The sequence below is a fragment of the Uloborus diversus genome, chromosome 9 (genome assembly GCF_026930045.1).
Source record: "Uloborus diversus isolate 005 chromosome 9, Udiv.v.3.1, whole genome shotgun sequence".
In the NCBI taxonomy this organism is placed as follows: domain Eukaryota; kingdom Metazoa; phylum Arthropoda; class Arachnida; order Araneae; family Uloboridae; genus Uloborus; species Uloborus diversus.
Window position 1 is genome coordinate 135,930,923 of NC_072739.1, and position 72,089 is coordinate 136,003,011.

At 33.9% G+C, this 72,089-nt stretch overlaps 1 protein-coding gene across 1 annotated transcript; it reads right to left on the bottom strand.

Moving 5' to 3' along the window:
- Positions 1-3,446: 3,446 nt before the first annotated feature.
- LOC129230516 (toll-like receptor Tollo) lies at positions 3,447-32,084 on the bottom strand. The gene is made up of 11 exons (XM_054864919.1): positions 31,993-32,084; positions 29,450-29,605; positions 27,520-27,847; positions 23,216-23,550; positions 20,830-21,022; positions 18,376-18,626; positions 15,780-16,070; positions 12,318-12,459; positions 7,106-7,288; positions 4,957-5,089; positions 3,447-4,476 (listed from the first exon to the last, which is right to left on the bottom strand). The coding sequence occupies exons 1-11, from the start codon at positions 32,053-32,055 to the stop codon at positions 4,149-4,151; spliced, it is 2,403 nt and encodes an 800-aa protein (XP_054720894.1). The 5' UTR covers positions 32,056-32,084; the 3' UTR covers positions 3,447-4,148.
- Positions 32,085-72,089: the final 40,005 nt, after the last annotated feature.

Here is a 72,089-nt window from a genome sequence, read left to right on the forward strand (position 1 = left end):
TAAGTAAAGGCATTTGATCATATTGTAGCTCTTAGAACTTTCGAACATATTTAAAGTGTTTAAAGTATGTTGACAACTCTTATTGTTCCGTTTACCTTATTAAACATTTAATGTCTTGTTATTTATGTCCTGCAAAACTGTTACCTAAAACTATCTATCAGTACTATCTTGAACAACAACAACACTAAAAATAAAAACGTTTAAATCAGCTGATAATTGAATTGCTAATTCCGGGATAAAAATGCATCGACGTAAACAGCCTATATACCAATGTCTATTTCTTCTGAATGAAATAACTACATAGTGGAAACGAACAGAGCAGCAAAAAGGCAGAGAAAAAAAAACTGCGTGAAAAGAAATCTCTCACTCAGCGTTTGACTCATGTTTCACATCGTGTTTTGGTTAACGTATCTTTCTCAGGCGTTATTGCATGAAGCTAATGTAGTTATCTGCTCGTTTTTATTTTTAATCTGACGGAAAACTTGACATTGGAAAGAACGGCTTTTAAATTAGTATTTATCTTGTACGCATAAGGATACTCAAATATCGAATCTTATAATAAGTATTGATAAGTTACGCTCGATTAAAATTTTAAACGTTTATGAAACGCTTTTATTTTTGTATGATTCTAATCTAATGTTACCTAATATTTCTGGTTGTTCCGGCAAATGATTGATAAATACCTTCCCTGTTCATTTTCGGTACGGATTATAGTAAAAATTGTCAAAAACATATTAATTACTGAGCAATTCAAGTGTGAATATAAGAAAGTTAGTGCACGAACAGACAAATTAAAGTCATGAACACTTCTAAACTATGTTCGAAAGTTGAAATGTGATCAAATGCCTTCGTATATATAAATCAAAATAAATAAAACACAATTGTATTCAAAAACGCACACAACACGGGGGGGGGGGGGAATCCCTATAGGAAGCAATAAAGGTGCCATTTTTCTCACCTAGAGTACCATCTTTTCACCTACGGTGCACGTTGGGTGAAGGGAGCCAGTTTTTCACCCTTGCTAGAGGTGCAATTTCGGCTCTCTTTCGGGTGTCGCTGGTGAACAAGCGTTTCACCCCTGAAAGGTGCCAAACGCAACCTGTAGTTTTAACAGTGTAACTCTCATATATTCAAAATGCAAACTACAACATTCAAAAAATAATGCAAATAATTACAAAGTCTTGAAATGTGTATCTGACTGTATCGAACATGTAAAAGCAAAAATTATCATTACACATTTTGATTGCATTTATCTCATCTACTTTACATTGAGGAAAATTAGAGTTACTTGTCTAATATTTTTAAGCTACAGTACAACCTCGTTACCTCGCTTAGTTGGACAGACTGAGACCAAAGGCGATCCGAATGATCGGAAATCCGGATAATCAGGTTGGTATGTGTAATAAGCAAAACAAATCCTTAAACAAGCTGATTTACCGTGCAAAAAAAAAAACATTTTTCGTAATAGAAATACTTAGAACTATTTAAAAGATATATATAAAAAAAATATCAGTGCTATTTTTCACATCTACGTATATATATAAAAATGGATGTTGGTAAATTTGTTCCCTAAGATCTCAGAAACTACCCGGTAGATTTGGCTGAAACTTTCACCATTTGTTCTTTTTGGTACTGGGGAGATTTGTAGACCAGTTCGAAAAAAATCCGATTGATAGTTCCTTTTTTTATTCTAATTTGTCCAAATTTTCGCATAAATGCCCCAATATGACGGTGAAAAAATACGTGCACATATTAAAATTATGTGTCCATCGAAAGCGCTTATTTTTCTGCTGAAGATGGCATCTGTTAGAAAGTTCTAAATTGTATGAAAAACGAGTTATGAGCTTTTTTTATTCCATGTTCGAAGGCTTTCCTCAACCCAATTCATTATTTAGTGTATCATCTCAACTCCCAGTTCATAGTTAGAGGCTTTTCTTTAGTCAAATCTTAAAGTAACGTTTTTCTCTCAAGATTGGCTAATAATAACTAGATTTTGTTGATTGTTTTCCATTTAAACGGAATTTTAGTGTAAGAAATGGATTTTTTTTAATTATTTGTTCTGATTGGACACTTAATCATTATCTAATCTAACAGCAGAAACCTCGCCAAAATTTATGCAGAAAGATTTCATTAACGGATGCATTTGGCAGTTTTTTCAACTGTCGCCGTTTTTGAAGTCAAAGACTACGTAATAATGTTTGTCAGCTTTCACCATGTAAACAAAATATCGTCAATCAAAGAATCTTTAAAAACTTTTTTTACTGTAAAATAATCCAGCAACTAAATTAGGCAAATCGATAAACAGCACAAAAACTTCCATTAATGTGACTTTGTGCACAAATTCAAACCATCGCCAAATTTCACTACTTATTTTGGAAACATTTCGGATGAAATTGTTTAGCGCCATTTTATGGTGACCAAAAGTATCTTAGCATATGGCGACAATATCTCTTTAACAAAAATTAGTAACATACCGTTTTACAAAGTAAGGAGCGAATCATTATCCAAGGTATCCCAAAACGATTCCCGCAAATTCGGTAACATTTTAAATCGCACCAAGAACCCATAATAATTGAAATTTTCCAAAACTAAAGCAAGTTTAAGGAGATCACGGGCGCGCGGCTACAGTTTTTTAAACAGTTCGTTCTTCAATAGACATACAGAGAAGGTAAGATTCCATGTAAAAAAAAAGTATTAACTGATAAATCTTTTTAAACATGTGAAGTTTAATTTCATGTTTCGGAAATTCTTCAAATTTATATACGCTTAAATTTCGTGTTTTCGTTTCTAAATGAATACTATTTTGCTCTTTTTACTTACTGCTACTTTAGTTTTATGGGTAAGGAAGAAGCTAGATTTTAAATCACTTCAAAAAGGTGTGTTTTACGTTCTTTCACTTAAAACAGAAAACAAATGCAAGAAACGATTGTTTCTCATAATTATTGCTAACCCAGGCAATGCCGTGTATTTTTGCTAGTCATTTCTAAAGAAAGAATTGGTCTTCTGTCTTTTGGTTCAAACACGTGTGCCGTTTGAATTCAGCATATTCACTCTAACGCTTTATCGTAATTACCATAATCCATTGCACAATTTGTGCAGGAGCTGTACATTTAATCAACGTATAAAGTGAATGTTCGGCTAAAATATAGTTAAGTTCTTGCTATCCTAATTTAAATTTGTCTATGTGACCTTAACGTATTAATAATGGCTACAAATTTGAGCCGGATAATTTGGAGATCCAGAATAACGAGGGCCGGATGAACGAGATTGTAATATAATTCCAGCTGAAAAAAATATATATATATATATATATAAAAAAGAAGCAAAAGCGTTAATTTGAAATAACTCATTTGAATTCCGCTTTTTTTTTTTTTTGGCAACTACACTATAAAAATTCTTCTGACAAGCTCTTTCTCTAAACGACAAAAATTATATCATGGTTTGTTGCTGCATCAGTACTGCTTTCTTTATTATTGAACTCTTATGAATATTATCACAGATTTTTTTCTTTGATGACGATATTTTTTCATTGAAAAGTGGAGCATCACCAACACGATATCTGTACCTCAAAGCCAGACTGTTGTAAGTCACATAATCGCTGCATTACAGGAGAGCGAATAAACGGTTGCGTGGTTCATATGTTACCGTTAAAGTATGAAATCCGTTATTTTGTAGAACACCTAGTTATTTCATCGAATAACTGATCGTTTCCGTTAAAATGTAAAACTCTCTTGTATTTCATGGTTTAACAAGTTATTTCGTAGAATAACGATCTGCAGCCCGTCAAAGTGTAAAATAAGCTATATCACATATCTTGCACGACAAATACATTTACCTAAACACATGTAAGGAATGAGACTTGCGCTCTTTTAACCTTAGTAAATTATTACAATGGATTTTCTTTTTAGAATTACGTTCATATGTTTCGGTATGGAATATGATTCTACATACAATTCATTAACTGAAAATCGCAGTTTTTGTATTTCCGCTAGTCTGGCTACGAGGTATAGATATAATACAGCATAAAATAAAAATGCTAAACAATCATGAGTCCACTGCATGGTTTGAAAAAAAAAATCCCGATATTTTGAAACACTTCTAGCGTTCCAAATCTTACATTTTCTCATTCTTTTTGAGTAATCCGAAGACTAGAGAGCGACTTCACAATACGTATCCATGCTTTTCATCAGCGGCACAGAATCTTCATCTGCTGAGCTGTTTTGAGTTTTGAAGAAATGTCTCAATGATGTTTTTACTTCATCGTTAGTCTTCAGTGCGTTAAAAAGTTTGCACCAGAAGTTTTTATGTCCCCACTGAAGGCGAATGGAATGCCGTAGACTTTCTTTCAAGTCGCTGTCGATGTCTTTTGGCAAGTCTCCTACTTCAATGACGATAAGTTGCTCTATCTGCTTCTCTTTTCTCTGGAAGTTTGCTTGAAGTAGTTGACTTGTGCACCAAGGACACATTAAGAAATTTCTAAAAAAAGAAAAATAGCTTCACCTTATGCGCCTACAAACACAACAAGTACAGGCATCGTTGTAGTCGGGATAAAATATCTGGAGGAACTCATCTTGGGGAAAACGCATTTGAAGATTTTTCTTTGAGTATTAATATTAATATTTTAGGCAATTTTTTAGGATAACATTCTCCATGTTAGTACCTTAGGCATTCTTTAACGATACTTGTCAATATATTTACTTTTTTAAAGCTTTTATATTTTCCTGGTCTTCGGGGGTCCTTGAATTTAACTTCCGGTTCTTAAAATATCACTTCCGGTATACTTAAATGGTTATAACTTCGCTTCTAATCATCGTAAAAACAAAAATGAATCATTTTTCAAAGTCCGTAAAATCTATTTTGTTTAAAAATTAAATTAAACAAACGACATTTTTTTTTGAAAAAAATGGTCATTTTAAGGCAGGCAGAGAGAGCAAAGTTTAACAGGAAAGGAATTACCTGGATAAGAAAATTATAGCCCTTCTTGAGTTCTTCAGTCCCGCTAGGGTGTTTTCCCGAACAGTGGCACTCGGCGGGAAAATTATTCTATCAGGAAAATAAACTCTTATGCCTGGGATTTGGCTTTCCAATGCTGAAAAAAAAAAAAAAATATGTGGATTGTTATCAATTGACTTAATAATTTAAAATTTAACATTTTAAAGAATAAAAATCTAAACTCCCTACCAAATTCTTTGCTCGCTAAATTCAGAAAATGCTCTACGTTCGAAAAAAGTCTAAGAACTTGAGAAACAGTACTACCATGAAATGACATATCCTTTAGATCAATATCGTAATAATTACGGAGCTCACTAGTAAGTTGCCCTGATAAGTATGAAATAATGTCTTAACCTTGTTTCTAGCAGTTCTTTCTTCTAGTAATAGTACAGGGTCATTCTTCAAAACATGAAACTTTTCTGTCAGACGCCTTTTAGAGAAAAAACTTTAGGGAACAGTTCATCAAACAAAATTCTTTTTAATTTTATCAAAAATTTGACAATTTAAATCTGCCAACAATTTTTTAATAATAATTTTTATTTTAGTATATTTTTGGTTCACAACATGTGAATTCTCACCTCCGTGGCATGTCACACACCGTGTGTGACTGTTTATGTTGCTTAATAACTTGTTTAATAATTAGTATATACTTATTTATTTATTATTCCTTTCACAAGGGTCTTAAATACTAATTGTTTAAGTATATTTAATTTTTTAATTTTGTGTTTTGGTTTGTTTTAGTAGGATAAGGAGTCATGTCACACAATAAATTCTCACCTCGGTTACCTAAACACAAAATGCCATTCATCGTCAGCACGTGGCAGTAATGACATCAATTTTATTTTCCGTGATACAAGAGAGCCAGCTTGTTTATTTTCAGCCATAAAGAAGTTGTGAGATTTTTGTCGAAAAACAAGAAGATGGATTTTGCTTTAAAAACTAAGTGTGGTTATTTTGACTTCAGACCTCCATGAACTTGAATTTCAGGGATGTAAGTTAACGTAAAAAAAGAAGTGAACATGCTTTCATATGCTTAACATGTGCAGATTGTAGCGACGAAGAAAAAAATATTTCCGTGAAAAATGTATCCATTAGGCTTATTAATGCAAAATTCCTCACCTCCGTGACAGACCTCATCAATGCCATTATTTCTGAGGTGAAAATAACTGATGGAGGGGCAATACATTAATTTTAGGCATTCTACCAAAATTATAAATTGCCAGTATATTCTTAAATTTACTAAATACTATTTTTAACACACATTTGAACTAAAAGGATAACAACTAATTAAGCCGTACTTTAATCAGGAGAGATTAATATTAGATTCCCACTAATCATCAAAATAGCACATTGTTTGCGCAATTAACAAAATTACTACTTTGATATTAAATTGGACTCGATTTTTAAACATTAAAAGTTTTTTCTTTTCTTTATTTCCGTGAACAAGGCATTATTTCATTTTCTTTAATTTATGAGTAAAATAATTGGAACTTAGCTGGGCCATTGTTTATGGTTACTTCTAGTAGGTAACTCTTTCATGTAAGAATGAAAAAAAAAAAAAAGAAAACAAAAAAGAAAACAAAACAAAAGGTTTCGAAATTGAAAAATATTTGCGTTCAAAAGTTATTTTCTGGAGAATGACCCTACACTAAGAAATGCGTTAGTTAATTTAGGAAAATGAATTTATTCAAAGATAAATATTCGACATTACACATACCAGAATTTTTTTATCTCACCTCATTGTGAAGGGGGAGGGGGTTAAATTGACTTCTAGAACGGAAAAACTGCTGCATCCGCTGTTAGTAGTTTACTTCATGCATGGTAAGCTTAAAAAAGTACCATGTGATCCAGTGGTTGTGAGATATTGTAAACAATGGAAAATGGAGTTTTAAAATTATCGAGATGAGGCCGTATACTGGTATAGTAGAAACTGTTCTACTGGTAGACAAGACTGAGAAGTTAATGCACTAACCTAGAAAGGGGACGGCTGCACACTACTGATTTGTCCTCCGGTATAGAATTGCTTCTACCACACTGGCACACGTTCTATGGATTAATTTTGTGATAGGAATCATAAATTTCCCCTTACGTAGAAATGTGGAAGAACACTTACTGGATATGAACTCATTGTAGACAATGTCTGCTTCCATGTCACTAAATGAGACAAAGGCATCGTAAATGCAGTCATCCGAATCTTGACATTTGGTCCAAGTGACCGAATGTGTTCTCAAACACCACTGAGAATTTCTGCGTCGAGTGTAAACAATGAAGCCCAAAATGAACAGTGAAATACAACCTACAGAAGCAAGAGCATAATATATATATATATATATATATACAGGGTGTTCCGTTTTAACCTGCAAGACCTTTGTTTTCGCAACCGTTAGTACTAGATGTATACTTCCAGTTGCAAAAATGTTCAAAATCATATGCAGAGTTAAGATATTGAAAGTTTGAAACAAAAATAAAAATGAGTCAACAAAAACAGAATTTAACTTTTTATACGAATCCTAGATCCTCTAATTAATATTTAGAGAAATAATCTCCATTGAAAACTATTACTGACACAAAAAACTTGACATTTGTGCGACCAAAACTCAAGGATATATTTTAGTTTTAAGTTTTAAGGGACCATACAGAAGATGAGATTGGAACTTATCGCCCTTTCAGAAGAATGACAGGTCGTCAAAGTAAGAAAAACAAAGTAGGGGAGAGTTGTAATGAATGGGCCAATTTTTGCTTTTTTTAAGTTTTGTAATTTTTTCTAATACTCTTTTTTAGCTCAGAATTGGCTCTTTAGTTACTTTACTTATTTGGTTACATAAAAAAGTCATACAAGATGGATTAGAAAATGTCTATAATCACTGATAATAGAAAATAAAAATATAGGAAATTTGGCCGATTCATCCCCACCCATGGGGCTGAATGGGCCATTGAAGGCAATGAACGGGTAACTAAATGAATTCAATGAAAACATGTGGAATTGATCTCTTAAAAAATTCTCTTAAATAAATAAAAATACAAGCAAAAATATTCATTAATTTCATTACAATTACTTTTAAATTTTATATATTTTTTTAATAATTAAAATTTAATTGCTTTTGGTAAAAGTCAGTTCAGTGACAAAGTAGTAATAATTAAGAGTTATTATTTAGATTTTCAAATATACAAGTATTTTTTTTTATTTAAGTTTTATTTAGATATACACCAGCCTACGAAAGCAAACAATCGCACATTTTCAAAAAATCATATAAAATAAACACAGCAAAAGCACACAATTCTACTCTAACCTATTTATTAAATACTGGATGGAAAATCACTTATATCAAATCCAAATGGTGAAATGCTGGTAGATGTAGTCAATAACTGGAAAATTCATCCTAATCATTTATAGAATTTCAATTATGTTTCTTATAAATAGCTAATATTTTTTAGAGTTAAAATGTGCAAATTTTAGAAATTACTATCAACCTATTCTAATAAGATAGTAATCTAAATCTAAGGCAGCCAGTCACGTATAGTATTAAAGGAAAAATCAGAAGAAAAACCATACTTTGGTGGCTCATTCATAACCATGATTTAATAGCCCATTCTGCCCCACCTATACTTCTGAAATATATAAGATTTTTCAATGCATGGAATCGCAAATAACATCAAAATATATCTTAAAATTAGTTTATAGATGTGGAAAGACTTGCCAGCACACATATTTGCAGTGAAATAACAGATACTTTTTAGCTAATATTTATTTTACTGAAAAGGGAAAAAATTACTTTTGAGTCAGATTCTTGATCATCCTACTCTCATGGAAAAATGGCCTCTCTCAAACGATTGAAAATTGGATGAGTTTAGTAGAATAAATAGCTCCATCTATTAGTAGCATCTAAAATAATTTTATGCAAATACTTTTCATATTTTGTTAGTGGCCCGTTCATCCCCATGGACCATTCATTACCACTCTCTCCTATTTATATTTTTCATTGCTATTCAAAAATAAATGCAAATGTTATGCCACGATACGTAAAAACACACTACAAAACCTCGAACAACTTGAAAAATCACACTATGCACACACATAATTTTAAACCCTTGTTAACCGCTATATTTTCCCTCAAAAGGTGTTATTGACGGTGAGTGAAAAGTGCTGTAAGTCACAAAACGCTGTGTTTCATATCTCCGTAAATATTGGTCGTTCTAATTTCAAATTTTTGGTGTTGGAATTATTTTTCAATGGAGATTTTTTCCTAAAATATAAGTTAGGGGACCCGGGGCCCGTATAAAAAGTTAAGCCATGTAATTTGTATTTTTTGACTTATTTATATTTTCACTTCAAATTTTAACATCTTAACTTGCATCTTGGTTTGAACATTTTTGCAATTGGATGCATGCATCTAGGACTAACGGTTGCGAAATTGAAGCTCTTGCAGGTTAAAACGGAACACCCTGTATATATAAAATAAAGATATTGTTTGTAGTCCGCGCCCAGGGTAAACTTAAAAACCTTCAAGTAAACGAGCTGATGTGTGCCTCACATGACTTCCTTTTACTCCAATTCAATATCATTTTCTCATTATTGGCAGTTTTAATATGATTCAATAGTTTACTCTCTAAATATCACCAACAGTGGCCAAATTAAAACCAGATAAAAAAAAATAGCAATTAAAAAATCGCCAAATTTGTCGCCAAGTTGGCGACAAAACTTGGCGACCAAAAGACTGGCGATATATCGTGAAGTGTCCGCCAAATTATAACACCACTTGAGCTTACATCGACATTAACAATGATTTCCCCCCAAAAAGGGGCAAAAGACCCCCTTTTGAGCATCCGAATGCAACCAAAAAGGAAGGTATACAACTGGACCCCACTAGAAGTCTACGTACCAAATTTCAACTTTCTAGGACATTTCGTTCTTGAGTTATGCGACATACATACACACATACATACGTACATACAGACGTCACGAGAAAACTCGTTGTAATTAACTCGGGGATCGTCAAAATGGATATTTAGGAACTCAGTACGTTCCTAGGTACATATCCACGTGTGGTCGGGTTGAAAAAAAAACTCAACATTCATTTGGGGGTGAGCAAAATGGAAATTAAGGCCGATTTTTGGGTGAAAATTTTTTTGCGAATACAATTTTTACTTCCTTTTACAAAGAAGGAAGTAAAAATTTGGATGAAACATGTTATGATTTTGCGTAACAACACTAAATCCACTTTTTTTCTCCTGAAACAAAAATGAAATGTTTTATCAACTCTTATTAATTAGTCTTTAACCTATAAGTGAGTAAGCAATGGTTTCTGTAGAAAGGCGTCTTTACCAGAAAAGATCATCGCAGTTAGTTACAATTTGATTTTACTTCTTGTTTCTCTGAAGAAATAAAACTATCCTGCATTAACTCGGATTTACTATTTAATAAGTAATAATTTGCACTCAAAATTTATTTACAGTTCTCGCGAAACAATAAAGAAAAATCCCATCCTTTTACTTATTATTCCCTAACCAGCAAGTAAGGAAGCAGTCATTTCATGATGCGTAGAAACGCATCTTCGTCAAAAAAGATCAAACATGAATATAGTTGTATTAATCAACCTGGATTTTATTTTTACTTCCTTTTACAAAAAAGGAAGTATTGTATTCGCGAAAAAATTTTCACTCAAAAATCGGCCTTAATTTCCATTTCTCTCCCCCCCCCCCCCCCCCCCCCCGAATGAATGTTGAGTTTTCTTTTTTTTCGACCCGACCACACGTGGATGTATGCCTAGGAACCTAGAGACACCCGAAATATGGATTTTGACGACCCTCGAGTTTATTACAACGAATTTTCTCGTGACGTCCGTATGTACGTATGTATGTGCGTTTGTGTGTATGTATCTCGCAAAACTCAAAAACGATATGTCCTAGAAAGTTGAAATTTGGCACGTAGATTCTTTGCGGGGCCTAGTTGTGCACCTTCCCTTTTGGTTGCATTCGGATGTCCCTAATGGTTTTTTTTTTTTTTTTTGCCCCTTTTTGAGGGGAAATTTTTGTTAATTTCGATGTAAACTCAAGTGGTGTTACAGTTTGTTGGACACTTGCCGATATATCGCCAGTCTTTTGGTCGCCAAGTTTTGTCGCCAACTTAGCGACAAATTTGGCGATTTTTTTTCCAAAAAACCTGATTTCATCTTGGCCACTGTTGGTGACATTTAGAAAGTGACTATTTAATCACATTAAAATTGCCAATAATAGGGAAATGACATTAAATTGGAATAAAGGAAGTCATGTAATGCACATATCAGCTCGTTTGTTTGCCTGAAACAATCAAGAAATCACATATAATTTCTTATCTGTTACTCATGAACGCATCAGGCGAAAATTAATGATTTTATGTGGGTACAAATTTTTATTGGAAAATAACACATTTGATTGATTATTACTAAATTGATTTCTAATTCCCTTGAAATAATACAGAAGTCTCATTGATAGAACTCTAGCCTATCAGAAATCAGGAAGAAACCGTGATTCCATGTAAACACACATCTTCATCAGAAAAGATTTTATGAGGCAGTGAGAAGCAAAGGGATGTAAGTAGACATTTTCAAGTTTTGAGTAAAACGCGTTTAAAGATCTAGGTAGGCTTTCATTAAATTTTTTTTCTTCTAGATCATGCTGTATAGCAGCAACTACCAGGGCTACTAGTACCATCTGTTGCCCAAAAGACAGAGGAGAGGTTCACTTCCCCTGTGTACTGGTTATCTCCAAATTTTTAATATTGCTACTTACATCCCTTTGCTTCTCACTGCCTCATATGGGACTGTTATAACTAAATTTTTCTATTTTCTTTGGAACAATAAAAAAAATTCTGCGTCAAATCTTACCTAATTATTCTTAACCTACCTGTAAGGAAAAGATAATTTTAAATGAAAAGTATCTTCATGAGAAACGAATATTGATGTTAATTTATGATAATTATAACCTAATTAATTCTTTGTTTCCCCGAATCAATAAAGTAATGCTGTATCAACTCATGTATATTACTATTTAAATAAGTAATGAATTATTGTGGATATAGATCTTTAATTTAAAACTCATTTTTCACTCTAAAAAAATACATTTATGATATCTCTGAAGTGATTGTGAAATTACATTTCAACTCATTCCTATTAATCCTTGACTTATCTGTAGATCAAGAATAATTTTACGTAGAAGAAAAAATTTGGTTAATAATGCCTTTTGGGGAATAAGATAAAAATTGTATGATTCAAACAGCTATATTTATTATTGCCTAATTTTAATACTTGTTTCCCTGAATCAATAAATTAATATATATAAGTTCTTACCTATTACAGCTGAGCCTATCAGGAGATATGTAATAATTTTACGGGGGCACAAATCTTTATCAGGAAAGGACAACAACAAAGTGCTGTCTGAACTACGAAGGGCCCCTTGAGAAAAGCAGAAAGTGCTGTTCACATCAGGTACCTGGAAAGAAAAACTTAAAATAAACTAAAAAATAAAGGGCACAGCTTAATACATAATGTATTTAAATACATAATGTATAACATATTTACATAATGTATTTTCGTTTTTGAATAACTCGTTAGAAAAAATAAAGAAAAAGAAAAAAAGCAGTCATTACGATTTTAGAATTTTTCATTCTGTCCTTGTCGATCAGCTTCTTTAATCATTAAGAATTTTCATTGTACAGTGGACGCCGGTTAATTGAATCAGTGGTTCATTGAATCATCCGCTTTAATGAATCAAATTGTGAAAAAGAGAACAGAATCCAGCCTTATAGAATTAGCCGCTTTATTGAATCAGACGCTTTTTGGATCAAAACTGTTTAGAGCAAACGTGATTCATGTAAGCTGCGGCCACTGTATTCCATATTCGTCAAAAGCTTGGTTAAAACTATTTGAACGTTTTTAGTGACCAATTTTTCTCCCAACCATTTGAATTTTTAGCTATAAAGATTTGCTTGAGCTAATTGGAAAACAGTGCGACGTTGCTACGTGCGTCGCAGATTCATGAGAAAGTCTATTTTCTTAGTTGGGGGAGAAAAAAATCAAAAATGTTTAAAGTACAAAATCCTGAATCTCAGCGGATGAAGCGTTGTACCATATTTTCCGTGATATAAACCACATGTACCATTTTGACCAACGTGAGAGTTTGAAAGTACCATGTTTAACCAACATGAGAGTTTGAAAGTACCATGTTTAACCAACATGAGAGTTTGAAAGTACCATGTTTAACCAACATGAGAGTTTGAAAGTACCATGTTTAACCAACATGAGAGTACCGTACTTGTGGTTTTTAAGTTTAGTATCTTATTTTTCAGTATTTCTGGGAGCCGATTTAGATTTTACGATTCATATGTGTCTTATTATCTCGCAAACTATTTTTGGATTTTTCATCTGCGTCACAGACTGCTGCGGAAAATTCTGCGGCTTGGGAGGGGGGGGGGGGCAAATCTAACCTGGTAGCATTGCGAAGGCTATGTAGATCTAGATCACAACATTAGGACGCCGCCAGATTAAGCTTGCCCCGACTATACGTATACGTAAATGAAAAAAAAAGATCAAATAAGCTTTGTGCTACAACATGATTAAATTGAAAATCCAACGTAAATAAAGCACAAATTAAAACTAAAAGTTTTGAGTTCTCTCACGACTTTCTGATTTTGTGCTGAGATTTTGCACTGGTGAAAAGGCTCCATTGTAGCCTTGAAATAGCTGCTTTATGCTGCATTTTTGTGTTAGTTGTGTGCTATATTTACGTTGGTTTTTCAATTAAATTATATGTATACGTTTTGTCCCTACTGTTTAAAAAATATGGGCACGTGACATAAACAAAATCTTTTCTTTTGTTGTGGAATGGCTCGCAACTAGACTAATAAAAGAACTTTTGAAGCTTTGGCTTATGATAGCAGACTTAAATCGCTTTAATATATGAATTCTGGAGCAAAGGGGAGTCAGAGGGGACACGATTCAGTTGTATAAATTTATCAAATTAAAAGATGTTAACGGGTTAAATTTTTGCATAGAAAGCAGGGTGGGGGGTCATTTTTTCAAGCTATTCACATCTCAAACTAACCTGGAAATTAGGAAAAATTATTACTTCCGTAGGGTTGTGGGCAATTGGAACAGCTTACCGTCTGAGGCTGCAATGAGCACGGAGGTGGATAAATTTTAAAGGGCCATTAGTTTTGGTTGGGGACTAATAAACTGACTAGGACCAGCTTAGCTGGGCTCAGAACCTGTTGCTGGTCTTCACATTTCAATTTGTAATGTTTTCGCAATCAAGAGTTGCAGCCAGGTTGTGAAACACTAATTTTTCTGAATTTTTCCTTTTTTTTTTAATTTTTGAATTCCTATGATGGATTACTCCGCGTTTCTAAAAGTTAAAATTTTGCATAAAACCAGTCCATCTTTTCAGATTTGCTATTCATACTAAATGTCATGCAAAAAGGAAAAAAAAAGAACCCTAATAAATCGCAATATTTTGAGAATTATTCCATGAGACATGGAGCAAACATCAAAAAGTAAATTATCCATGCAGTAAGAAATAAGAGCAATTATAACATTAAATAATAGACAGTTAAAAAATTCTAATTGCTAAAAAAAGAACGATTTTATTTTAAAGTCGAAAATAAAATTAAAAAAAAAAACATTTAAAATTAATTCCTTTAAATATCTTTGGTACGAGTCATTTTATAGGTAGATACGACTTCAAAAATGTTCCTTCTTAATTACCGAATGCAGCGTTAAAATTTAAATAACAGGCTAAATGAAAACAGACTAAACAAAAATATAAATCACATATTTTTTATGAATTCATTTCAATATATTTGGTGTCCAAAATTCCTGTAGGAAGAACAATCATTAATAAGAAACATTTTCCAAATGTTACAGAAATAATAAAGAGTACAAAAAATATCTAATCGAAATGCATTAAAAAAAGAGAGAAATAAATGAAAATTAAATGTATTTTTAAATGAAAAAACAAAAAGCAGAAGATAATAGTTTTTTTCCTGAGACTGAAATATTTTACCCTCAAATATTTGTTTTTCTTGAATTTAATTGGTCACGCTTCCTTTGAAGAAAACGAGCTGATGTGTGCATAACATGACTTCTTTTTGCTCCAATTTAATTGCATTTCTCCATTACTGGCAATTTTAATGTGATTCAATAGTTTACTCTCTAAATATCACCAAAAGTGGCCAAATCAAAACAGATTTAAAAAAAAAAAAATTGTCACCAAGTTAGCGAGAAAACTTGGTGACCAAAAGACTGGCGATATATTGCCAAGTGTCCGCCAAATTATAACACCACTTGAGTTTACATCGAAATTAACAATGATTTCCCCCCAAAAAGGGGCAAAAGACCCCTTTAAAAGCATCCGAATGCAACCAAAAAGAAAGGTATACAACTGGACCCCACTAGAAGTCTACGTACCAAATTTCAACTGTCTAGGACTTACTGTTCTTGAGTTATGCGACATACATACGCACATACGTACATACGCACATACATACATACGTACATACAGACGTCACGAGAAAACTCGTTGTAATTAACTCGGGAATCGTCATTATGGATATTTCGCGTGTCTATACGTTCTTAGGCACTTATCCACGTGTGGTCGACTCGAAAAAAAAAAACAAAAAAAAACTCAATATTCATTGGGGGATGAGTAAAATGGAAATTAAGGTCGATTTCGAGTGAAAATTTTTACGCGAATACAATATTTCCTCTTTTGTAAAAGGAAGTAAAAAATGTATAAATATTTTGCACATTATTTACCAACTCCGATTTGGACTTCAGCCAGGTCTTCATGGACAGCACACCACATCCACAACTCCATGGATTCCGGGACAGAGTCAGCTTTTCCAACTTCGGCAAGGCGTATAGGAAATGGTCCGGCAATCTGCTGAGAATGTTGCCGCTGAGATGGAGTCTCCGAAGTCCGGCAGGCAACCGGGCGCCGTTCAGAGATTGGAAAAAGTTGTTTTCGAGATCCAGAAATCGTACCTCATCGTGGATGTAAAACAAGGGAGTTTCTCTCCGAGTATACTGAGAGACTACCATGTTATCCTGCATTAAATACAAACATGCACAAGCTAAGGTAAAAGTAGAATATGGGTATAATGTGGCTCTGATAAAAAGTATCTATGACTTTGACAACGGCGTAGTTAGGGTGGGGCGGCGGGGGGCGGGCCGTTCCGGGTGGCAGACTTTTAGGAGCGGTGAGTCCGCACCGTTGATATGAAAAAGATTTTATATAGTAAGTGAATCATACTTTAAATCTATTTCTAAAAGCAAAAAAAAAAACCCCTTTGAATTATAAGGTTTTGGTGTGACTACAACTGCGCTTTTCAGTGATCAAAGTTGAAATATTTCCATAGTGAGCCCCCAAACCTTTCTCATTCTCTTAACGTCCTTTAAGTCAAACTTAAATGGAATTTTTAAAACTTAAATTTCAGACAATGTTCAAGAAAAGACCCTGAAATCATCAGATCCTGTAGTTCTGCTTTTTTTTTGCAGAGTTGTTTATGATATTGGTCCAATAAATAATCCAAGCTTGTGATCTCGAGCGTCGAACGGAAAACAGTCAAAAATCGAAAATACCGTTAAATTTTTGACTTTACAGTAGTGTTTCCCGATTTTGACCCTAAATGATTAATTTTTTCAATAATACCTATTATGAACGTTTTCAAAGTTGATTACATTTGCTATAATATGAATCTAGAACTATCTCTTTAGATCCAACAAAGCCATTCAGAACGACAAAATATTGCAAAAACTTGCGAGGTTAGAATAAATAAATAAATAAACTTTTAAAGGTTTTATCTTGGAAACAATCGGATCTAAAGAGACTTGTAAGTTCCTGTTGTAGCAAATCTCCACTTTAAAACCATTCATAGCAGTTTTTATTTATTTGTTTATTTTTTGAATGTCGTTTAAGGTTAAAATCGGCAAAACTTCAGTGAAGTCTAAAATTTCACGTTTTTTTGTATTTATGCAAAGGTTGCGTTTAGCTCTCGAGGTCACAAATTTAGATTATTTATTGGAACAATGTCATAAACAACTCAGCAAAAAATCAGAACTACCGGATCTGACGCAAGGTCTGACGCAAATGATTACTAGAACATAGCAGTTTATCAAAAATATTCTAACTTAAATCCGCACCATAGAACGTTACCACTGAGTGGACTCTAAATAACAGGTAAACATTGTCAATTTCACAGATCAACTAACCGGAGTCGCACTATACATTGCAGCACTTATATTTTCACTACATGGTTGAAAACAGAAATAGATCATTTACGTCACCTTAGTTCTAATTTTGCGCTTTAATTGAAATTTTAATGCTTTTTCAAACAGTTGTAAATTGTTATTGTAAAAACCCATACTAATTTTTAAATAAAACTCAGAAACTATTGAGAAATGTCATTTTTATTTATAAAAAATCATTTTTTTCCAAAAAATATAAAAATAACAAAAACAAAACAAAACTACCACATATTTTACGGATAGTTCACATCTCCACTCGGGGAGAGAGGATTTTCCCTGCAGGCACCCAGTGCGCGATTGACAGCGCATGAAAGTGTTAATCATGTTATGCAAAAAAAAAAAAAAAAGATGTAGGTGAAATGTCTGCGATTTGTTTTGTCACAGTCACACCCTATAAAACCATCTTACCATTTTCTAGCATATACCAAAGAGTTTGCTGCAGCATTTAGAGATCGAAATTTCCTTTTTTTTTTCTTTTGGGCTAGGCAGTGGGGAACTATTCGAGACCTCCGAGCCGAAACAAGGGTGAAATTGCAGTCTCTGGATGTTAGACGAGCCAAAACAAGGGCGAAATTGCAGTTGCTAGATGTTAGACGAGCCGAAACAAGGGCAAAATTGCAATCTCTGGATGTTAGACGAGCCAAAACAAGGGCGAAATTGCAGTTCCAAGATGTTAGACGGACCAAAACAAGGGGAAAATTGCAGTCACTAGATGTTGGATGAGCCGACGCAAGGACGAAATTGCAGCCCCTAGATGTTAGACGAGCCGAAACAAGGGTGAAAGTGCACTCTCTGGGTACTGGATGAGCCTTAACAAGTAAGAAACTGTATCTCAGGATGCGGGGCGAGCCAAAACGCGAGTGAAACTTAATCTCAGGATGCTGGACGAGCCAACACAAGGGAGATAATATAACGAGCTACTCGGTATTTGCCTGCAACTCTTCCTTATCTCCAGTTACGTGGTGATAGCTACTGACTTCACTTCTTACCGTTTCTTGGGTTTATTTTTTAAATAAAATGTGAACATCAATTGCATTCTTTCAAATTCGAATAGCATTTCGGCACCGTAAAAATTATGTGAGTGATGAAACATTTGAATACTTACGCCATGCCAATATCTTGAATCACCAGTCAGAAAAGGTGGAAGCATAGACATGTATCTGGAACTACAGTTGACGGTCATGAAACTTTCATTTCCCACTCCAGTACATTCACAAGAGCAAGGACCGGGACAGTGTACTGCATTTTGTGTCTCGTCAGCAGATGAACACAGTTTAACATCTGTACTTGGTGATTTATATGTTCTCAGCCATTTGAGGAAAGGGAGAATTTTGCAGTTGCATTTGAAAGGGTTACCTGAACAGATGAAATAGAAAAGTCAACACCCGAAATTTCCCGGTACAGAATAATAGGGTCTGATGGGTTGAAGCAGTCATAAAATTCAGGTTTTTCCAATTTAGGTGGATAATAAATACAAGAATGTCTTGAAAAACTTTAATCTTTTTGTTGTTATTTAACCTTAAATTAATAAAGAACAAATTGCATTTAATTTTAGGAAGAAACAAACTGATTGAAATAGTCTTGTGTCATTTTCTTTTTCATATGTATTTTATTTATCACTTGGGATGGGGTAAAGTGTTCATTGTTAAAAAAACTGATATAAAGTCATTATAAATAAACATAGTACTAAAAAATAATTCCCACAGCTAATTCATTTAAATAAATTGAATTTGTTGGAATAAATTAAAAATGTTTGATGGCCAACCATGGTCAACACCAAGAACCTCAATCATATTTGACTCCTCGAATACATGAATGTCACAAGAGAAGGTGCGGTAATTTCTATTGTTTGATTAATTATTATTTCGCAATATTTTCTCAGGAATTTATTATCACCTCAGAGCAACAGTAAGACATGTAATCCTAGGAATAACAGTAAGATATCGTACTGTTGCTTTGAGGCGACAATATTAAAAAACTGAATCTGCACAGAGTCTAAATTACTTAAATCATGCATTACAAGAATATTATTTCTGGAGAAGGTTGTGAAAAAAATGTTACTTTATTAAAAAAACATAAGAAAGAAAACTTTTTTGATCAAATTTTACTCCATTTTTTAATGTATACGAAATACTTCCATATCTAAGCTTCTATTTTTTATTAATATTTAGCAAGGACTTTTCGGGACATGAACTACCATTCTAGAATAAATTGAAAGCAGTGGTTGAAGAAAAAGGGCTAAGAATTTATCAAACATTTTAGGAATACAATATTTTACTAATTTCATCTGTATTAGGGTTTTTAATCCCGCGCCATATCAGTCCCGTGGTATTTGGGATTGCAAAAAGCCAATCGCGCGGGATCCCGGGATCCCGTGGGATTGACTTTATTCTTTTAAAAGTAACATTTTTTGTGTCAAATAGAAAAAGTTGCGCTTATTAGTAATGACTTATTTTGTTACATAAGTTAAAAATTATCTCGAATTTCGCAAACCAATTGTATAGTAATACAAAGTCACATCTCAATTACTGACTACCGTTTGGTGCGTAAAATTGCGGTTTAAAAAAGTCCAATGCATCTTACAAAGCATCGCTCGTATGTGATGGGAAAATATTTTTTCGCAGAAAATAATGGGTTTGATGAAAACGTGTGATGTGGCTCAACTGCAGTTGATTTTACTGAGATTAAATTATTGTGGACATTTAGCAAAAGATTCCCATAAAATTTACCTCCTTCCTCCTTCTAAAATACTTCCTTCTAAAATAGACAGGTTCGCAATTTCTTCTAAAGTCCAATTTTCAGGGTTTCAATATTAAGTAGTGGTTTTCGAAAAGGCTTATATTTTTTACGTATTTTCGCAACTGCTGAGCAAACGAACACTGAAGCCTCAAATGGGAATACCCATTCATTCTCAGAAAAATATTCTCTATTATATTGTTATCTTGAATGGAAAATCCACCGTTCATCATATGAGACAAAATTTTTCTTGCAGATGTACAGAAAGGTGATTAAAACTTCAGATGATACTTGTAAAAATAACTGTTTAATAGGTAGCAACAGTTGGAAAACGTTTGCGTTCAAAGTTTTTGCGGGATTGGAAATCCCGCGGAATTTCTCTCTCAATCCCGAGGGATTATTCCCACAAAAAAACATGCGGGATTCGGGATCAGTATTGCGGGATTGGAAACCCTAATCTATATCCATCTATATTGCCATTTAATCTCAGTTGCATTTAATCCCGTTTACCTTAAAATCAATAAATGTTTAGTAAAATGAATATTCTCTGCCTCATAAGTTAACTTTAAGTGAGTGCAAAAATGAACTCACTTGAATGAAGTAAAGATTGCAAGCGAAGTCATTTGATTGAAGGATGCGAAAACTAATACCATTAAGTTAGAAAATATTTTTTCTCCCTTTAATCTCAAAAGAAAAAAAAAAGCGTATCTTTGATAGAAAAAAAGGATTCTGAGAAGAAATTTTTTAAAATAAAGTTCACACGTCCCACCCACGGCATTTTTCCTGTAATGAATTTTATTCCGACTATAGTTGCGACTTTTACCTTTGAAATCGAGGCGTTGCAAATTCACTGGCAGTTCGTTTTGGCTCAGACTCTCAACGTAATTATTCCTAAGGTCAAGGTACTGAAGCCGAGGTAACTGTTGAAACTGTTGGCCCAAGGTCACAACATGGTTGTTGTCCAAGTAGAGCGTTTCCAGCTCACTGAGACTAGTAAATTCTCCTTCGTCAAAATCCTAAAAAATATAACATCTTAATGTGTCACAATATTCGGAATATCTACAGTGGTTCCCAAAAGTGTTCATACACTTGCGATTTTCAACCAAATATGCCCCTATCCATTGATTAAAATTACTATTTTGGAATGAGTATTTAATTATAAGATCTATGATCTATTTTCTACAAAACTACAAGAAAATTGTTAACATAATAAAATTTGATTTTTAAGAAATAAATAATCAAAAAGTGCCAGAAACTTCAGCTCACAAAAATCTTCGTACACTTTGAAAAAATATCGAAAAATTAGTAAATAATCTAACTTTTTACTATGTTCTTATTTGGTAGAGTATCATACAGTATCAACAATAGTTTTTAAATGTCTGGGAATAGATTTCGTTGCTTTTTCTTTCTTTTTTGTGCAATATCTGAGAAAGTGTACAAACGCACTTAAAGTCTTACTGTTTCTAGTTCACTTTTCGTTCCAATGCTGTAGTTTCGTAATCTAGTCTCCAGGTTTCTCTAAGTGTGTTACATTAAGTTTAAATTTGGCGATTGAGGAGACACTTTTAAACTTAAGGACAATTTTTGAAGCACCAGAAGCAGACGTTAAATACTTCGTGCTTCTTATCGTTATCTTGATTAAAAAAAGGCATCTTGTTTCAATAAAGCAAATTTTGGGATAATAGTTTAAAATTGTTTTTTAAAATATTTCAATGAATAGCATGATTCATTATTTCATCAAAAAATTCCAAACTTCCTAGTCCTGATGCTAATATGCACCCTCACACCAGAACACCTTCACCGTCCTGATTAACTGATCCAACTTAGTTCTTAAGATTAAGTTCCTCATTTTTTCTTCTACTTACAATTGTACAACAATTTAACCAAATATGTTGAATTTATTTTCATCTGTAAGTAAGACGTTATTCCAAAACGTTTTGGAGCTTATTTATCATTGATTTTGCGACGAAAAGCGTAAGCTTTCTGTTTTTCGCACGAACAAGACAATTTCTGCGGGAAGAGGTCCCATCTAATCCAGCTAATCAGAGAACTTTTCGAACATTTTTAGGTGAAAGTAAACGTAAAATGTGTCATTAAATTCTACAGAAACTTTTACAGCACTCAAATGTGTATTTTTCATAATTTTCTTAACTGTAAATCTTCGATCACGCTTTGTTAACTTTGCCAGCTGACCTTTTCTTATCTTGATCCACTTCTACTCTCTAAAGCATTTTATCAAGCACTTTACTATAGAATGATATAAATTACCTAATTTAGAAATATTTCAAACTAATTTACCGCTGCTGTGAGGGGAAAAACAAATTTCGAATGGTGTTTGACGTTTTTTACGATGGCCAGCCATTTAAAAATAATAAGCAGAATATTAGGGAGTAAATAAACAAAAAATTAAAACAAAATGACTTTGCAGTGTCAACAAAATGCAAAAATAATTTAAAAAACGACGTATGTGATAATTTTAATCATTAATTCATTCGAAAATATTGCAGTGTATGATGACTTTTATGGCGTATTATTTCTCTGTCTCATCGTTTTTTGACAAATTTTAAAAATAAAATCAGGCAATATTTTGACAACACGACTAGGTTTTATTTAGAATGGCATATGAATGATGTGAAAAAAAAATGGACCTCATATTCGAATTCATTTTCGCGTTATTTTTGTTTTAACAAATTTCAAGGTGTACGAACACTTTTGGGAGTCACTGTATTTGAAAAACATTTATTTGTTCGCGAGTGAGCCAATATAGCGATCTTGAATTTTTTTTTATTTGGATAGGTTAAATGCATGTATGGTATTTTTATTTGAGTTATGATAAAGATTTGCGCCAGGTGCAGAAACATTGATACTTTTCCATTTCGTTGGCGCAGGCAATTTCTTGAAACAGGGGGCTATTTCGATAAATGGGATTTTGTAGCGGTAGCCAAATTTTGCGAAATAACATTTAGTCCTGGCAATATCAGCGAGGTCAACTACTGGTAAACCAGCATCTGTAGCTGGGGCAAACCTAACTTGGCAGCATTGCGAAGGCTGTGATAATCCTAATCGGAGCATGACGACGCTCTGCTAGGTTAGATTTTCCCCAAATGTAGTCTTCTGCGTCAAAGAAATTTTGTGACAAATGGCAAAACAGACGAGAATCCCAGTTTTCGAAATCTTTCTTAAGGGTATAGCAAACTTTCATTACTCACCATTATGAAGTTGGAGGACAAATTCAAACTAATCAGGTGAGTCAGGTATCGCACGCTGCCGTTCAAGACTTTTATGGAGTTGAAGCTGAGATCCAAGTGATTGAGCTCATCTTTTAGTGGTAAGAATGTCAACGTGTCAATCCTCTCGATCGCGTTCCCGCACAAGTTGAGGTTGAGCAATCGTCGAGAGCCACGGAAATCATCAGCCGTGAGAATTTGAAGGTGGTTGAAGGCGACCTCTGCAAGCAAGGCCCTGCTGAACTGAAGAGTTCTGTCTAAATTCTGAAACCTGTTTTCTGAAAGGTAGACTGCTTTCACGGATGTGGACAGCTCAGCTGAAACACAGTTGAAGAACATGTATATTTGTTAAGAGTTAAAATGTTTATTTTATGTTAACAAAATGAGAGGGAGAGAAAAAAATGTTGTTCCGTGATAATTTGCTAAAAATTATATTTCGGATGATGTGGGGTATTGGAAACATAGAATAAATGGAACCACAATTACAATACAACATTTGTGGTGATTTTTGAAACTGAACTTAGTGTCGGATCTTGGGGGAAGAAAGCCGGGAGGGACCAATGGCCCGGGCGACTCCTAACATCCCCTACTTCTGTGTTTTTGTTGTTAAATCTTTATTTAAAAACTTAACACTTTCAAAATATGTCCCGGTTCAGAAAAATCGGAGATCCGGCAGACTAAACTTGAATTTATTATGTGAATGCAAGGCAACATATGAGGCAGTTAGAAGCAAAAGGATGTAAGTGCAAAAGTTAAAAATTTGGAGATAATCAGTGCAAATGGTAGGAGTACATCTCTTCTGCTTTGGAGCAAGAGATGGTAGGGGAAGCTGCTCTACCCACGGACGGTTGTACCTACGGACGTTGGTCGTAAAATTCCGGCCTATCGTCGAGAGAGATCCTAATTGGGGTTCAACGTGTGTGTCACAGCCCTCTCCAGTACCCAGGAAGTTTCAACGCCATCAAACGAACGTTTAAGATTCTATCCCTTTTTTTCGGTTTTAGTAGCACCTAAGTAAAAAAAAACATGAGCAATTATTTTTCGTCCACCGTGGATTGTATTATTCATTTTTGTTGTAGGTATCATGATTCCTTTTATTTTGAAGGTTTTGTTTCTGATTTTGATGTTGCAAAACTGTGGTCCTGTCGATGCGACTGGCTTGCAAAACCAAAATGGCGTACCTTTGTACCCAAGGACAAATAACCTTATGTACCCACGGACGGCAATTTTTAGTCTCCTTGGGTCACACGTGAGTCTTCTTACAATGCGAAGTACCTAAAAATGGTGCCTTGTCATCAACGTTCGAAATTTGCTTTCATCAATGATGATGAATTTGAAGTAGGGCTTGAAGATATAATGTTGAAGTAACCCCCACCTGTTGTAGGATCTACAGACCGTCAATTCCACCTGTTTTCATTTGAAATCGACTTTTCTAGATTTTTGTTGGTTTAAACTAAACTGAGTTTTTTTTTCTTTTGTAATGGGTTAATTTTGGTTAAAGGTTTCAATTTGCATATAAATTGAGTTTATTATGTAGGTACATAGAGAGCCATAATATCATGAATCTATTTTTTTTTTGTTTAAAAACATATTAATTATTTATAATAACTCTCTTAAGAGTAATAACTTTTTCAAAGAATTCACTGATGTTAACAATTAAAGAAAATTTTTAAAAAAAGGGAAAAAACCATCGATTAATTTTCAAAGTTTAATTTAGGTTGGATATTTTATTTAATGTTGTATTCAATGGATGTTTGAAGTATTTCATCAAAAAATGGCTTATGAAAATGTATTGAGTATAATTGAGTTCCTCAGACCTATTTATGTATTATTTTTTTGTATGTTCATGGGTACAAAGGCACCTGTCCGAGGGGTGGACGGGGTGTTTTACCCACAGACAAAAAAGATGGTTTTTAAGAAAATGTTTTTGAAGGTGAAAGCTTTGAAATTTTCACCTGACAAAAATCGCCAAATAAGATGATAAGTTGTAGATTCCGCCAGAAAAAATTTAAGATCGATTATCCATTCCCAGAGACCAGCAAAAATTGAAAAGTAAATTTTGTCCATGAGTACAGCAGCTTCCCCTACTAGTAGTTCTGGTAAGTGCTGCTATACAGCATGATTCAGAAAATTTTTTCGAAGAAAGCCATCCAGGATCTGAACGCGTTTCACTCGAAACTTTAACCGGTCCAATTACATCCCTTTGCTTCTCACACTGTTTTTTGACAACTGTATGTAGGTGTCATCATTGCTTAAAGATGTCTTTGTGAAAAAGTTGATAGTCAAAGTGCTCGAGCATATCTAGAAATACAAAATAACTGGTTTCAACAAGTTTTTCTGGACAAATTTTAAAAATTCATAAAAGAGCAACAAGTTGTCGTATGAATACGCCGTTTTCCGCCAGAATGCTTCACAGGTTCAGGAACTTTTAATGACATCGTAAAAAAAGAAAACAAAAGTAAAAGGGAAAAAAAAAAGAAAATAAAAGTTTTTATTTTTTATTTCTTGGTGGGTGTACCGTGAAGTCACAATAAGAAAAACAAACGTCATGTGAGGTGTTTAATAGCTTTATTAAATAGAAGCCGCCTGCCTTGTTTAGTAATAGAAGTCTGACTGCGACAGGTAAGTCCGGATTTGAATCCCGGCTCGGGCATGGACGTACTTTCTCTCTCCTGTCCTTGTCCTTTCTTCGTGTGAATGTGTTATTATGCTGTGAATGGTTGCCTACCCTATTAACGGGTCCTTATGGCATGTGTGTACTGTAGAAGTCGGACTTCATGCCACATTACGGTACAGTTGGAAAAGTGAAGCAGCGCACCCCAAATTGCCAGCCTATAGCTTGACCACGAAAAGAAAGCGGATGACCTTGAAGCAAAAACATAATTTGTATCCTTTGTAATAGGTTGTTTGTTATTATTTTGGAATAGATAGGATTAGCGAAAGCATGTGCTTTCTGGTGCTCACACTGAACTCTAGTAATGAAAGGTACTGCTTTCTCTTGAGTAAAATGTTTAAACACCTCACATTACGTTTTTTTTTTTTTCTCTCCGTGACTTTACAGTCGTTACAGAAGTTACTTATAACTACGTTTTTTTACTTACTTTTACAAAAAAAAAAAAAGTTATTCGCCAAAAATTTTTTACTTAAACTTCGGCCTTAATTTCCATTTTGCTCACCCCCGCATTAATGTTGAGTTTTTTTTTTTTTTCAACCCGACTACACGCGAATGAGTGGCTAAGAACGTATATACACCCGAAATATCCATCGTGACATTCCCCGAGTTAATTACAACGACTTTTCTTGTGACGTCCGTACGTACGTATGTATGTGCGTATGTATGTCGCATAACAAAAGAACTGTTTGTCCTAGAAAGTTGAAATTTGTTACGTAGACTCTTAGTGGGATCTAGTTGCGCACCGCCCTTTTTGGTTGCATTCGTTTATTCCAAAGGGGGTGTTTCGTGCCTTTTTGGGGGGAAATCATTGTTCATTTCGATGCAAACTCAAGTGGTGTTATAATTTGGCGGACACGTGGCGATATATCGCCAGTCTTTTGATCGCAAAGTTTTGTAGCCACTTTGGCGACAAATTTGCCGGATTTTTTTTTTTTTTTAATCTGGTTTCAAATTGGCCACTATTGGTGATATTTAGAGAGTTAACGATTGAATCACATTAAATTTTCCACTAATGAGGAAATAACATTAAATTGGTGCAGAGGATGTCATGTGATGCACACATCAGCTCGTTTCTTTTAAAATTCTTGAACCAGTGAAAAATTACGGTTCAAAACGCATATAATTACCACGATTTCTTGCTTTTATATGAATTCCAAAAAAGTATCAAGGACTTTTCGGACACCATGTATTTCGATGTAAAATACACCTTTTTGTGTATTTTACATACATTTAGCGTTTGATTCAAAAAATTTGAATTAATTTTTCTGTTTAAATGATTTTAAATTACATTTGAATGATTCAGCGGGTCACTTGTGAACTATGGGCTGCATATTGAGTATCGTTGCTGTAGAATTTAAGCCTTTGAACTGAATGTATATCATGATTACCTTCCGACAGCATTACAATTATTATTAGCTTTCTCCAAAATTATTCATTTTTGATATGCAGTTTTTTTTTTCCATAAAGAATCCATGGGGTTGTTTTTTTAAGTCAAAAGTAGTACTATTACTTTGAAAAAAATATTTTCAACTTCTTGGAAAAAGTTATCTTACGGTAAATCATGATAACTCTGGGACAAACGTTTTCAATTGGATCAAAAACATTGACTCACCATCGAATTTGGAAATTCTGTTACCGATGAAACTAAGTTCCAAATGCTGACCAAAAGCAATCTTTTGCTTTGGGATGGTTTCGATGAGGTTATGACCGAGGTCCAACACTTGCAGGTTAGACAAAAGCTCATAAGGTCCGATGTCGAAACTGGAAATTTGGCAATAGTCCAACATCAAAGTCTCAACACGTGGAATGGTTGTGTGGAAAATAGTTGGGGAGACACTGGAAATGGGGTTGTGCGAAAGTATTAACGTCTCAACATGTTCCATTCCGGCATGCAGGATCGTATCGATGTCGGTTAGGTTGTTTGAGGTTAAGATGATTCTCTAAAATAAAAGATAAAAAAAGATGTTTTATTTAGATTTAAGTAACATTGCAAATAACTACATTACGGTGCATGAAAAATGGTTGTGTCACTATTGCTGTTGATTTTTATGAAAAATGACCTCCTGAATCCAAACCTGACCACGGTTACACCCCATTAACTACCACTTTTGGAGATAACTCCCCCTACTTCTGCTTTTTTTTTTTTTTTTTTTTTGACAGTTCAATTTCCATTATTTCGATTTGGTGTTACCGGGGGCTTTATTCTAAATCAGGGAGCTAATTTCAAAATTACAATAGTAAGCACTATTAATCGATTCTTTTATCCCAATCATCGATCATCTTCAGTTTTTCGAGAAATATAGTTTCGCTGTAGCAAGATTTATTTTTGGGTATGCACTTTCCAACAACGCCTCTATCGATAAGTTGTACAATCTTGCTGCAATGGAATTCCAATAGTAGAAATGCAACGATAGCTCTAAAAATATTAAAACACTTCTCAGCATCATTCGACAGTTGAAGAAGATATGAAGAGCATTTTAAAGCAATTGAAAAAGATGCACCCAAGCTTAATAAATGAGAAAACTATCGGAGTTGTTTCAAGTGTTAGATTTCATTGTTAAATTTTCACTTTGAAAGCAATAATTTAAAATAGTTCATATGAATGAACGCTCATACTGTATGGTAAGTCTACGGATTAATGATAAAAGTTGTGAAAGGTAAAGAGAGTAAATGAGGTGGTTTCCTTCAGTCAAAAGTACTACTTTTAGTCATTGAAATGGATAGAATAAGCAAAAAAAAAAAAAACATGGACCCAGAAAATGCTTTCATTTTCCCAACAGTTATTCTTAAATCAATTTTTTTTAATGTCCGATTTTTCAAACAAGGCGTGGTCTTTATGACGTCACAAATGATGCACTTTGCCGCATCTTTCTACTACGTTTCCACGTTATGATAATTAAGCAGCGAATTAAAATTGAGCTCTACGCTTGCTATCAACCATATCGTTGCCAATACACGTGAGTAAAGATGCGAATTAAATATTTTGTACTGTGGATGGCAATACAGAATGGCATTTCATCATTGCGATGTCATCGGCAAGAAATGTAAACAATGAAAGATCACCAATTTAAATAATTTATTAAAAATATTAAACATAAACAAATTATTTAAAAAATGGTCGGATCCTATGCTGTTAAGCATACTCTTTCAGAAAAAAATACTTTTAAAATTTTGGAAACAACCACATTCTGATTGTTCTAAGTCGAGGAAAACAACGGAGAGATTCATTTTTTTATGTTTACCAACCTAAAAAATTAAAAATATGTTTGTTTAATAATAGAAATGGGGTTTTTGGTATTTAAACTAGGTATAAAACTAGGTTTAAAACTAGGTTTTTTGTATTTTTATTGAAAACAAAGTGTTATATTTAAAAAAAAAACTTTTTTTGATTAACATTAGGCATAAAAATGTAATTGGACCAAGAATTTATATTATCCAATATGAATCCCCTTTTGAATGATACAAAAACATTGCGATATTTAAGCTTTAATAACAGTGATTTTGTTGTTTCTGAAACAAAGTGCTCCTTATCATTTACTTACTTTTGGGTACACTTTGGCAAATACATTATTCAAGTGTAGAAGTTGATTGTAAGATAAAGACAGCTTCTCCAGGTTCTTCAAATTATTTAGAAAGTCAGAGGGTATTGACACAAGCATGTTGTGGGACAAATCTAGCACTTCTACGTTGTTTGTTCCCTAGATTAAAAACATATCCATATTCATCTATCATTCTCATCTTTGGAGACTAATCCAAAAATAAATTGAAAAAATACATTCCAGTTTTGCTTAAGTGTTTGAATATGAAAAGAAAGGATTTTATAATTTTTAATTGAGCCGAATACCTATATCACTCTTTAAAGGTTTCGTCTCTTGCCAGGCCGGTCATTACAAAAACATTTTGGGTTTTGTAAAGGGTAAGCTCTGCCGCGGGAAGATAAAGGGTCATTCTGCAGATTGTGTGAACTTTTGAACGAAAATACATTTCAATTTCAAAACCTTTTGTTTTCTTTTTTCACTCTTGCATGGTATTGTTGCCTACTAGAAGTAACCATAAACAATAACCCAGCTAAATTCCAATTATTTTATTCATAAATAAAAAATACCTTGTTCACAGAAAAAAAAAAACTTTTAGTATTTAAGAACAGAAGCCAATTGAATATCAAAAAAGTAATTTCGTTAATTGTGCAAACAATGAGCTATTTCAATAAGTGTGAATCTAATACTAAGCACTCTTAATTAAAATACGTCTTAAATGTTAGCCATTGCTTTAATTCAAATTTGTGTTAAAAAATAGTACAGCATTAATATGCTTCGAAATTAGTAAATTTGAGAATATACTGGTAATTTATAGTTTTGGTAAAGTGTCTAAAATTGATGTATTTCCCCTCCATTTTTTTTCTCACCTCAAAAATAACGACATTGATATGGTCTGTCACGGAGGTGAGGAATTTTCCATTAATATAGGTCTAAAGAATATATTTTTCATGGAAAGAAATTATTTCTTTATTGCTTTAATCTACACATATTAAGGATATGAAAACATGTACATTTTTTTTTCATTAATTTACATTCCTGAAGTTCAAGTTCGTTGAGTTGAGAATTCCCAATATCGACACTTGGTTTTTTAAAACAAAATCTTCTTGTTCTTCAAAAAAATCTTACAACTTCTTTATAGCTGAAAATCAACAAGCTGGCTGGCTCCCTTGTATCATGGGAAATAAAATGTGATGCCATTACTGTCATGTTAATGAGAAATGGCATTTTGTGTTTGGGTAACGGAGGTGAGAATTTATTGTGTGGCGTAATTCCTTATTCCCCTCAAACGAACAAAAACACAATACTAAAAAATTGCAATTAGTATTTGAGACACTTGTGAGAGAAAAAATAAATAAATAAATGTATATTTCTAACTGAACAAGTTGTTAAGTAACATAAACAGTCACACCAGGAGTGTAACATGCCACGGAGGTGAGGATTCACATGCTGTGAATCAAAACTATATTGAAATAAAAAATATTATTAACAATTTTTTGGCAGGTTTAAATAGATATATTTTGAAAGGAATTAAATAACATTGTTAAATGAATTGTTTCTTAAAGGTTTTACTGTAAATGGCGTGCGACAGAAAAGTTACTTTTTGAAGAATGACCCTTAAACGCAGTATCGGCAAAAATGAGTTTTTGCAATACTTGAAGAAACCCGTTTTGAATTCTCCACAAACAGCAAGGAAATGTTGGAATTGGACGCTTAATTTGTGCTTTATTTTCGGCGGAAACCAAATAATCAAGTTTGTACAATAAAGCTAAAGTACAAAGATGACAAAAATGCAAAATGAAACATTTGAAGTATCCACGCTTTGCCTTCTCACGGCAATACCCTCAAAGCATATATTATCGAAACACTACAAAACCACACCCAGTTATATGGAAATATACTGATTTCTCAAAGCCAGAGGGAGAAGGGGAGGCGACGTTTGCCCCTCCTTGCCTCCTTAATAAATGACGGGCCTGTTTCTTGCACTCTATGGCTGCGTTCGAAAATACTCCAACGATTACACCGCGTGGTTAGTCCGGTGTGGTTATGGCGTATCTGGAATTTCTCAGGAGTGTCTGGTGGAACAGCTGTATTTTCGAACGCTCGTCGTTACACCGTGGAAGTTCTTGTTCAGCAGCAAACGACGCTCCAATCAAAACGTAACTTTCGGGATGGGAAAGTCTCATACATTATGATCAAAACATGAAACACGATCGGATTGGCCAACTGACTTCGTGACGTTTGTGATCTCGCTAACCGTGTGCAGACGGCGGTGCGACATGTTGCTACGCCGGAAGGCGACCGCAGCGTTTACAAACGCGGTTAGGTGACATCACCGGTTCCACCACAAGCGTTTCCGAACGCTTGAGGAAGCACCGCGGCAAGCGATCCATGTTTACGAACGCATCCTATGCGATCAGCTTACATAACTCTACTTGATAGACGACAGATCAATCAAAACAAATTTTTATTTCTTTTTTTAATATTCAATCACAAAACAATTCCCTCCTAATTTTGACAAAAAATGATGAAATCGGAACATTTCTTACCTGGAAGAAATTTAGATCTATGCTGCGGATAGAGTTATAGGCAAAAGATACGGTCTGCAACATAGGGAGATCTTGTAGCGCAGATCCATTCAAGGCGGTTAGGTGGCTGTTTTCAAAACCGAACCATCGAAGACATCCTTTTACCGATTTCAAGTCAGGAATTTTCTACAAAACATATAGGTACCAAACTTATACAAAGTATATTACTGTAAAAGCAGGTAGATGACCCGAACGCAACGTGGCAATAGTTGTCTGCTGACATCTACTCTTAGCCTCTTGCAATGCCGCGCCACACAGTGGGGCGATTCTTTGTTTACTCAGGCATGTTATATTGGATTTTTCTCAATTTGTTTGGGCTCAAACTCCAAAGTTCGCAGGTTTACGCAGCTAATTCCTTTTCAGGGTATTTCTACAGACCATTGGTGACTAATTAATATTAATTTCTAAGAGGACATAAGATGACATTTTTTTTGTAGAGCGTTTAAAAAAAATAACTTTGAAATCCCCAGTTTTCGGTTTTGATCAAAACCAACTATCTGTTTGAATATTCGATTATTCTTTATTTTTGTTCTTTTACTATCGTCGGACACGAGAGAAATTAAATATACCGCCATTAATAAGAAAAAAATATATAGATTGCTTCAAAGTAATTAGTTTAAATCCCCTTCATTCATGGTTCTTCACCTTCTAAAGGCTATCTTTAGCTTTGTAGTGGACGAAGGGCTCTAAAATTCTAGTTCTGATTGCCTAAGATATAGGCCTGTGCAAATATATTAATCCGCAATTGGTTGAATATAGAAAAAAAATTACCCTTGTTGGCGGTTTTTGTCGTTTTCGCCCCACTGTGCGCCAGGGCGATCACAGGCATACAAATCATGCAAAGGGGCACTTTTCAAGAAGAAGTTGACATCTACTTTGACCTCTGAGGCAATTTCTGAGAAAGAGAGCCAATTATAACCAGTATTATGTTTAAGACTGCCCTCCTTAGGCAGTATGCATCTGCATTCTATTGCCATTTATTAATATTTAAAGTAGAGTTAGATAAAAGTTATTAGTATTTTATGCTGATACAATCATACGTTCATTGTTACGTATGTACGCGCTGAAAAATGTAGTCAAAGTTAATGCAGGTGTGATTAAAATCAAAATTTAGCTTGAAATTCGAGTGAAATGTTTTCGTGAATACAGTACTTTTACTTTGCAAAGGGAAGTAAAAAGGTTAGATATTGATACGATTATTGCTGATACATTATTTTGCATATAAAGGGACAACAATCTCAGATTTTTACTTGTACTTTTTTTTTATAGCTATGTAAACATAAGGAGTGTTTGTCGGTTTGAAAGATACGAAGAATTTTTAACCCACTTCTTATCGTATTATCAGACTAGATAAATAAACTTATCCCTCATACTTTGAGGTATTATCACTTAAAATTCAGTAAACGTCTTTTGATACAGAAAAGGTTTGAGTGTGTTTTCTTTCTTTTTTTTTTTTCGAGCAATCACGATTGCTAATTGTTTTTATTTTACCGTCCTTGAAATACGGATCCTTTTTCAACCATCGACTCCCTCTGCAAGCACCACCGTCGACCGGCCTCCCAATGCTGCTCCTCTAGCGAAAACCGTCTCCAGGTTACGTCCATATCGTACACACACACACGCATACATATACACCTACACACACACACACACCTACACACACACGCACACATACTCATGCCTGCACACACAGACAGAAACACACACGCCTACATACACAAACACTAGTGATTGCGAAAAACATAACTTGAATTCCAGATTTAAAAATTCAATTTATTATTATTATTATTATTATTATTATTATTATTATTATTATTATTATTATTATTACTTTATCCCTTTATGGGAGGATAGAAGAATACCACTCCATTAAGAATGAGAAATGTTCGAATGAAATCTACTCTGTGAAGCACAACACTTGGTGCATGATGCTTAAGTCTAATAAAAATAAATTTCATAAGACTTATGCAATAGTAAGCGAGTTCGTTCTGCCTTAATCACATGCATCATAAAAATACCGTGTAACATTTTAAAGGTGTGCTAAATGTTAACGGTTCACAACATTATTAAAATAAACAATGACACACGCACATACACTCTCATAAGCCACGTTTACATGGACCTTTTCTACCTCAGAAAAAACCTGCTTTTAACCACATTCTGGTTATTTCCCGGGCAAATGTGGATTTTTCTTCTTCCTGTTATCGACTGGATTAAATGCGGTGTTTTTACCCAGCATGCACTAATAGAAATAATGGCAATATTAAAAAGTGATCAAAGTTGTTCAAGATTATAAATCTCTTACAATACATGCATCATACATTCGTCAAGAGCAATAAAAATTACATTTTAAAAGGTTTAAGTAACAATGCCTTCATCTTCAAAAACATACTATTCATTTGGGTTTATATTGGTGGAAGGGTAATTTAATTACTCGCAATTTCACATTTGAGGCAGTGAGAAGCAAAGGGATGTAAGTGGACATTTTTAAGTTTTAAGTTAAACGCGTTTAAATATAACATCCTAGGTAGGCTTTCATTGATTTTTTTTTCTAAATCATGCTGTATAGCAGCAACTACCCGGACTATTAGTACCATGTCTTGCCCTAAGACAGAGGAGAGATTCACCTACCATATGTACTGGTTATCTTCAAATTTTTAATTTTGCCACTTACATCCCTTTGCTTCTCACTGCCTCATTTGAATCCCTTTTTTAGGCAATGGGAAAAGCGGGTAAATTCCTCCTGTCTTTAATAAAGGGTAGGGATCAAACACGTAGGAATTAAGGACCTAAATGAAATTCCTTTCTTTGATCAATCTTAACTCAAAGGATATTTTTAATACAGCTAACACAGATAAAAAAATTACCTTATAGTATTTCACTGTTTGTGCATTAAGACGTTGGCAATTCATTTATTTAATTTTCAAGCGCAAAAGTATTTAATCGTTATTCGTTACCTTATAAAGGATTAACGCTCTTCCATCATCAGTATTATTCAGAGATAAAGGGTTTGTCCGCAAACGGTGTCACAGCTTTTTTTTTTCTTTGAAAAAAAAAAATTACTTCCTTCTCTTGAGTCACAAAGTATCACACTATGCTTTACCCCCTCCCCCTTCTGTCGCATGTCATGCTGTTTTTCATAAGCATATTCCAAAAATGCATGAAGTCACATTTCTTGTTACCCCCTTCCCTCTCCCTTGTCACAAGCTATCTTAATTTTTAGTACCCCTTCCCAGTTCAAAGCGTGATTTCATTTGAGGCAATGAGAAGCAAAGGGATATAAGTAGACATTTTCAAGTTTTGAGTAAAACGCGTGTAAAGATTACATCCTATTGAAAAGTTTTTCTAAATCATGCTGTACAGCAGCACCTACCAGGGCTACTAGTACTACCTCTTGCCCCAAGACAGAGGAGGGGTTCAGTTACCATTTTTACTGGTTGTCTCCAAATTTTTAATTTTGCCACTTGCATCCCTTTGCTTCTCATTACTTCATTTGTGGATGGCCCCAGGGCCTGATTACCGTACAGGCCAACTAGGCCTGGGCCTGGGGCATCACCTTCCTAAGAGGCCCCAAATTACTTGAAGAATTATGCAATACATTACAACTATACAAATAATTATTTAAAATAATAGTAGAAAAGTAATGACTTGTTAATAGGAAAAAACCTTTAGAGGAGAATTTTTATTTATTCTGACAGCACTGAATTTAGCCTGTCAAAATTATGAGGGGCTCCGAAGGAGATTCATAAATGCACACGACAAATGATTTACTTAGTTCTGTGATGGACAAAGAGGAGCCAAAAATGCATTCCGCCGACCCTCAAACTTATAAATCAGTCACTGTATTTCGCGATAGAGTCTTAAGAGGGCCTCCAAATTATTGTGGGCCTAAGGCCTCAATTTTAGTTAGTCGGGCCTCGGATGGTCCCTAAGCACATTTAAACACTTCCCATTGAAAACTCGTTTCTTCTAAATATTTAAACTACAGTTAAACGATTTACTACTGAGATGAGAAATAACTTACGCTCAAGCCACTGCGTCCCACACTGAGTTTATCCAGATGTAGAACGCCTTCAAAAGCACGGTCTTCAATATTCTTCAAAGCGTCGTCATCGAGTTGGAGCTGGTAAATACTCAGATGCGCGAAAGCACGACGTGGGATTGACTCGACACCAGTGATTGATATGTCGTATACAGTGTTAGTCGGAAATACTGATCCATCCGCCAGGTTGCGGAAACTGTCAAAGTTTGTGAGATTTTCACACTTTATTTCCACCAAGCTTTCGTCATAGTAGCAGCCACAATCGCCAAGAAGTCTGGTGCAATTCTCGGAAACGGGATCTTCGGCAGCTTGAGCACTTTTCATTAGCAAAATGGCAATTGTAAGGGTGAAGAAGTGCATTCTGTATTTCCAGCCAAATGGTTATGCCTAAATGATACACAATTTTGGAAGTTAAAAGGACTGTCAATAAAATCTATTATTTTGGGGGGAGTGGGGAAAACACGCCTGGGGTAGCATACATAAATTATACTCAACTTGAAATTTAGTTGCCTATTCTTTGTAATTAGAAAGTCGCACGTCACGGTGAAAATTGCTTCTCATTTGAACGCAGCAATTGCCTGTTTGGTGAGATTTTGATAGCTGAAATTTTAACCCTAGCTCTAGTGGATTAACCCTAGGGAGCAAAGAAAAATATTTGCTCAATAGCTATCAATAAGGAGAACATGATTCTATATTACCCGTTTTAAAAAAACTTCTCATTTTTGCTGGTTCAACTTATGTAAAAAAAAATATTGTGAAGTTTCAGCTAATAATTTTTACTTTTAGAGGTAGCACGTCAAAATTCAGTTAATATTTGATTTTACGCAATAAATGCAAAAAGGGGAAAAAAGGGGGCTGAAAAAAGCAATAGAACTATATTTCATTTAATCGTTGAAAATTATACAACTTCGCAAGTTGAAAATTATACTATTATATTTAAACTAGAAAGTCGTTAGTCAAGGTATGACGGGTGAAAATTGCTTCTGCATTTGAACGAAGCTATTGCCTGTTTGGTGATATTTTGTCAGTTGCAATTTAACCCTAACACCAGTGGATTAATCCTAAACTCCAGTAGATAGCGTTAATTGTTTTCGTTTCTTCATTCCCCTGAAATGATAACTCATAAAACAGTTAAGTTACAGGATCCAGTTCAGCTTTGTCAAAATAAAGCATTTCCCTGCATGTCAAACGTTACCAAAAAATATTATCCAATTATCATGCTGTGGCGCGAGTTTCATTGTTGATGACGTCAGAGTGTTTCTCGACCAATGAATCCGCTATGTTATATATGAGGGTAAGCAGGGTAGACTAGTGGTGTAGTTAATGCACATTAAAAATATCGATTTTTCTATTTTTTTGTTTCTTGTGGTCTGTATCAAAATTAGATTTCATCACTATTTTTATTTTAACAAATGACTTCAATACCATTTTCAACATTTTTTTTGCATAAAACCAATTTGATTTTTTTTTAGAATGGGGTAGTTTTCAAAATTTTAAAAGTATTTTTTTCGTAAAGAGCATGCTTAAAAACATAGAATCTGACCATTTTTTAAATAATTTCTCTAAGTTCAATATTTAAAAATGAATTACTTAAATCGGTGCTCTTTCATCGTTTAACGCTTCAGCCGATGACACCACAAATGATGAAATGCCATTCAGTGTTGCCATTCACGGTCCAAAATATTTAATTTTCATCTTTACTCATGCGTATTGGCAACGATATGGTTGGTAGCAAACGGATTATCATAACGTGGAAACGTATTAGAAAGATGCGGCAAAGTGCATCATTTGTGACGTCATAAAGACCACGCCTTGTTTGAAAAATCGGACATTTAAAAAAAATAATTAAAAAAAAAAAAACTGTTGGGAAAATGAAAATATTTTCTGTGTCCACGTTTTTTTTTTTTGGTCATTCTATCCATTTCAATGACTAAAAGTAGTACTTTTGACTGAAGGAAACCACCCCATTATAGTTAATGCAAAAAATGAATAAACTGTTTTGCTGACATAATAATAAGCAACGAAATAAACTCTTGAAGATTTGTTTTTAAAGGTGACAAATCGTTTGAAGTATTAATCCGAGTTAGGTGATAAACGTAAATCTGATTTGCAGTTCCTACAAGCTAAAATGTGCGGCTATCTCTTCAGAAGTAAGAATGTTCACATATTTCATTCGATTTTTTAAAAATCATTTTAAAACATTTTTGGTAGAAGAAAAAAAACCTTGAAAAATTTGAAAATTAAAGCTTGTGATTATCATGGTATTAACTTGATGCAAGCGCGATGTATTAACTTGACCCAAATAGCGCCATTACATTAAGACAAGCTATTTCTGCTGGGTGATTTCATGCCTCGTATTTAAGAAACACAGCAGTATCTTACTTAATATAATAGAGTCACTTTAGCACGATAAAAAAAAAAAAATTAATTTGAACTTTGACATCTTGAATTCAAATTATGTTTTGCGCAATCATGAGTGTGTGTGTGTATGTAGGCGTGTGTGCTTTTGTGTGTGGGGGTATGTGTGTTTGTGTGTAGGAGGTACGTGTATGTGTGTGTAGACATGTGTGTTTGTGTTAGTGTGCAGGTATGAGTGTTTGTGTGCGTGGGGGCGGGGTATGTGTATGGGTGTAGGCATATGTGTTTGTGTCTGTGTGCAGGCATGAATGTGTGGATAGTTGTGTGTATGTGTTTGTGTGTGTATGTGTAGGTGTCTGTATGTGTTTGTGTGTGTGTATGTATGCGCGTGTGTGTAGGACATGGATGCAACCTGGAGACGGCTTTCGCTACAGGAGCAGCATCGTGAGGAACCGGTCGACGGTGATGGTGCGGAGGGTGGCGGCGGGAAAATGAAATGATAGGACGCCAAAAACAGTCAAGTGAAAGGAATAAGCAATCGTGATTGCTCAAAAAACAATTCGTTAGCTATAACTCTCAAACGAAAAGCTACAGGTTCTCCCTCGCACGTAGGTTCAAATCACCATTAGTCGGTTGCTTCTTACTGAAAGATTTTCAGTTCGGAGTACATACGCATTCAAAAATTCAAGCCCCTGTTTGACATGTAGGGAAATGCTTTACTTTGACAAGGCTGCACTGGATCCGGTAAAACTGTTTTGCTGGTAAGATTGTCGTTTCAGGAGAAGGAAGAAACGAAAAAGTGGTTAACAATGAACGCTATCTACTGAAGTTCAGGGTTAGCCCACTGGAGTTAGGGTTAAAATTTCAACTATCAAAACATCACCTAACATCAATTGCTTCGTTCAAATGTTGAAGCAATTTTCACCCGTCATACCTTGACAGACGATTTTCTAATTGTTAGTAAAAGTTATAATTTTAATTTATAGACGTAGCAATTTATAGTCCTTTCATGAAAGTTTCAAAGGACTTTAACTTTTAAAGGTTTTACACCATTGTTCTTATACGTTTTGTATTAAATTTACGGTAAATACAACCGTTTTTTTTCCTTTCATTTGAAAAAAAATAAAAAACAGAATTTGAGAAAATCAAGGTTTTACGCAATACTAGTCGTTTTTAGTGATTTCGTCTCAAATATTACAATACGAGTAAAAACATAATAATGTGATGTTTACAAATTATTTTTTTCTTTGTACACGGATGCTTCAATTGCCAAATCGATTTACTCCACTTTAAAAAAAAAATTCTCATTTCTGCTTTAATAGTGCGTTATCAATGCTTAGCATGTGAATTTGTATCAAAGTTTTCGTTCAGCACATTTCTGACCATGTGATGGCTGAATATGTAACACGAGGGCTTATTCACTCCTATGGATAACACCATCTTCTTCATAACTTTTCTCTACTTTTTGTTTTTTGGACTTAATCTATTTGGCAAGAGAGGCATCCATATAATAATGCATGCTTAAAGTTGGAAATATTTTCATCCAAATTATAAAAATTTAGTGATGTATCACTATTGGTTATATCGTTTTCACTCCACCACGCACCAGGTATGTAAGCTATCTTTCTGAGAGTTTTGAGACAAGAAAGAGTATTACATTTATATTTTAACAGTAGCTAGTACGTTTTCCTCAAATTCGAAGTTATGTCAATTTCCTCGCAGCTATATTTTAATAGTTACGTTGTATTTTTTGGAATAAAGAGGAAGCAGCGCTAATAACGACTGCTCGCTTATTCCAAATTCAGAAATAAATCTATGTCAATTCACAATGAATTATTGGCATTATTCAAAGCTATCCTGACATTTGAGGTACTTTGAGCCCAGTTAGAAATGAGATGAAAAATACATTATAACTGTAATTTCAGAACTATTGAATAATGCAATAATGTCAAATATTGCCAATTTTTCTAGTAAAATAAAAAGTAGAAAATTTAATTCATAAGTTCGTGGGTGATTACAGCACTGGACCTCTAGTCATTTTAAAAGTCAAATATACTTTTTTTAAAAAAATTGAATTTTGACATCTTGAATTCAAATTATGATTTTCGCAATCACGCGTTTTTTTGCGTGTGTGCAGGCATGTGTGTGTGTGTGTATGCGTGTGTGGGTATGTGTGTGTATATATGTGTGTATGTGTGTGTGGGTGGTATGTGTGTGTGGGTATGTGTGTATGTGTGTGTGAGTGTGTAGGTGTGTGTGTTTGTGTCTGCGTGCAGGTGTGTGTATGCGAGTGTGTGTGAGTGTGTGTGTATGTGTGCGTAGGCATGTGTTTGTGTCTGTGCGCAGACATGAGTGTGTGGGTATGCGTGTGTGTATATTTATGTATGTGTGTGTGTTGTGTGTATGTATATGTGTGTGGGCATGTGTGTGTGTGTGTTTGTGTCTGCGTGCAGGTGTGTGTATGCGAGTGTGTGTGAGTGTGTGTGTATGTGTGCGTAGGCATGTGTTTGTGTCTGTGCGCAGACATGAGTGTGTGGGTATGCGTGTATGTATATTTATGTATGTGTGTGTGTTGTGTGTATGTATATGTGTGTGGGCATGTGTGTGTGTGTTTGTGTCTGCGTGCAGGTGTGTGTATGCGAGTGTGTGTGTATGCGAGTGTGTGTGAGTGTGTGTGTATGTGTGCGTAGGCATGTGTTTGTGTCTGTGCGCAGACATGAGTGTGTGGGTATGCGTGTGTGTATATTTATGTATGTGTGTGTGTTGTGTGTATGTATATGTGTGTTGGCATGTGTGTATGTGCGTATGTAACTGCGTGTATGTATGCGTGTGTGTGTAGGATATGGACGCAACCTGGAGACGGTTTTCGCTAGAGGAGCAGCATCGTGAGGCAGGTCGACGGTGGTGCTGCAGAGGGAGGCGGGGGGGGGGGAATAAAATCATAGCACGCCAAAAACAGTCAAGTGAGAACAATAAGCAATCGTGATTGCTCAAAAAAATGTGGCGCTAAGTTACCCTGGCTCTCTTGGCAGTTTACAGTTGAATGATAATTTTATTTTTCTCATTGTTAGTGAATTCATCAATTTTATTTGTTCATTTTTTTCAAAATCGCTTGATTTTTTTTTGATTTTATTACTGAAATGAAGTAGGATCCAGTGTTAGCACAAATGATAGACAGGAGCGTCTCGATTGGAGGTCAAGGAAGTTACTGTGACCTTCCAAAAATTTCCTTATTCGGCAAATTTTGTGTGACGATTCGGCAATATTATCATCATTCGGCAAAATTTGGAGCTCCATTCGGCAAAATTATCACCATTCGGCAAAATTTAGAGTTCTATTCGGCAATATTATCATTACTCGGCAAAATTTGCAGTTCTATTCGGCAAATTTATCATTATTCGGCAAGAATTGGAGTTCCCATTCGGCAGTATTATAAACATTCGGTAAAACTTGGAGTTTTATTCTGCAAAATATGGTGTTGTATTTGACAATATTATCATCATTCTGTAAAATATAAAAGGGAACTGAGCAACAGCACTTCCTTTCAATTTTATGCAAATGTTAACATTTTGGGCTAACTCAGACTATTCATTCCGAATAAGTTGAATTTGGGATTCTGCACTTCTTTTGGTAGGATCTAAGCCCAGCTTACAATAATAATTAAATAAGAAAATAAATTATTGTAATTTTTTAACATAAATAAATGAACCTTTGGGAAAAAGCACAGAAAATTATGAAAAGTAATTAAAAAATTAGCGTAAAACATACTGTACAAAATGCTTTTTTTTTTTGGAAAATTTTTTGATGCGGCTAAATAGATAGTTCTCCGAAGCAAAGTTAATTTTTTTTCTTGGACCAGTGCAGTCCAGCAGTTGAGAATTTCTGACCTAGTACTAAGACAACAAACTTTTACTATTTCTCCAACTTCGACTGATTAAAGATTTGGTGTCATTTTTAGTCTTAGTGCCAAAAAGAGGTTGCGTTTATACAGTGGCGGATCTCTGAAGTTCTCCGAACAGAGGCAAGCACATAAAACCACCGCCTTTCCTTTGGAGTTACAAAAGACCCATTTTTCGACGAAAAAAAAAATGTAACAAAATAACAACGAAGTAGGGGAGAGTGTTGTACCTTGGGACACGTTTCATGTTTTAATTTTTTAACATCAATTATTTGAACCAAATTTAAAATTTAAAAGTCACATTAAAATACCCCAACATACTTCTATGCAATATATTTTTTAAAATTCAGACAGTTTGAAAATAAAATATTGCCAGTCATTTAAAGTAAAAGTTCCAAGCTGTCCAAAGGTACAATATCCTATTGTACCTTGGGACATATCCTGTTGTAATATGGGAAGTCTTCGTTATTCAGGAAACAGCCATATACTTGAACCAATTTTGCACCAGAAAACGAAAAAAAAAAAATTTTTTTTTTTCACGGCAGTGAATTAAATTATGAATAATTATTTATAAATTATTATCTAACATTAAATGTGTTTAAAACACTACATAAGATCAGAATATTGTTCCACGTTCCTAAACATATCTTAATTATTAAGAACCATGCATATGTTGTACATTAAAACGTGTTCTAAGGCACAAAATTTTTGGCTGTCCCAAAGTACAATCCCCACAAGGTTTAAAAAAAACCAAAATGATGGTCAATCTAGATGCACTATCATTATTTTTCCATAAGCAAAATATTTAAAGTACTTCTCTTTGAAACAAAATAAAATTCAGTTGATTAAATTTACAAATACAAAAACAAAAAATGAAATAAAAATGAAGAAAATATTCACTTTGAGATCATGACATTTTCTTTCTCTCACAAAATTGTCAATTTTTTTATTCATTTAATGCTGATATTTACTATGGCACCATTTAGTAGTGGAGGTTATTATTAGAGATTAAAAAAAAACATGCTACTTAAAATATATTCTTAGAAACTAGCAGTGTCCCATGGTACAACACTCTCCCCTACAGCTCAAAAAATAATCTTACACGTTTTTTCAGAAATATTGGTAAAATAGTGCCGTAAACGGGGGCTACTTGGACCCAAAGTTTCATATTGTTCGCGAATTTTACGCTGATTTTTCGTTTAAACCCATAATGTTCACTGATAACCTTGTTTTTACGTTCTGCTACCACGTTAAGCCATTTTTAAACAACAATTTTAACTCTTTATATATTTTTTCTATTTTAAAAAATTGGGTTCAAGTAGCCCCGCGCTGCGGCTTCTTGGTCCCATTCAGCAAATCCATTATAAAAAGCTGTGAAACAGGTGGTGGTATCAAGAAGGACCAACGATTTTGAAAGAAAACTCAAAACGTACATTCTAGTGAGCAAACTATTTATATAAATTGAAAATTATTTTTATAAATTAACATGAAAGCAACGTATACATAAAAATAGGGCTCAAGTTTTTAGGCAAACATAACTTCTCAAAAAAGAAATATAATCTAACCACAGCTAAAACCAATTGAAATACTCCTTATTCAAACATTAGACAGAATGAAAATTCCTCTCTTTAATGGCTTGGGTGGATTTATTTTCTCTGATATTATTTAATGTTTGCTCTTCTTCGCTACAAATACTACATGATGTCCCCAGGCTTGCTTTGTGAACTATCTTTCGACTTCCTTTTTACAGTTTGTATACTTAAGTCAAAATTAGCTGATGCCACTCTCTTAGACATTTCTCCTGAATTAATTGAATCTAGACACAATTGTAATTCTTCCTCTTAATAATTCGCATATTTCCTACTTCAAGGGGTTATCTTTTACTTTCGGGCCCTTTTTATCCCCAGATCTGCAAATAAACGGGTATAAATAGTAACTAACCTCTTTATTTTAAAATATTACAAACCTTACTTAACATAATTTAGTGATGAAATGTGGTCCGGGGCTGCTTGAACGCTGGGTTTAAGTAACCCCATTTTAAGGCAATCAGTGCACTTTTACTTACTTATTAATCATGCAGCTATAATCTTAAAACAGTTATTTTATTAAGAAGTAGAATGCAAACAAAAAACTATCTTTACCTTGATGATATTAGATGTTTCCATGAACTTACATGTGGAAGTTTGCAGACATTAAAAACATTTGTTTAAACAACTTGCAATCATAACCTCAATCAGAAAAAGGCGGGAATAGCAGTTGTATCATGCACAAGCCTCTGCCTAGTACTGCTACCTGTCATGGAGAAAGTTTTTCTAAGTCTATATATTGAGTTTTATAGGACCAGGACGGATTTTAAACACTTTTTCTCATGGGTCCAAGTAATCCTGGTTTACGGTACATGAAAAGTGACCCCCTAACTAATTTAAAGTTACAAAACTATAGAAAGAATTCCGAAAATTGGGACAGAGAAAAGTAGAGGGAACATTTTAAAAAAATTGTATTTGTACACAAGTGCGGTAGAACGTTGAAAATCTGAACGTCAAAACTCTGAACGTATTTTAATAAATATTCTCGTATTATATTCAGTAGACAATGAGAGTTATCTTTTGAAAGACTATTTCTCAACTTGAATCCTCCGTCATAATGCCGCGTTTTACTTCCGGTTGCCAATAGGGATGAAAAAAATCGTAATTATAAAGTTATTTTTGTTAATAAATTTAACAAACTAATTTTAAGGCTGAACTTAAGTAAGATCATCCTAGGGTTTTGCCATTTCAAGTTTAGCTATTAATGCAGGGTTCAAGCTTTCTCTAATTCAAGTCAAGTCTTCAGATTAAAAGCTTTTTTATTTCACTATTCTTCAGAATATCATTCCAGCTTGCAATCTTAACTTGCAATGTTTAGAGCAGATAATGGTAAATAAAAGCTATTCTCTCTTTATGCGCAAAACATTTATATATATTTCAACTTTTTTTTGATAAGGACAGACAACGGAAAATATTTTTAAAATTAAAAAAAAATAAATAAATAAGTTTTTAATAATGTGATACTACAATTTACCCCCAGGATGACACTTGTTCTAGGAACACCACTGCGTTAGATCCGAGAACTCACAATAGAAGAAAATTTCGTGATGGCCACGATCAAGAAATCATATTTTTATTTCATGTCATACTTTTTAGTGCGAACCAAGCTGAAAGAAAGTCTTTAAAAAAAAAAAAAAAAAATCATCTTTCAAAATCAACCCAACAGTCAAGAGCACCCCAAACTTAAATTTTTGGGAGGGCGGAAATTTTCAGTTTGACGAATGGAACTCCAAATTTCGGCAAACGATGATAATTTTCCGAATGATGAAAATTTTGCCGAATGCAGCTCCAAATTTTGACGAATAGTGATAATTATACCGAATGATGATGATTTTACCAAATCGTCAGACAAATTGCCGAATAACGAAATTTTTGCGAGGTCACAGTGGCCTCTCGTAACCTCCCATCGGGTTGCCCAGGCGAACAGTTAAGTTTATTATTAAAAACAAAACTTGAGGGATGTAATATTATTTAAAAAATGTCTTACCCGTCATTCGTAAAAATCACTCTTCCTTGTTGTAGTTCTAACACAGCTGAAGAATATTAATACATTTCCTTCAAGAATAACGATACTACTTAACGAAACGAATTAGGCTTGTACTTGAAAGACAATAGTTCTGTAACACTGGACTGACAACTGGAGAACTCTAGATATGAAGTGTAAGTGTCAACTCAACTGCTTCTGTCGAGGCGATTATTTTTTATGGCATTATCAGAGTCAGTGCTCGTTTATACGATCCTTAAAATTATCTTGAAACCAAAAGCGTTTTTTCCCGTTGTGGAAAATCCCGGTTTTATCAGCAAAATGACTCAGTGGGAAGTTCGCGTTGTCAATGGAAGTTGGTGTTGTTTTCATCTTTATTTGGGGACTTGGAAGAGCGTTGAAACCAGAGTCGCGTTTGATTCCGTGATGTTGCGTAAATTGTTTAGGTGAAAAACTCTAGAAACCTATCGATAACAGATACAGTGCGGCTCAGGTTAGTTGCGCTATGATCTTGACCATCGGTTTTCAACCTTTTTTGACCCGCAGACAGGCAAAAACTTTAAAAATAAATCCCGGGCTGATGAAATTTTCTTTTTCTTTTTTTTTTTTTTATTCTATCGTTCTTTCTTTATTTTTTGCCAAAAAAAAAAAAAAAGGACATAGCGGAGCGTCAAAAATTTGTTTAAAAAATCGAAGCAGTGAAGCCTCGGCCCTCTATTTTTCTTCTTATTTATTTATTTATTCATTTTTGTGTAAAAAATTAATTAAAAATAACAAATTAATAAATAAACGTTCGACTCGTGGACCATTACAAAGCTAAAGTCAGACCAAACAACGTAAGTAGAAGCACAAATTTGTAAATAACAGCAGACACGTGTTTCGGCGTTACAGGGAACGCCTTTTTTAATGCAAAAAATAATGAGCTTATGGATGAAAAGACATCCGACAAAAGCTTTTGTCGGATGTCTTTTCATCCATAAGCTCATTTTTTTTTGCATTGAAAAAGGCGTTCCCTGTAACGCCGAAACACGTGTCTGCTGTTATTTACAAATTTGTGCTTCTACTTACGTTGTTTGGTCTGACTTTACTATTCAGCACAAAGGTATTTATTTATCTCATTACAAAGCTGTTCAAATTTCGATCCGTGATCTTCAAGCTCACAAAATTTCAAGGGAAGCCCCCCCCCCCCCCCAGGGCCCTATTAAGATATCAGGAGGCCCTAGGCTGTATGCTTTTTCGGGGCCCCTGTGTAGTCAACCCTTACAATTTTAGCCACTGGCGAAAACAGTTTTAGTTATTGATTTTAAAAAATGGCCATTTTGGGGCCCCCTGAAAATTGGGGACCCTAGGCTGCGGCCTAGTTGGCCTATTCAGTAATCAAGCCCTGCCCCCCCCCCCGGATTACCAAACACCATCGCTTGAAACTGCTTTCGAAAGTCACATAAAAGCGTTTTGGGAGCTTTAATTTCGGGAGATTGCTGGCCCTAATATTATTAAATATGGTCCTATAATCGCTTTCTTTAGACTTCAGTTTCAGAAAATATTCGGGGAAGGGCCTCCGAACCGCTTTTATTTAATATTTGCTGAAATTAGGTTTTTGAACATGATTTAAGAAAAATCTCTCCTCCTAATATCATAGAATATTGCTTCCGTTTTTAGGACTTAAATTAAAAAAAAAAAATCCAAGAGAGAGCTCAACACTAGTCTTCCCGTAAAAATCTTCAAAGTCTCTTTTCGAAGTCAAATTTCGAAACATTGAGGGGAAAGGAAAAATTGATTTCTATCAATTCCCCCCCCCCAAAAAAAAGGGGGAGAGTTCCATCTGTTATTCTAAGGTCAATAAAGATAAAGATGGCCTAATCGCATTTTAAGGCTTCAACTTCTACAAATTTCCACGGAGCCCCTCGAAAAATTTTAAAACTTCAAGTTTCAAATTTATATTTTTCTACGAAACCTCACTCCAGGTGTTTACTATATTTTCTCCTTTCCCCGAAAGCAAGTGAAAACGGCGCTCAAAAGACATTTGCATGACTGCGCCAATCAGGCTTGGCGCGAGCCTGCTGGTGCATGAAAAATGTGGGGGATGGAAAGAGAAGTGTAGGCCTGAAGCTAATTGTTATTATTGTTGGATTTTAATAACTTTTAAGCATGTATGATATAGAACCAAAAATTGGGGATGGATGGCATCCGAAGACTTTCCCTTACGTTTTAATGTTCCAGTCTTATGAAAAAAGATGAAGAAAGTTGATCAATTTGGAATATTTAGTTATTACATTCGTAAAACAAATCAATCCTCTCTATAAGAAAACATTTTTTTAAAAATCAGTCATTAACTTCCAACTCTGAAAAGTGAACGGGCAAGTTCCCTTTACTTTTGGAAGTGAGGCATTTGGCCCCCTTGACGAATCTAATTATTTCGTTACCTGTTGAAAATTTAGGGGGGCATCTTCGTTTTTTCTTTTCTTTTCTTCCCCTTCGAAAGGTCTAAATGTATTCTCCCTTTTCCTTTCTAAATACAAAGGGACTAGGGAAGAGAAAGATCCAAGCTCTCGTCTTTGCAATTGTGCTGGGAAACAAATTGAAAGTCTCGAGACCCCTTTCTTCAATTCGATATGGAACTGGCCCCCTTAAAACCTCCCTCCCCACATGCGAAATACACTTGCCTCCTGTTGGGGCGTTGGGGGTCAGCAATTCCTGTTTTGCAGCTTGCTTCCCTGGCGTGGCGTCCGTCTGCTTTTGCTGTGTGTGTGTAGCTCCATTTTATTTCCATTCTTCCAAGTCACACTTCAGCAAAAGTAAGTTCTCATTTTTTGTTTCTTTGGTAATAAATTATAACATTCTATGCAACGCAACATTAGTTATTAGTTTCGGATTCCGTCATTTGTTACTCCTACACGCTTGGCGCTGTTGTTCATTTGTTTTAGTGCATGAGTGCTGCGAACTGTCGATTTATTAGCAAGTATAAAGGTCAAAATTGGAGAAGTTCTTTGGTCGCCAGTGGCAGACAGTAACAATAAAACTAACCATAACCCCCCTCTCAAAATCCCCCGTTCGGATTTTTGATTTATTTATTTATTTATTTTTTGATTACGCCACTATCATTAGTAGTCACTTCTTTTTTTTTATTACGCCACTGTCGTTAGTCACTTTTTTTTGAAAGGCACTTCGATTTTTACTCAAAGTGCTGACGATATCTTTTTTTTAACTGGTAAAAATTAATGCTTCTAAGTACATGTAAGTATAGTTGTACTCGAACTAATTCGGACCATAGGTAGTTCGGATTTTCAAAAATTCCCATAATGTAAAAACATTTTTTAACAAAAAATAACCCTCATTGCTGACTGAACAAAAATAAAAATTTATTGAAACTTCATGAGAGTGTGTTCGAATTATTGTCGTTTCGTATTTTCGACGTTCGAATTTTCAACGTTCCACTGTAATGTACTTTGGATAAATTAGTTCGTGTCTTGTAAGAGTTTTCATAATCAAAGAAGTTACCAATAGAATTCAGCGGTTTTATCGCGATCTACTTGATCGAAGAAGGAAGAACGACTTCCAGTAGATACAGATTTAAGTAGATTTATGGAAGATATAACAGAACGTTAAACATCCGAAATGTCAAAAATCCGACTGCATACCCATAAAATTTTAATAAAATGATAAACTGCTCGATTACTGGTGAAGAAACAGTTTCCATTCGTGAAATAAAGAAAAACAGGTGTCCCTCGGTTTGTTACACGGTTAATTCGTATCGTACTATTTTGAAGCGGTGTAATACGAGACCTTTTTATTTATGTGTATATTTACATTACTCTATTTTTAAATTAAGTGCGTGCATAATATAAATCGGGGCAATATATGTACCGTGTTGTATCGAAACGGTGTTTCGTGATATATTTTTACGCTGAAAAAAAATTGATGCCTGTTTCTTACGAGACAGAACAGAGATCTTCAGTAAAGAACCTTCCCGTATGATTTATACAGTAAAACCTGTAAAGTTGACTACCTGTCTAAGTTGACCGCTTTTGTCAGGAACGGAATTAGTCCTATCTTTTATAATGAAGGAAAACCTCTGTAACTTGACCACCTCTCTATCTTGACCACCTGTCTATCTTGACCACTAATATACGCCAGCTTTGGTTTGGAGTATTGTGAAAAACCCTTTGTAAGTTGATCACTAGGCAAAAGCAATAGATTGTAATAAAAATTTCATCAGTTATGCCTCAAATAAGTAACCAGACATTTTAGAAAAACCTATGAATATTTATGTTTCCATCGAAAAAACATTGGGCTAATGTTAAGTCAAAGAAAATGAGCCAAACTTCAATTAGGAGTTATTTTGTTGAAATTAGATTACCATGGTTACAAATGTACAAAAAAAAAAAAAAAAAAAAAAAAATGAAATGAAGAATTTGAGTCACTTTTGACTTGTTATGAATTTTTAGGAGTTGTTAACATCAAGTAAGTAGTTTTTCTTAAGCAATGAGGCTTTTTTTTTTTTTTTTTTGATTGATTCACAGAAATTTTAAATTTGTATGATACTTTATGCGTCATTCCAGTAAATCATCTCTAAAAATATTTAAACAACATTTTTTCTTATTTTTTTAAAGTAATGTTAAACAATGAAAGTGAGTTTAAAGTATTCCAATTAGTTAAAAAATGAATGCATGGGACAAGAAATGACAAAAAAAAAAAAGTTTTCATTACTACTCTCTATAAGTTGACCACCTGTCTAAGTTGACCACCAAAGTACTGCACCGCAAGTGGTCAACTTACACAGGTTTCACTGTAATATGCATTCAAGTCACAGCCACAGAAAAATTAGTATTAGAAATGAAATTAATTATGCTTATAATACAGCATTATTTTCTGGGAATGATCGGCCGCTATTATGCTTACCACGACTTGATATAGTGTGATAAACACTGTAGACGGTGCATCCCCAAAAATATAAGAGTTGGGAGATGTGGTGCAAAGTGAAAAAGTGAAATATTCACTCTGCGTTTAGCACCAGAAGAACGCCTTAATATGTTATTTAGTACAAATTAAAGTTTTACGCTCTTTTTCTTTTTGTATAATTGATTTTGTGTGTATTTTTAGACTTATTTATGCGTATGTATTGCATTTATGTCAGGTAGTAGTGTTACTACACGTTTTTAATCGAATAGTAGTATTGCATTTTGAAAAAAGAAATGTCATACTTGCTAGCCTTATTATAAAAATTCCTGTATATCCTTTTTTTTTCAAAACGTTCCTATATTATTTCGAAATATTCCTATATTGTTTTCAGAAAATTCCTATATTTTCCATCGAATTCCTATATTTTTTTCAGAAAATTCCTATATTTTCCTATATTTTTGCTGGCAAATGTCACTTCTATCCCTGCACCACCTATGTGGTTATATTTTAACAATGTAGTTGCACATATAGTTTATTCTAGTGAGGAAAAAAATACCGCCGAAAATTGAAACTTATGATAATACAGGCAATTTTCAAAAATTGATACTCTTATTGTAATATTTGTTGTAACTCAAAAATTATTTTTGATATTATAAAATAATAAAGTTCTTATTATTAACATTTTAATAATGAATTGAGACCTTCTAATATGCGGTGCAATATTTATTTAGTTTATATTAATCTTAAGTTGTATTTTAAATCGCCTAGAACATCGATTAATATCCGATTCGAGCTATCGTAACTTAGTCGCATCAGATCGAACACCCCTTTGAGCATGGTCGGGTGGGTCAGCCAGATCCGACCCATCGGAGGCAGTTCCGCTTTGCGCATGCGCCAAAGCTGGTCGGTGCTTCATTACGGATCCGATGGTCGGGTATGTAACACACACACCTGCATTCAAATATTTTGCTGAAGTAGTCGAGTACATGCGGGGCAAAGTGGATAGGGCAAATGAAATAGCTTATTTCGATTACTCACTCAATCATTTACTGAAACATTTACGTATTCATTTATTAATTAATTCATTTACATTCCTTCATTTAGTAATTAACTTATTTATTCATCCATTCACTTATTCTTTTATTCATTCACTTTTACTCACTCATTTGTTATTCTTCATTAATTAATCAATTTAATTATTCGTTTATTTTTCCATTTTCTTTTTATTTATGTGTTTATGTGTTTATTTAAAATTTTACTTACAGATTCAATTGATCAAAAATACTTTTTATGACCAAATCTTTACTAATAATAAAGCTGAAAGTCTCTCTGTCTGTCAGGATTTCTGTGACGCGCATAGCGCCTAGACCGTTCCGCCGATTTTCATGAAATTTGGCACAAAGTTAGTTTAGCAATGGAGGTGCGCACCTCGAAGCGATTTTTCGAAAATTCGATGTGGTTCTTTTTCTATTCCAATTTTAAGAACAAAATTATCATAAGATGGACGAGTAAATTAAAAAATTATCATAACGTGGAACCGTAACATGGGCACAAAACCAATTGGCGAGAAAATTCACCATACATTATTTGTAAATATACAGGCGAACCAAAAGACCTTTTAATTTTCTATTACGGGCAAAGCCGTGCGGGTACCACTAGCAAAAAAAATTTAATTAATTACAAAAATATTAAATTTTTCACTTTGCCCCATCAAAAGAAAAAGTGAAAATTTTCCGCTTTTTTTTAAGGCTCATAATTACCACTAAAAATAAAAAATAATGCTTCAATGCAAATTTCATTATAAAATAGGGGAGACTGGGGATACTTGATCCCTAGGGATTATGATCCCACAGCCAAAAATTTACCAAAATCATAAAGTAGAGATTTGAAACCTGACAATTATGTTAAAGGTATACTTGTGCATAAAAACTGGCAACACTTTTTTTTTCGGCCATTTTGTTTTAGCTCAAGAAATGATTGTCTGAATGTGTCAAGGGAAACTTTTTTTTTTTTTATTAAATCATTCTGAAGTTTACATTATCCGTTATATACAACTTAAAAAAATTATCCAAGTGTAATGTTAAAGTATAGACAGACTTTAATAACTGAGACATGTTTTTAGTTAGTTGCCACTTATTGTCAGTAATAGAACAAGTATGTTTGTAAAAATCGCATATTAGGGATACTTGATCCCTTCGTTTAGAGGGATACATGATCCCAGGGAACAAGTATCCATATGACAATATAAATGAAAACAATATAACTGTTAATAACAGGAAATATCCAACGTTGTTTAGCACAAATGCACAGATGTAAGAATACACGTGTTTCGGGGTTTCAAGGAACCCCTTTTTCAATTCAAAGGTGTAAGCTTCTCTTTACATCTAGAAGCTCACACCTTTGAATTGAAAAAGGGGTTCCTTGAAACCCCGAAACACGTGTATTCTGAAATCTGTGTATTTGTGCTAAATAACGTTGGATATTTCCTGTTATTCCTCGGCACAAAGGTATTTATTTATTGCTTAATATAACTGTTGTTTATTTAGCTGATATTGAATTTAAACATTCAAAACTATGTTAACATAATAAAATTTTATCATAGTATGAGTGATAGATTTAAGCAATTACTGCAGAAATTATGCTAAACAATTAAAATCTTAGGTAGCGCTTGTAACCCAGATACCATCTCAAACATCTAAACATAAACTAACTCTACTAATGAATTCTGTTCTGATCAGCCAAATGAGCCTGAACAAGTTGAAAAAGAAGTGAAATCCTTGTTTGAATGAAAAAAATGATTTTGCTATAGTTAGATTTACAACAAACGAGCGGATGTGTGCATCACATGTCTTCCTTTTACTCCAATTTTAATGTCATTTTCCCATTATTGGCAATTTTAATGTAATTCAATAGTTTACTCTCTAAATATCACCACCAGTGGCCAAATTGAAACCAGATTTTTTAAAAAAAAAGTAAAATTTGTCGCCAAGTTGGTGACAAACTTGGCGACTAAAAGACTGGCGATATATCGCCAAGTGTCCGCGAAATTATAACACCACTTGAGTATACATCGAAATTAACAATGATTTCCCCCCAAAAGGGGGCAAAAGAACCCCTAAAAACACCCGAAAGCAACCAAAAGGGGAGGTGCACAACTAGACCTCACTAGGTCTACGTACCAAATTTCAACTTTTTAGGACATACCGTTCTTGAATTATGCGACATACATAAGCACATACATACATACGTACATACGGACGTTACGAGAAAAGTCGTTGTAATTAACTCGGGGGGAATGTCAAAATGGATATTTCGAATGTTTATACGTTCGTAGGCACTTATCCGCGTGTGGTCGGGTTGAAAAAAAAAACTTAACATTAATTCGGGGGTGAGCAAAATGGAAATTACGGCCGAATTTTGAGTGAAATTTTTTTCGCGAATACAATACTTCCTTTTTTGTAAAAGGAAGTAAAAAGTGAGTTGCCCATTATGTAAACCCATTAGCGGACAGAATGCAAAGTTGGATTTCTAGAGTTTGAAATAAGTTTTCTGAAAAGCCAAAGGTAATATGCTTAATCAATGCATTTTTCCTGAAAAATTGACAAAATGTGTTTAGTTGCACACATCGAGTTGAGCTGAGCGGAACTTTAAGAACTACAACAAACGAATTGTTTGCATTGGACTTTTCAGGTTTTGAAAACATATGCTAGGCTTTCTTTTCTTTTTTATAAGTACACTAATACTTACATTTTTCTTCCCTCTTTTTTAAAGTTAATTAAATTGATAAAACGCTTAATTTTACTAATGCAAGACGAGAAGCAAATAAGTTGATTTTTGTGCTAGCCATCCTATTTGCTGTAATTTTAGCTTCGCCACGCTACTTAAAAAAATTGTTAGTTTTATTTATAATATATATATATTGTGTGTGTGTGTGTGTTCACAAATGTATTGGAGAATAAATAACTGATCAAAAGCATCATAAGTTCATTAAAGTTGTATACATTTTTTATAGATGTCCTAGTGGCATTTTAAACAATGTTGTTTTGTGTTCGCATTATTACAATCTATTAAAGAAAATTAAAAATAGCGTTGTTTTTTAGAAGCATTATCTAGAAAACTAAAATCCACAAGTAATCTGCTGATCTAATGAAAAGTATATGTATTTTCTTTGTAGGAACAAGTATCCCTCATGAAGGGATCATGTTTCCCTCGATGTGGAGATACATGATCCCTTTAAGAAATTACTGAAAAAAATTATTTTACCAAAACTATCTGTTTAATTTCAACTAAAAAAATACTGTCAGATAGAGGCAAAAATTACCTTTGCTCACGTACTTGAAAAAAAAAAAAAAAAAAAACTGATAATTTAGAAGCAGAGAAAAAAATGAAAACTTAAGTAAGGATCAAGTATCCCCAGTCTCCCCTACAATGTTCTTCCTTTTCGTACAGTAATTTTCAAGACAAATTTCCAGTTTTCATTTTGGAAAAGCTCAGTCATCTTAGCCTTTTCACTTTGCCCCACATTCCCTTACATTAATGTAATATGTTCCCACGCTAGCCCGTTTTTGAAGAGCGCAGCGCCCTGCCCTTTTTCATATCAGCAGAATGCGCCCTGCCCTACATTTAGTGCGCAAAATACTCCCTGCCCTTTTCAAAAGTGGAATTGCTCCCTGTGTTTTTAAAAAGATATCGCGAGCATCTGATCGGACCCCATGATATCCAGCAATTTTATTTGCCCAGCGATCAGTCACAAAAACGTCTAGAAGTATTGCCCCCAGAATTTCACCAGGAAAACGGCCCCATAAATAAAAGGAGAAGCAAACACATACGCAAAGAATACAGTCGTCCCTCACTACTTCGCGCTTCAACTTCACTACATCGCGGTTTTTTCTATTTTTTTTTTTTTTTCAAATGTAGTAAATAGCCTTTTTTATGCGCTCGTGTAAACTTTTTTCTGCAAAAGAATAACAAAGTATATGTCTTTTACTACATCGCGGTTTTTTCTTTTTTTTTTTTTTTCAAATGTATTAAATAGCCTTTTTTATGCGCTCGTGTAAACTTTTTTCTACAAAAGAATAACAAAGTATATGTCTTTTAAGTAAGGTCTGAGGGGCTAGTTGTACTAGTTGAGGGAGTGGAGGTATAAAATCGCCGAAGAAAGTGTAGGGAATCCCATTTTAACTGTTAAGCACTAACTGCAAAGTATCAATCACTGTATTATTACTAGGGGATAAATACATCTGTAAATGGTGTTCAACAATGTACTAGCTTTTTAAGTTGTACATGTAAATGTAGAGGAAGACGGGGGAACCTACGGTCATTAACGGGCAATTGATTCTTCATCGAACAAGTTGAGGTTTTTTCATAGATTAGTATTAGTGTATAAGAACTGCGTGTGTGTGTAGTTTATTTCCCAGTAATTAACAATGTGATATCTATTATTTCTGACATATCTAATTTTCTCATATTTTGTGCAATATATTAAGTAATACAAATGTAATGATGGCTAAGGGTGCTGTTTCATGTCTAGGGGTCTCTAACTATGATAAAAACCTATTTAAATCGCCGCAAGTAAGTTTTATGCGCTCTAATTAGAAAAATATATACAATACAGAATCCTACTTCGCGGAAATTCAGATATCGCGGTCAAGTCTGGAACGAATTAACCGCGATAAACGAGGGTTGACTGTAAATAAGATTCTCAGAATTCAGACAGGCTTATCAGTTGGGTACAAAAACAAGTTCTTCCTTCTTCCCAGGGGGGCTTAAAAGGGTGTGGGAAGGGGTCCGGTCATTGTCTACTATCTGTGAAGGGGGGAGTGGCAGATTTGCTTCATTCAAGCCCCATCTTTGACCTTCTGAGAATTAACAATGAGAGTAAATACTACATAGTATTTTCTGCTGTAGAATCAGGGGGTGACTGTTCCAGGAAAAGTAGAAAGGATACTTGGGAAAAATCTGAGTGAGAACGCAAACGACACGTGCCTTCTGCTGAAGGAAATTTAAAGAGTTGGAAGAAAAGAATATAGATGCTAACAGATATATATAAAATATGAAGATTAGTGATGTTTCAGGCTTTTTTTCTTCTGCAAAATAGAACAGAAGCAGGGTTGGTATGCTCTTGATAAAACTTGAAAAGGGATTAGGAAAAAAGTTCATTTTTAAATGATTGAAAAAGTTATGAAAGATTATCTAGTGCTTGAATTCCTTAGCCATTCGTTGAATTGTGCTTAAAAAAAAAAAAAAAAAAATTAACATTTCATCAATGCAATTTTCAATTTTCTTCACATGTGTCAATATGCTTAACACGTGCATCGCAGAAAATCGTTCACCGCGCTTGAGATGTCAATCCTTTTGCATCTTGTAAATATTTTAATATTTTTGACGGTTGGAAGTTATTTTGACACATGCTGACTTATATTAGCATATTTCATGTTTTATTTTTTTAAAAATACTTTATTTTTGAAACCATGCCAATATTGAACTCGTATTTCGCGGAAACTCGCTTCTCATCTTTGAGATTTCAATCTTTTTGCATCTTGTAAATATTGTAATATATTTGACAATCGGAAGTTGTTTTGACATTTGTAACCCAAGATTAGCTGATTTTTAACACGCTTTTATTAGCTTCACCTGTATGTATGTATGTATGTATGTATGTATCTTGTAATGGAATCTTGCAGCTCAAATTTCGCCCACTTCCTGCGATCGGATTTTTTTGAAATTTGGCACGCAACCTCAGACCCGATGACAATGCAATATTCTATAATCAAGTTAATTAATTAACTCTTTTAATTGGGAGTTTTCTCCAATTTTAATCAATATTTTGGCATAAATCCAACAATGTGAAAAAAGAGTAATTTAAAAAAATACATTAAAAAATACTCGCAAAAATTATTTAAAAATATCTACAAAAACCTTTAATTTTTCTGCATCAGACAAAATTTGTTCCAATGTTCCAAGGTAATTAGAACATGAAATATAACTGTTTTTAACTAATTTCACGCCAAAATTGAGGTGAGCCTTCAATTGGAAATTTATTGCTGATGAGACCATTGTTGAACAAAACTTTTATTGAAATGCATCTCAAATTTTCAAAGTAATATAAATATGATTTCCGCAAACATACATCGATGACTCACAGTAGCTTCCCATCGGGGTGCCCTTGTCTTAACTTTGAGATATTCCATCGCACTCGTTTCATAAATAATTTCGTCAATTAAGTCCCAATCTGATTCAAATTTTCATATACCGCACAAAAAAAAAAAAAAAAAAAAAAAAAAAAAACTTTGCCTGATAATTCTCCAACATAAGACTAAAAAGCAGAAAAATAAAATAATAGTTTAAAAAACTAAAAAAACACGCTTTCGTAGCAAAATGAACTAAAAAGTGAAAAATAATCTTTGGATGATAGTAGTTGACCAATCACTTAATTTTAATGGAATACAAAAAAGCGTGGGGGGCTTCTTATCAGTTGTCTTGAATTTCTTCCATTTAATGTCCAAGCAAAAATGTAAATAGACAGCACCCCACGCTTTTTTGTATTCCATTAAAATTAAGTGATTGGTCAACTACTATCATCCAAAGATTATTTTTCACTTTTTAGTTCATTTTGCTACGAAAGCGTGTTTTTTTAGTTTTTTAACCGACTTCAAAAAGGAGGCGGTTATCAGTTCATACCATATGTATGTTTTTTTTTTGTTTGTCCACTCATAGCGTCTCACCTAGTGAACCGATTTTGATGATTCTTTTTTTGATGGATAGGGGATGGCTCAACTTAGGTCCCATTACTTTGTTTGACCATATTTGTTCTTTAGAAAAAAAGTTATGGGCAAAAAACAGTAAACTTTATGCTATTTCCCTATTAAATTGTAGCGAACTTCGCACTTTTCATCCGTGGATTACGGTGGCTCAGTGGTAGAATTCTCGCCTCCCACACGAGCGACCCGGGTTCAAATCCCGACTAGGACAAAGTGAATTTTACTAAAATTTCGTTTCTACTGTTTCCCGCATTTTCTCGAATGTTCTATTAATTTCTGTATCTTTCCAAGTCGCTTGAGTATTCGCTTCATTTGGCTTTCACATTATCTTCGCTATCTTCATCTCCGCGACAACATGAAACTCATTGTTATAAAAGTTTGGTGCCATATAAGAGTAATAGTAATTGTAATGATAATTTTGAATAAAGGCTTTTCTAAAGCAATACAGTGATATAGGGCCGAACTTCTTATTAGGTAACTTCTTACTTTTACTGAAATATCTACATTTACACTAAAAAGAATGAAATAAAAAAATTTTGAAAAAAAAAAAAAAAATAGAACCGACTTCAAAATTGCTCTAAAAAGTGAAAAATAATTTTATTCTTTAAACACCATCGATAATACTTTCAAACATAATTTTTGAAGTTGGCGCAAAAACAAAAAGTAAAATCCATTGTAACCATGCTTCGTTCATATTTTTATCAAAAAATCATCCAAAGTTAGGAACGAAACATTTATATCGTTACTCAAATATGCTGTCATCAATGCGTAATGCATTTGGTAGTGAAGAAACTGGACCTGGTTAAATTTATACTTGTAGTTGAGTTATGGCTGTGAATGATTTTATCGATGGTTTTTGCGCCAACTTCAAAAATTATGTTTCAAAGTATTATCGATGGTGTTTAAAGAATAAAATTATTTTTCACTTTTTAGAGCAATTTTGAAGTCGGTTCTATTTTTTTTTTCGAAATTTTTTAAACTATTATTTTATATGTTTTACTTCAATAAATCATAACACTGTTTTTGGATGTTTCGCATAAAATTACTTCCAGTGTTTGAGATTTCAATACGTTGCATCTTGTACGTATTTCAGTTTTTTTTTAACAATTGGAATGTATATTTTAACATGTGCGACTTTAATTAGCATATATTGGTTTTCATTTTAAATACTAAAAAATTTATTGTTTTTGTTTTTAAGTCTTGTCTATTAATTATTGCAAATAGGATTTTAATCATTATCTCCTCATTTTTTGCAAAAAAAATTAAATTTAAATAAATGAGCTCAGTGTATTTTAATTTAATGTTTGGCTTGAAATGCAATATTTTTTAAAAAGTTTAATTTACATTCATCATGATCTTGATGTCTACTAAAATATTTAATGGTATAATGCAGATTACTAGGAAGTTTTTTTTTTAAATCTAGGGAAGGCGGGAATCAGTAATTAAATATTGTTCTTCTTAAATTGCAATTCAAAGGATTTTAAAATATTTAGAGTTTTTACTCTTACAGAATAAGTAGTCACATTTATAACCCAAAATAATGTTGAAAAACACACAAAAGCCAAATTTCAGCATTAACTAAATGCTCCTTAGGAGTGGGGAAAATGTGCTTAGTTAGTCAAGCGAACCCTTTTCTAAGGACAAGTGACTCTGGATAATATCACTATATTTAATTCTCAAGTCAGTGGTGGCCATCGAAGAGGGGGGGGGGGGGGAGGGAGCTCATGGGGGCAGACTACACTGTTTGAACATTTGCAAGGAGTTTTATAATGCTATTTCTCATTTTTTTTGGGGAGGGGGGTTGACGCTGAGTACTTTTTGAGTGGGTGCGTCATTGCTCTTGGGTAGAGGGGAGGAGGGGGGAGTGCAACCGCATTGAAATAGTGCCCTTTTTATGATTACAGTGCCCCTTTCAAAGAGCACATTTAATTTAATTTTTGACACAATTTATATCTGTGATTGTTACGTGAATAATATAAATGTTAAGGAAAGTTCTTTATTGAAAATATGTGTTGCAACTTATAAGCAACATGCGATGCTTCTAAGATTTTTTTTTTAAATTTTATAGCATGTAAATTGTTTCGGACATGGGGCTCATAGGAGGGAGGCTGATACTCTGGAATTTTACACCGAAAAATGAGAGACAAAATTGTGAAGGAAAAAAATCCGATTGTTTTTGATAATTTATAAAACATTTAAGGGGGGGGGGGGGGAGAGATATCTCATAAGTCTCTATTCTTAAGATAAATTTTCATGTTTTTGAACTTTGAACCTCTTCCCCCCCCCAGAAGAATATTAAAGGTTCATAATGCTCTCTTACCTTCCAAATAAAAATAATGGCTATGCAACTGTCGAAAACTAAACAAAAAATAAATATATAATAAATAACTAAAAATGGGGAAGGAGGAGGGGGCGCTGCTTTCAAAACTGATAGTTGAGGTGGGGGGGGGGGGGAAACGATGGTCATATTTAACTCAGAGGTCAGTTTACATAAAAATCAAAGCGAATTGTGTCAGAAGCAGTTTGAGATTTTTTTTTTTTTTTTTTTGCTACGCAGTAGTTCTGTTTTCTGACAAGCAATCAGCAATCTATGGTTTTGAATTTTAGTTTACCTTAAATATGTGCCATACTGTTACTTTTTTTTGTGGGCCAAGTTTACCCACAAAAAAAGTTCGGTTGGCCCGGCCAACCTAACATGGCAGCGTCGTGATGTTGAACCGGTTTTGACAACTCTTTCCTGTTGGGAAAAAGACTTCATCACATTAGCAGTTCGTACGGGGGTGTGGGGGGGGGGGGGCTTGCGCCCTTGCTTTCACAAATAAAGGGGCCTTCGCCACTTTTCCCCTCGTTTTTCAGAGTGAAAAACTAACGATCAGGTAAAAAGTTATTTCTACTTGACGAATTGATTTATTTTACGAAAATAAAAACTAAATGCTCCAAATGAATTAATTTTTCTCTTGTTACTTCAAGAGAATGGAATGAGGAAAAAAAAAAAAAAGTCTACACTTGCCATCCGTCTTGAATTTTGACTTCAAATTCCATTTTGTAGATACTTTAATCAGTAATGTTAAAATCCAATTATTTAGCGTAATTTCATTAAAAAAAATCAACAACAGAAAGTAAAATCAAATTTTGTGGAGTCCCCCTCCTAACCCCTCACGGCTCTTTTACCCCCCCCCCCTTTTCTGGTGCACCAACTGCCTATGCTTGAATGAGAGTGTTCTTAGTGAGACTTTAATTATTAAAGATACGCATTTGTTAAAAACCACAAAAAATAGCACTTATAGCTGCAATTTTACTTGCGTGAACTGAATCGCATATTTAAAAATACTATTACCACCATAAGAGCGAATTTTTCTGTGTCTGATTAAATTTTCTCAGAGCTCCCAAGGTACATCGAACTGGAACTTGTTTAACACTTTTTACAAGATTTTAAACATAAATTGAAAGCCTTTATTTCCGCGATTGAAACGGTTTCGCGATTGAAGAAGAGAAAGCTCGGGGTTTTAAACGTTCATCTGCTGTTAATTTGAACTTGTTGTCCAATAAAATTCTTGTAATTGGTTTTAGAATATAAAATCAAGGTTTTTAAATGTGTTTTCAATTTTCCCTCTTGGTTCTCTTTTTGTGACAAACAAATCCAAATAGTTGTGTTGTGTATTTAACTTTTTCTTTTTCGTATTTCCACATGTTTTTTCGGAAAAAAATTAAATACAGTCGGACCCCCATATATCGAACTTCCACATATCGAAATTTTCTATATATCGAAATCCCAGCAAATTTCTATGTTCATTACATAGAAAAATTGTTTCTATATATCGAAAAAGTCTCTATATATCGAAATTTTTTGCGAGACATCCGTAGGTTTTTTTCCACTTTAGACTGTATGTCTAATGAAAAATGAAGGTTAGCGGAGAAAATTATGATCACTAAAGGTTGCTACGAAATTCATAAGGAATAGGGGGTTCAAGGGTGTGTAGATAGGGTCGTTGTTCCGTTCTGGAGTTCTTACATTCCCTCAAGTTTATTTCAAATCTTAGTTGCAACCAGTAACACTAAAATCAGTGTCAAGTTATCCCTTTTGTCTGTTGATTATCATTCCTAGTATTTTTAGCTTCAGTAAAAATCATTCTAGTTAAGTAGATTGATTTTTTACTTTTCTCTCGATTACATTGTTAACACGAAAATCCCCTAATGTGGCGATTCAAGTTGAATTGCCGAAGAATGAAGGTGTATGAAGGAGCAAAAATGTAATTTCTGTTTAAATTTTTAATTATTAACTTTCATTTAATCCGATGCTCGTTTAAATTAGAAGTTGGGTTCATGCACGAAAATTAGTTTTAATTTTAATGTTTTAGGATATTTTTATGATAAAATAAGATTGTGTTTCTATATATCGAAATTTCTATATATCGAATTTTTTTCCGGCAATTTGCTACTTCGATATATGGAGGTCCGACTGTATTTTGAAACATTGTCTCCAGGCCGGAAGATTCATCTTAGTAAGAGACTACATAAATATCGGGAAATTTTCATTGAGTACACACTCTTTGATCCCCTTAGAAAACGTCGGAATGACGGGCCTGTTTCTTGTTTCTTTAACGGTTTAAATTTAACCGTTTAAATTTCAAGTTCTTATGAACTTGATTTCTACATCTACGCTGCAGACAAAACAGGAAACTGGCCGTTTTGACCGGTTTTTTGCATTTTTCCCCTTTATTTTTATGCCACCGCTACACTGCGCTGGCCGTAACTCATGCAACCCTGTAATCAAGCTTGTCTCTACTTTTTTTGCTTTTCTCTCGTTGGTTGAATCCATGCAGCTATCGAGAGGTTGAATCAAAACGACTCGGGAAGACGAAGACGCGTTTTTCTCTAAATCATCCTTTATATAAAATAAATAATAATAATAATAATTTGAATTTTGACTTCTGGAATTCAAATTATGTTTTTCGCAATCACGAGTGTGTATGTAGGCGTGTGTGTTTGTGTCTGTGTGCAGGTATGGGTGTGTGGGGTAGTTGTGCGTATGAGTGTTTGTGTGGTAGGAAGGAATGTGTATGTGTGTAGGCATATGTGTTTGTGTCTGTGTGCAGGAATGAGTGTGTGGGTAGTTGTGTGTAGGTGTGTATGTGTAAGTGTCTGTGTGTGTGTATGTGTGTGCGCGCGTGTGTGTGTGTAGTTGTGTATGTATGCACGTGTGTGTTAGCATATTGACGCAACCTGGAGATGGCTTTCGCTAAAGGAGCAGCATCGTGAGGAGCCGGTCGACGGTGATGCTGCAGAGGGTGCTGGCGGGGAAATAAAATGATAGCACATCAAAACAGTCAAACGAAAGCAATAAGCAATCGTTATTGCTCAAAAAAAAAAAAAAAAAAAAAAAAAAAACAGACATCAATTTCGATGCTTTAACACTTCTAGTTGCTGCACCACACCTGTTGAGAAATTTTTTTGAATTATTGCCGGAGAAGTTAATTAGTTATTTCAATGTTCTCTATTGGCGTCCAGTACCTATCCTTTATTGGAAAAACTCCTTCAACTTTCCAAAATCGAGCAAAAGTTAGTGATGAGTCAGAAATCCGAGAGAACAAGTGACCTGCCTTTTCTTTGATTTGTGGTGAAGAGAAGCATTTGAAAATTGTAGAGTAGTTGCTGCCAACTTGGTCCCTTCCGAGGTTATTGTAGCTCTAATTCAAATTAAAGCAGATGAAAGCAATCATGAAAGCGACAACGATAATGACAAATGTTGAGAATTTCAAGTTGAACCACGCTCAACATGGTCAGAGTTAGATAAAATGAAAAGCTTTCTGCGAACACAAATTCTAACTGGAAAATTTTCTGTAAATAATTATTTTGCCAATTTCACCCTTTATTTTAAAATTAACTATTTCTGCAAAAACAAATGCATATTAACAATTGTTTTGACAAAAAGACTGGTCAAGAATGGCAGACAAAAAATATTAGGAAGAAACAGAAATAAACTGTGGGATTTTTTTTTTTTTGAATTAATGTTTTAACGTTAGTAGTTTTTAAAAAAAATTCTGAAAAGTCAAAAATTTTCTGCAAACCTCGTTCACACGTTCGTCTATATTATGCAAGACTGGACATGGGTGCAAATGATAATGATTTTCAAGCCGTAAGCATTTCGCGAAGAACAGTAAAGCTAGCAAGAAAGAGACAATTGACTAGTTCAAAAGAATATTAACTAACTTCTTTGGCATAGCACAGAAATAGAAAAATCACTCAAAGCAAATGTGTTTGAGTTTTTACGATTTTTTTTGGAAAACGCGTTTTTTACGAGAACTCGGTTTCACGAGCAAATATCGCGATCCCTTCGCGCTCGTTACAAGCAAGATCGACTGTACAGTAAACTCCGGATTTTCCGCATGGAATTGGGTGGCACAATTGCCGCAGATAATAAAAATTGCGGATAAACCGCAAAAATGCTAAAATGAGGGACAAATAAAGTAAAAATTGTCCTTCCTCAGAAAACTTGGCTGAATAGATGCATAATACATTCTACAAACAGTAAAAATATATACATTCGATTCCGGTTAATAGGACTACATTGGGTGGGGCCATTTTGATCCTAATAACTGGCTGGTTCAATTAAGCGAACAGGACCTGTGTAGCTTGACCGAACAGGCTACATACAAAACATTTAAATACCCTTATGACTATTGTGAGCCCCATATGTTGTATGGTGAGCATACAAGAAGAAAAATGGCTGTTTACGAAATGTTTCCATTAAAATAATTAATTAAAATAAAGCGGATATAATCTCTTTGCACTCGTTCAACAACGTGTTGAACGATTATTAATTTTTTACATCAACGTTATTAATTATTGTTGCACTAGCTATTAAGTTTGCTGGCACACTTGAAACTCGCTTCAAGCGGGCGATTTTGAATTTTTTCCCAATTTGTTCTCATGTTCTTAGATCCGATTAAACGGATTTTTGGTCCTAATAAGCGAATTATATTAGGCTTGGTTAATTTAGTTTATTCTGGTTCCTTAAGATTTGGTCCGAACAACGGGATTTTGCTATCAATCCCGAGGGATTAATACCGTAAAATATCATACGGGATCCCGCAGGATTTGGGATTGGGATTTCGGGATTGGAAACCCTGTTTCTAACTAAGCCAGCCTATATATATTTTGTGAAAATCACGGAAGTTTGAAATAATTGCGCGATACCTATATATTGTTTATGATATTTTTCCCCTTACTATTTTCTCCGACTTTACTGTGTACATTTTGCAACTTGAAAAATTAAAAAAAAATTTCTGTTATTAAAAAAAAAAAAAAAAGAATTAGAAAAAATTGATTTTTTGAAGAAAATTATGAACTCTTTAGACCTCGTGCGGTAACATCTAAATATATTTTGATTCGGATAAAAAATTGTTTATAATATGTGGGTCAGTATACAGTAGAGGCAACTTTTTATCAACTTGACAAATTGAATTTCGAAAAAAAAAAAAAAAGCTTTTTTCGACACACTTTACTGTCAATTAAGCGGATTCCACTGTATTAACAGTAGTGATGTTCCGGATATCCGTATCCGTATCCGCGGATATCCGAGGGAAAATAAAGATCTGTATCTTTTCTATTCTAAATTTTTTTAAATATTTGAATAAAAGACCATAGGCGGATTTAGGACTGAGTTCCTGGGGGGGGGGGGGGCAGGATTTTTTTTTTGGAGCAACATTTTTAATTGCCCCCCCCCCCTATGTTTTTGTCTGTTTTCTGTGATGCGTAAGGCCATTCTTTACTTCTTTATGTGTCATTTTCATTACTGTGTGTAATCATGCTGTCCTTTTTAAATTGACCTTAAAAGAGAGGGAGCTGGTATTAAGAGAGTAACACAGTGCTCCCTTTTAAGTGGCATATAGAATATCTCCAGTTTTGGGGGGCCCGGGGGTTACTCCCCCGGAGGAAATTATCTAAAATGGATATAAAATTCTGCATTTTGAAGTCTTATAAGGGTTAATTGGAAATAATAGGCAAATAATTTTTTTTTAAGTTTTACGCTTTAAAAGTGCTTTGTGATGCAAGTTAATACTTTAAAAGAAATGGTGCACAGATTTAGAGAATAGGTATCAAGAGAGTACATACTACAAATTTGAACAATTCTTAATTTATACACTTGATAAGAAATAAAATTGAAGCACACTTTGCTCAGGAGTTTCAAAGACTTGTCTAATTATTTTCAAGGTTTGGTTGGTTAGATTGGTTTTTTGGTTCAAGAGCCCTTGTAGGCTATACTACGCCAATTCTTTTCTGGGATTTTAGAACCTATCAATAATTTGCACTTGAGTAGTAGATTATGCACTTGTACAGTATTGTTCAAACTACGTAAGAAACGGCTGTTTTAAGTTTAAAAGAAAAAATAAACTTTAATTTCCTATTCAAAAAAGAAAAAATCATGATTTTTTTTGTTATTAAGATTTTGGAAGATAAGTTGTTACTTTATAAACTCCTCCCAAAACTGGGGGCATTGTCCCCTCCCCCCTATAAATCCACCCATTCTCTTCTGAACTATTCAAAAACGAAAAAATAATGATTTTTTTTTTTTTAATTTTTGGAAGATGTGTTGTTACTATATAAAAAAGTCCTTCCAAAACTGGGGGGGCATTGCCCCCCTCTGACCCCCTATAAATCCGCCCATGTAAAAGACTCTTAAATTCCGTTTAAATTAGGTTTTATTCCCTATTTAAATTTTAAGGTATCATTTCAGAAGCCAATTTATCCCCTCCCCCCCCCCCCCGTTGCAAAAAGGAAGGGGAAATAAGTGTGTATCAGTGTCTTTTTGTGGCATCATAGCTCTTAAACCGATGAACCGATATTGATAGTTCCTTTTTCGTTCAAAAGGTGACTTGATCGAAAGTGTTCTTAGCTTGGCCTCGTTTTTGTAAAACTTTAATTACCGGAGATATTAATTAAAAACCAATTTAACGTTTTTCACAATTATGGTAGTAAAAATTTACCCTTACGTTAAAAATGTTGGCCGTAATTGAAAGAACGAAGTTTTCTGCGTTTGATATTTATTTGAAACTTTCAACTGATATACAGTAGGAGCTACAATCTTGTCAAGTTAATTTTAAATGCAATTCTAAGCCTTTATACGCGTGATTGGTAGCGATTTCATAGTTGGAAGATAAGGAGAAAAAGCTCAATGATTTAAAATTTTTACCTGCTGTCAGTTCATGTTTGTTAACAAATGTGTAATCTGACCCGCGATATTCATCTTAATATATGAGGTCGGCTCTCTGGGACATGTTTTTTTTTTTTTTTTAAATTTTAATTTAATATTAGTTTTTGTTATTGATTTGGGGTTTCTGTTATTCTTCATTTTTGCTTTTCTCGGCATCCTTCCAAAAAAGTGAGACTAAATTCTCTATTGTATTTACTGTTTGTAAAGGTGTTCCCGGCTCTGTATTTCGTCAGTCGAAGTAAGTTCGGTGGAATGGGTCAGCGCTGCATTTATTCTGAAATAAAATGCGAAAAATTATTTCTAGCCTATCCAGTAGCAGCTTTACACTCTTGTTCCTGTATCCTACATCTACCGAGCAGGCTAGAAATAATTTTTCACATTCCATCTAAGCATTAATGCAGCGCTGCCCCATTCCTTCCAACTCTCCCTCAGTTTTAATGGAGATTTCTTTAAAGAGTAAATCATAGTCTTGATTATATTTTTGCCGCAGTTGACATTTTTTGAAGAAACTGCCATTATTCTGACGGGAGTACCTTCCGTAACAAATTTTACACTTGGATAGTTGAATTAGGTAAAAAAAATTTTGAGATCCGTATCCGCGGATCTTGACACTAATGATCCGGATCCGTATCCGTATCCGCATATCTACTTTTTTAACGATCCGGCACATCACTAATTAACAGTGTGTATCGAAAAAAGCTTTTTTTTTTTTCGAAATTCAATTTGTCAAGTTGATAAAAAGTTGCCTCTACTGACCCACATATTATAAACAATTTTTTATCCGAGTGTAAATATATTTAGGTGTACCGCACAAGGCCTAAAAAGTTCATAATTTTCTTCAAAAGCTCAATTTTTTCTTTTTTTTTTTTTTTTGAATAACAGAAAAAATTTTAACATTTTTTCAAGTTGAAAAATGTACACAGTAAAGTCGAAGAAAATAGTAAGGGGAAAAAATATCATGAACAATGTATAGGTATCGCGCAATTATTTTATACTTCCGTGATTTTCACAAAAAAAAGCGTTTTACGAGGCCGCTTGGCTACAAAGCTGGCTTGGTTAGAAACAGGGTTTCCAATCCCGATCCTGAATCCTGCGGGATCCCGTATGATATTTTACGGTACTAATCCCTCGGGATTGGTAGCAAAATCCCGCGAGATTTCCAATCCCGCAAAGATTTTCTATGCAAACGTTTTCCAATTATTGCCGCTTAATAAAACGAATATTTTCACAAGCCTCATTTGAAGTTCGAATCTACTTCCTCGTATTTCTGCAAGAAGATAGGAAAAATTGGTCTCATTTGATGAACTATGAAAATGAATTTGCATTCTCATTCCAGGTGTCAGTTTCATACGTTCAGCAACTGAGAAAACGCGTAAAAATTGTAAACGTTTTTGAAAATCGTCACTAATATTTAAAACCCAGAAATTTGCGCTTTAGAAAAAATTTAAAAAGTGCAGTACAGATTTCAAAACCCGCTGGAGTTGCCAGAATACAATGTTGGAACGCTTCAGTAAGTTTAAGGAAAACACTCAAAACCTGTAACTTACTAAAAGTGCACAATATTTTTCTCCGAGGAAGAAGGCAATGAAAAACCTATCATTATTCATGCTCTCTAACCTGGAGAAAATGCTTGCCGATGTCTTTTTCATCGTGAAGCTGATATTATAAATGTGGGTGGTACATATCTTGTGTGTGAAAATTGTTTTGGACGAATTAAGTGACTAATCTGCAATAGTCGGCAAAGAGACGACAAAAACTTGGATGAAACACGGGATGACTCGCAGTACGTTAAGGTGTCTAAGGACCTTTAACCTTCAAAATTTGAGATTTTCTCGAAAAATTTTATCTTATGCATAATTCAATTCTGAAGAATTTGATACCTTATTTATTACCATGTGGCAAAAACTTTTCAAGTTATCGTAAAAATACGCAAGCCTTCCCCGCAGAGATTTATGTTAACAGCAGCTGTTTAAGCCTCTTTTTTCTCAGGTGCCGGTTTCTTCGGTTTTCTCGTTTCGCGCGCATGATATCTCAGAAAGTTTCTTATATATTTCCGTAAAACTTTTCATGCATGTTTGTCTGATATATTTATGATTTGAATCTAAATTTTAACTAAAAATAAAAGTTTATATTTAAAAAAAATATATACATTTTTGCCCAAAATTTTGGAAAATTTTCATATTAACTTATAAAATTTCATGCAAATAAATGAATAATTTAAAAAAAATAATAAATTTAGGTTTATCCCATAAATATAAACCAGATAAACCTACATTAAAAGTTTTATAGAAATATATAAGAAACTTTCTGAAATATATCTTGCGCGCAAAACGAGAAAACCGAAGAGACCGGCACCTGAGAAAAGGACCCTTAAACAGGTGCTGTTAACATAAATCTCTATGGGGAGAGGTTACGCATTTACAATAAGGTATCAAATTGTTCAGAATTTAAATATGCATAACATATATTTTTTCCCGAAAGTCCAAAATTATGATTTATGAAGGTTAAAGGTACTTTGACCCTTAAGTGGCTCGTTGTTTATGGCTCGTTGTTTTGAATGTCTCTTTTAAGTGAGAGGTAAAATTAGCGAACTTATATAAAAAAATTTTTACTGAGTCAATATGTGTGACTTGGTGAAACCAATCAGTGTTCACTTCCTGCTATAATGAATCAAATCCACTGATAAAATGACCGACGTTAATGTAGTGAAATTGGATACAGCAGTAAACAAATCAAAGACATCGTATTTTTCCGAAATTTGCAGTTCTTGAGCAAAAGCCAAGTATGACTCCCGTAAGAAAAGAAAAACGTTAGTAAAGTTATTAGAAGGTCATGAGGTTTGTGGATATTTTTTGCTAAATGTCCACAATTATTTAAACTCTAAAGCTGTAGAGTCATAGCTCGCGTTTTCATCAATCGCATTACATTTTGGGTAAAAATCCCTTCCCTTCCCATCCCATCCCATACGAAGCGAAGGGCACATTTTTGTGTATCAAAAGATAGTTGCTTATTATTATGTGACTTTGCAGTACTGTACAAATGGTGTACTGAAAAAGTCTTCTGCAAAACTCAGACATCCTTATAGAGCTGTTGAAAAACAGTAGTATAGAAAAGGCTTGACATAACAAGGTAATACACATAATGTTCTACATATGTTTTGGTGTTTAGTTTTTATACTTGATACTTGTAATAACATACTTCTATGTAAATAAAATAAAAACGATGTTTTCAAGATAATCTTATAAACTTTATTATTATTATTATTATTATTATTTTAGCTTCACAAAACTAATCTTACAATATAATCAGAAAATAATTTCAAATGAATTTTATATTTTAAACATAAAGAAATGTATCAAAAATTCTTTGTTAGCAAAGAAATTTTTAAGCCAACATTTGCAATAATAATAATAATAATAATAATAATAATAATAAAACTAAAATACATTTATAACGAAAGTTATAATTTGAACTTTTAAAAAATCATTATTTTTGCGCACTATGCGGGAACCTAAATGTACACGACAGCAGAACCATTTATTTTACAATAACTCCCGGCTTTATTACTCACAATTTTCAACTTGAAAAAAATTTAACATTTTTTCTGCTGTTCAAAAAATATATATATATATATCGGTAGGGGCAACTTTTTATCAACTTGACAAATTGAATTTTGAAAAAAAGTTTTTTTCGATGCACCCTAGTGCACAGTAGAAATGTTTTTTTTTTTTTTAAATTTTTGCTCAACAGAACTTAACTTTTATAAAGAACAAGTGCATGTACGATGAAGGAAGTGCAAAGAATAAATAAATCAGCAAATAAATAAATAAAACAAAAGCAACTGAGTTTGAATTTCAATTTTTGGATGAAAAAAACAGCCATTGGTACTTACTTTGTTTTACATCAGATTGGTGCATTTACAAGTTTAAAATTGATTCAATAACATCTTCAGTGATTTTTTTTTTTTTGGCTATTGGCAACTACAGAGTTTTAATTTGTTATCTTACAGTATTTTAAAAGACTAAATTGGGTATATTGCCAAATGGCAAAACGATGCATTTAAGGATTAATTTAAGGTAATGTAGGATCTAAGTACGGTTGTTATATTTTATCAGCCATATTAATGGGAGGGCTGCCACTGTAGTGCTTAACGAGTTTTTGAGTATTAGGTTTAACTGCAACAAAATGCATCTTAGGTTTACTTTTACTGTCTTCTGCGAAACATTGATTTTTTGTCTGAAAATGAGCTAAAAATTTTTTAGCATCAAATTCTTTAGTATTCTCAAGTAATACACTTTTGCGGAGCAAAAATCCCCC

Bases quoted from the DNA above. Each gene is read 5' to 3' on its own strand.
- LOC129230516 (XM_054864919.1), bottom strand. From the start codon at position 32,055: ATGTTGCAGACCGTATCTTTTGCCTATAACTCTATCCGCAGCATAGAT. The intron at 27,848-29,449 runs GTAAGTAAATGA...CTTTTATTTTAG, and splicing joins TTGCCAAAGTGTACCCAAAA to AGAATCATCTTAACCTCAAA. The intron at 16,071-18,375 runs GTAAGTATTCAA...TATTTAATGCAG, and splicing joins ATTCAAGATATTGGCATGGC to GATAACATGGTAGTCTCTCA.